Here is a 72,089-nt window from a genome sequence, read left to right as displayed (position 1 = left end):
AAAATCAAAGAAAAATAAAAGAAAAAAGAAATTAAAACATTGATTATGGCCAAACATGCTTGATGCACCCTTTCGGTGTTTTACAGAGTCCATACCGTTCGGTCACCTCCTCGTACAGTTGCAGGTCTCGCTGAAATTGATTCACCCATTTCATTATCGTGTCAGACTTTGGAACATGACCATGACGGCCAACGTTGAAATGATTCCAGAAACGTCTCTGTGTTTGAATGACAGAACGGCCCGTTTCAATAAAGGTGTTTACATGAACACACGATGCTCTATCGACCACGTCTCCATTGCTACTGAAATGGCGGCTCCTGATGAGCAGATACCCCCACTCTTTATCCACCAAGGTTATCCCCACCTTGCGTGGCGCCCCATTCAAATCATCCATACCTCCCTGCCTAACCCTGTACATGCAGCAGACTTAGGGTCAGTTCACACGTGAAAACCGCCTAGCTTATTTGTGCGAGGTAAAAAACCTCGAGGAGTTTTTTTGACGCTGTTTTTTGCATTCCACGCGGTTTTTGACGAGGTTTTTGACGCGGTTTTCGCTAGCGGTTTTCGCTAGGGTTTTTTTTTCCTATATGTGCTATAGAAACTGCAGGCGAAAACCGCGCGTTTTTTTGCAAAAAAACGCGCGGTTTTGTGTGCAAAAAACCGCGCGGTTTTTTACCGCGCGGTTTTCCCCTCCCATTCACTTCTATGCAATTCTTCAGGCGTTTTCCGCCTGAAGAAAGGTCATGTCGCTTCTTCAGGCGGAAAACGCTAGGAGGAAAAAAAAAGCTAGTGGTCTACATAGACCACCATGTTAAAGGAGAGGTTTTTGAAGCGAATTCTGCTGTCAAAAACCTCCCCTTTGCCCACGTGTGAACTAGCCCTTATGTTTGTAATCCGCAGGGGAGCTGTTCAATGATGTATGTATGAAATGGGAATGTACTGTAACATATATATATGTATATACTGTATATATCACTGTTGTGTTTGTAATCTACTGGGGCTTTACTAGGGATGTGCTAGTGATGTACGTGTGTGTGTAATATATCTGCATGCAGCAGAGCTAGTTGTATGTGTGATGTGCCTGTAGTAGAGATGTGTTTGCAATGTGTGTTGTGCCAGAGATGTGATGTCCATTCATGGGCAGACCTAAAGCTATAGCTGTAAGTGCGGCACTCAAGGGCAAGAACTAAGCACACAACTGTATTTTTGGTCTGTGTGTGAATGGAGCTTTATTGTAAACGGTCCTTATATTCACTGGTGTTTAAAGTGAACCTTTGTATATGCGGCAGAGATATGTGAATAGTGTTTATACAGATGCAGCAGAGATGTGTGAGTGTAGTGTTCATGTAGCACAATAGAGCTTCAGTCACTGATGCTGATATATACAGAGATCCATATGCATACTGTGGTCATCTATGGATTCTTCCATTTAGTCTGGGGACAGTAATTGCCCGTGGACTATACAGTATATATATACAGCTATACTATATATAAAGGGTAATCCAATAACACACACTCCTTTCTTTTGCAGTGTTCCAGCCCTCTGCGACCCTGGTATTCATAGATTGCTGCTTTTCCCTCCACTAATGTCTGTTGCGTTGCAAATCTGTGGAGTTGGGAGGTCAAACCTCTGACTATGGCAGTCATGCTCAGGTTCAAGCAGTATATCCCACAGTGTTTCACTGTCACAGCAAAGTGGACGGGATTTAATGAACCCCATCCCCATTTTGCAGGAAAATACGCACGGTAGACACGCTGCGATTTCCAAACCCATTGTGATTTTGGAAATCGCAGCATGTCAATTATACCTACGAAAATGCAAGTGGTTTCTCTATAGGTATAATGGAAACAGAAAGTCAGCGGAGGAAACCTCTGTGAACGTTCTGTACAAAGTACTGCGGGAAGAACCGCAATGTGTTCCCTTCGCGATATTTCCCACAGCCCTTTCTTTTGCTGCAGGATGCTACATGGAACCTTAGCATTGAGAAATCTATGCTGCAAAAAGTCACTTTCATGGCGCTGACTCTACATCACAAATCCCACTGAATAAAATTACAAAATCTGTCTGTATTACTAAAGGTACTTGTCTATGGATAACCATGTAAATCTGCCACAGCATCAGGGCTTTTGTTATAGTCTCCGCCATTGCTGCCATCAAGAATACCGGAAAGGCCGGTGGAAACTGATGGAGGCTGTGAATGCAAAGGTGAGTAGAGACCAGTATAACTATGGTACAAAAATTGTGAACTATATGTGGACATCACAGTAAGGACCAAGAAATCTTGATGTTTCCTTGCTGGTTTTTACAGAGAAATGTTATGTAACTCAGACATGATTCCCAGAAACAGGAGGCTCAAAAGGAGTACTATGGGCACTTACTGGAAGGTAGCTCTTTGCAATACCTGGCATTGATCTATAGGGGGCTCCTATCTAAAATAGTTTTCCCAGCTTTTTCAGCAAGCTCTCCTTTTATCACTAAGGTGGACTTATTTGCATATTTTTTTCCCAGAATGAAGAGAGCATTCAGGAACAGGATAGGAAACTACAAAGAATAGCATGTTCTCCATTAGTAGATGTTGAGTCCCTCTTCAGGCTTGGACCAGTGCACTATACATAACGTTGTGATGACGTAAAGTGCAATGTACAGAGGACCCCTGGAGACTGAGGAGAAAAGGCTAGGAGAATTACTGCACCTCTACTGCCTATTAAAAAAATTTGGGGGGTCTGGAAGGGCACTCTCAATACACAAGCCCACTGGGGGATTCACCGGTACCCCGATGGGCCAGTCTGACCCTGCTCCCACTATGTAGAATTCCCAGCCTTGGACTTGAGGGGATACCCAGTTATGATAAGGCTCTAGTGCCGTACGCTACTCCATATTGCAGTGAATAGTATGAGCAATCAGACTCCGTTCAAGTTCCTTAGGGAGCCTGAACATAAAAGTAAAAAGAAAAAAAGTTTTTAAAAGTATAAACAAAAAACACAAAAGTTCAAATTCCACCCCCTCCATTTACCTAGATCATATATAGTTACATAGTTAATGTTACATAGTAGATGAGGTTGGATAAAGACATCAGTCCATCAAGTCCAACCTATAACCCTACAATCCCCTACAGTGTTGATCCAGGGGAAGGCAAAAAACCCCATGAGGCTCATGCCAATTGCCCTATTTCAGGGGAAAAAATTCCTTCCCGACTCCAAATATGGTAGTCAGTATAAAACCCTGGATCAACGTGTCCTTAAAATCTAGAGACCATAACCCATTATATTATTCTCTTCAAGAAAGGCATCGAGGCCCACTTTGAACTTGTTCAGTGAATCCGCCATCACCACTTCCTGGGGAAGAGAGTTCCAGAGCCTCGCTGTTCTTACTGTGAAGAATCCCCTTCTATGTTTCTGGTGAAACCTTCTCTCCTCCAGACGTAGAGGATGTCCTCTTGTCACTGTCACTGGCCTAGGAGTAAAAATATCCTTAGAAAGTTCTTTGTATTGTCCCTTCATGTATTTGTACATTGTTATTAGATCTCCCTGTAGACGTCTTTTCTCTAAACTGAATAACTCCAAGTTTGTTAATCTATCGTTGTACTCCAGTCCACCCATTCCCCTAATCATTTTGGTTGCCCGTCTTTGCACTTTTTCAAGTTCACTTATGTCTTTCTTGTATATCGGGGCCCAAAATTGCGCACAATATTCTAAGTGTGGCCGTATCAGTGATTTGTATAGAGGCATAACTATGTCCTTGTCATGAGAATCTAGACCTCTTTTGATGCATCCCATAACTTTATTTGCCTTGGCAGCAGCTGCCTGGCACTGGTCATTAAAGGTAAGCTTGCTGTCCACCAAAATCCCTAAGTCTTTTTCATTGACAATCTTACCCAGTAATTTACTATTTAGTACATAGTCATACATTTTATTACGTCGCCCAAAGTGCATTACTTTACATTTGTCAACATTAAACTTCATTTGCCAAGTCTCCACCCATGCTTCCAGTTTCCTTAGATCCCCTTGTAATATTCTACTATCCTCCTCATTATTGATTACCCTACAAAGTTTAGTATCATCTGCAAATATACAGTAGACACCCTGCTTTGTAAACCCTCTACCAGGTCATTATATCATAATAAAAGTAAACATAAACACTTAAGTGTCCCTGCACTATTAAAATATGTATCCTATACGGTGAAGTACATAACAGGGAAAAAAATCTCAATAGCCAAATAGTGATTTTTTTATTTTATTTTTTTATACACTTTGCCGCCGAAATTTTTTTTCATAAAAAGTGTTCAAACCATCAGACCATCCCCCAAATGGTAAAAATAAAAATGACATAAAAATATGTGATACCCAGCTCCATACTTGTAAACATGAAATAGTTAAAAGTGTCACAATATGGCAACACAATTTTTTAAATTTCAATTGTATAAAAGGTATCAAAACATTACAAATACTATATAAATTTTTTATTGCCGTGATTGTACTGACCCACAGAATACAGGTAACATGTCATTTTTATCACACAGTAAACACCGTAAAAAATAAACCCATTTGAAATTAGTTTTTTATTTCCAATTCCGCCTCATCCTGAATTTTTTTCCAGCTCGTACAGGATATTGAATGGTGCCATTACAAAGTACAAGTTGTCCCGCAAACAATAGGCCTTCACGTGGCTCTGTGGACTAAAGAAAAATGTTGGTTCTTGGATGGTGGGGAGGAAAAAATAGGTACGTAAAATGAAAATTGGCTTGGTCTGTAAGGGCTTAATATTGTAAGCGATTTGCTTTTATGAGTTTAGAATATATCCAATTTCTGTTAATATATTATTATACAGAGAACAATAAAATAGTAAGCAGTCAGGGGTACCAGCAGTAGTCTTGTATTAGCTGACAATCCCGTTACGCTTCTCAATGGGTTACCCAGCCAACTGTATACATTGGGATTAGTGAATTGTCTGAATGTATAAAGAAATGTCTGAATGTGTAAGTTCCAGATACATCCAGGAGAGGGCAGCACAGGAGTAGCATTCATTTCCGCGCTGCGTCCATTACTGAGTGAAGTTTGTACAACTGGAACACAAACGTGGTTTTAGTATTAGTTTTATAATTAATATCATAAAAATAACATTTACTGTTTTTCAGTATTTATACTTTATTTTTGGACCTGACTTATTAAAATAGTTCTGATAGGCCTGATAAAGAGAAATGTATCAATTAATAGTAGAATAAACCAAGCAATTTTTTTATTTATATAGTGCCAACATATTCTGCAGCACTGTACAATTTGTAGGGTTCAAGTACAGACAAAAAGATACATTACAAAGAGACAGTCACTTCACACAATGGGACTGAGGGCCGTGCTCGCAAGAGCTTACAATGTACTATGTACTTACCGCATGATAAACAGTACTATTGTACACAATATAAAGATCACCTATATGCTGAAACTAAATGGTCATATATATATATATGTCCTGTTCTTTGTAGCTCATATGGATCAGATATTTTGCCTGCCCACATTACATAGGGTTGCTTTATTTTAAAGCGATACTGTAGAAAAAGCATATACCGTATATCCTCGAGTATAATCTGCATTTTTCAGCACAGTTTTTGTGCTGAAAAAGCCCCCCTCGGCTTATACTCGAGTCAAGCAAAAAAAATTTCTTTTGGGGGGAGGGGGGGTTCTATGACCAGCCGCAACAGTAATGTATAGAATCTCCCATAAAATAGTGAAAAAAAAGAAGCTTTAAAAAAATAAAGTAAATAAAAGTTCTAAATCGCTCCTTTCCCTAGAATACATATAAAAGTAGGAAATTTCTATGAAACACATTATACACATTAGGTATCCCTGTGTCTGAGAGTACCCGGTCTACTGAATATAGGGGATCTGCAGTGCTCCTGTTCCGTAGGGAAGGCGTTAATAGGAACACTGCAGATCCCCTATATTCAGCCAGGCTGAATTCCAAGTGGGGGGGAAAAAACAGTCCTCAAGCGCAGGGAAGGGGCAGACAGACAACCAAAACACCCCCTCCCCTTCCCCAGCACCCAGCAACTACTGCACCCAAAAGGCTGCGACCATTTTAATTTTTGAAATTTACCAGTAGCTGCTGCATTCCCCCCCAACCCCCGTTTTCCATTTTTTTGTGGTAAAAATAGGAGCCTCGGCTTATATTCGGGCGGCTTATACTCGAGTATATACGGTAGAATATATTGTTAAAGGGATTATACAAAGTTTTGCATTGCTCACCTATCCATAAGATAGATGATAAACGTCTGATCCAATGCTGAGATGCCACCAATCAGAGAATACAGGTCATTGGTAACTGCCATCGCCTAGGGCACTAAAAGAATTGTGAAATTGGTTTTGTGAGGGTTGGCCTAAATCTGATGGCCTTGCCGTATACTTTTATGCTTCTATAGCTGAGGTTCTTGGATGATATTATGGCAGCAGTAAGCCTGTTGTTGCTGCTATATTCAATACTCAATAGTCATAGCTTTAGTAAAATACATTTCCATGGATCCATCTTGAAGTGGGGTTCTTAGTAATTCAATAGCTGCAATGCTCAATGAAGCACACAGTGTTAACCAGTGCAGCTCAGGCTGCGAGCAATCCTTCTTTAATATTCCATATAATGCAATGATTAATTACAGCCCTCTCCAGTATGGCAGCGTCCCCTGAGTGTAAGGGCTGGCGTGCCTGAGTGGCTGTACATATCCTCCGGCTCTTAATGTTGAGCTGATCTGTAATTTAACAATATCCCATGGCCTGATTTATTAGCTGTGTGGTTGAAGATAAGCAACTGGGGCGTTAAAATGGAATTGAATTAGACCGTTCATTTGTCAAAAATGTCCAAGGCAGCCCTGCGAATTCATCGAGGCCCTGAATTATACCTGATCAGCCCTTCCAGGTATTGAGCAGCCGGGATGAATGGCCATAGTCTTGCCAAGATATAGATCATGCTATTACAAATGTCACTACATGCAACTGACATAATAACAATAGTCAATGGCAGTATTTCACTGTTAGTGCTGAATATATCAGAATATGGAATGTCGTAACGTTGTGTAAATCTCTAGAATTGTGTAAGAATAATGAAGCTCTAGTAAAGGGCATATGGAGAGAAAGACGAGATAGAATTAGTATACATTCTAAATAATAGTAGAAGTTCAATGGCTTCTCTGGTCTCCCTGAAAAGATGGTCCGACAATACCACTGAAAGCAGCGGGTTCACCCAATATTTATTTAGTTCTATAGTAATCTTAAGATGTGGGTGCAGATTTCTAGTTTGTTTTGTAAGAAGTAAGCACAGCATGTGACTTGTAAAGGGTAAAACTAGAAAAAAATATTACTGAGATGTAATAGTTTATATGCAAAGGTCATATTGGCAAAGTTCATGATTTTGGATCGCCACTAATTCTCAAACTAAATAAAGAACCTTATATAATGTTCAGACCCCTTTGTTACTGCTCAGATATTTCTGTATAAGACTTCCATTAATCTGTGGATAGTGTCAATGGCTTAACTAGGAATGGCTAGGCACCATGGCGAACATTTGACATGGGGCTCCCGCTCCCTTAAACTGAGCAATGCCCCCACCCCCAAACAAACCACATTCCTGCATACACTATTATGCGCCATAGTGGCCCCGACACACACTATCATGTGCCATAGTGGCTCCTGCACACACTACTATGCACCATAATGGGCCCTGCACAAAGTATTATGCCCTATAGTGGACCACCCATGAACAATTATTATACCCTGAGGTCTTTTCAGACCCCAGAGTATAGGAGACCCAGGGGAGGATAAAAACGTAAAAAACAATGTTATTTTTCTCTCCCTGGCTCTGGCGTACTCCCCGCTGATTTCAGCCACCTTCAATGTTGGTACAGATGTCACCAAACAGGCCCGCAGACTGCTGGAGTGCAGGAGAGGTAAGTAACAGTGTATTTTATGTTCCCTCACCTTCCCTTTGCCTCCAATCATTATACTCTGGGGTCTGAAAAGACTCTGGTGTATAATGAAAGCAGGGTTGGTGGGGTTCGCGGGCCTGCGGCCTCACTTACCAATCCCCACTCCTACTCACAGCTGCCTCTGAAGGGGACGCGCAGGCAGCCATGAGCGGGAATCGGTAAGTAAATAGGGCCTAACTCCAACTACGCAGTTCTACAGCACAGAACAAGGAGTCGAATGAGTCAATAACAGTGAAACCCTGCCCAGAACAATTTCCTGTTATGGATAAAGATCGAGACCTGGAACAATTCTTAAGAGGATTTTGCTGACAGCACCAGCTACCCAGGGAGAAATGAACGGTACTTGACACCAGGACTACAAGACACAGTCCTGGAAGTGTTTGGAGCTCTTCCATTAGACCAGAAGGGGGAATATGATGCCAAACAAGTGTAAATTCAGAAATATAACCTCACTCTGAAGATACATTGCAATACATTCTGGTCGCTTTAAGCATGGACCTACTAACAGTTACTCAGATGTATTAGATGGCCTGAGGACCAACCTACAGCACTGAATCGCAAAAATTATCCATTTCTACCTTTGAGGATCTCGAGGACCTGATTGTCAGATAGCTGGAGAGGAAACTAAGCTTGCCATCTGTCCAATCCTTCCACTCATCTCTATGGCCAGGCATGAAACAGGTCTATTTCTTTAAGGTCTATTTGTTCTGCGTTTTGCATGCTTTTGTGTATATTAAATCTAAATTACCAAAGAAAGAAAATACTGCTCAGCTTTGTTACCATTCACATGCTAGTGTGCGGGAGGGTGCAGGGTACATCAGTGTTTCGTCTGCCATAAGTCGTGGGTTGCAACTATTTGTGTGGATGTGTGGTTGTTGTAATTGCTTCACTCCTTTGTAGCCTACTGTTATAGGTGAAAGTTGAGTCCCCCTTTACCGCCACATCAAGGGTCACACGTGCTTGTGTGGTTGAGTGGGTGTTCGGATCCCTGACAGTGAGTACTGTATAAGAAGAAGCTCAATATTTTGGAATTTCTGTTAAAATTAAAAAAACAAAACAAAAAAAACCTATTGAATGTGTGTAATTGAACCAGGTTTAAAGAATAGACAGCTCAAAATAATGGACAACTGTATTTAACGGACGTGTGCTACACTGCTGTCATATAACCCGGTAGATGGCTTAATCAATAAGACATTTTTCATCCAAGTTTGGTGACCTTTGGATGATATTGTAGATTAGAGCCCAATTTCCATATCTCCAAGGACTGGGCTAGAAAATGAATGGTTAGGATAATGTTTCTGCTGAAGAACCCATTAACGCTCTTCAATCCTGAAAAAAAAAGGTCAAGGAAGTAATACAGCACTATAATTCACCCACATACTGAAATATCTCCTAAATACATTATTGGCCAATATGTGGCTCGCTTAGTTTACAATTGTGCTGAGGCACAAAGTGCACAAAGTTTCAGGTGAAGCTTTGGTAAATAGCTAAATAGTATAATCGGAATTATTTTAATGATAGATTACAATTCCACGTGGGCAGTGGCGTAGCTACTAGAGATGAGCGAACAGTGTTCTATCGAACACATGTTCGATCGGATATCAGGGTGTTCGCCATGTTCGAATCGAATCGAACACCACGTGGTAAAGTGCGCCAAAATTCGATTCCCCTCCCACCTTCCCTGGCGCCTTTTTTGCACCAATAACAGCGCAGGGGAGGTGGGACAGGAACTACGACACTGGGGGCATTGAAAAAAATTGGAAAAAGTCATTGGCTGCCGAAATCAGGTGACCTCCATTTTAGACGAATAGTGGATTTCAAATCCGGGTCATATGAGAATGTGAACTTTGTGACTATGAGACAGGGATAGCTGTACAGGCAGGGATAGCTAGGGATAACCTTTATTTAGGGGGGAATGTTATTAAAAATAACTTTTTGGGGCTCTATCGGGTGTGTAATTGTGATTTTTGTGAGATAAACTTTTTCCCATAGGGATGCATTGGCCAGCGCTGATTGGCCGAATTCCGTACTCTGGCCAATCAGTGCTGGCCAATGCATTCTATTAGCTTGATGAAGCAGAGTGTGCACAAGGGTTCAAGCGCACCCTCGGCTCTGATGTAGCAGAGCCGAGGCTGCACAAGGGTTCAAGCGCACCCTCGGCTCTGATGTAGGAGAGCCGAGGGTGCACTTGAACCCTTGTGCACCCTCAGCTCTGCTACATCAGAGCCGAGGGTGCGCTTGAACCCTTGTGCACACTCTGCTTCATCAAGCTAATAGAATGCATTGGCCAGCGCTGATTGGCCAATGTATTCTATTAGCCTGATGAAGTAGGGCTGAATGTGTGTGCTAAGCACACACATTCAGCTCTACTTCATCGGGCTAATAGAATGCATTGGCCAGCGCTGATTGGCCAGAGTACGGAACTCGACCAATCAGCGCTGGCTCTGCTGGAGGAGGCGGAGTCTAAGATCGCTCCACACCAGTCTCCATTCAGGTCCGACCTTAGACTCCGCCTCCTCCGGCAGAGCCAGCGCTGATTGGCCGAATTCCGTACTCTGGCCAATCAGCACTGGCTAATGCATTGTATTGGCTTGATGAAGCAGTGCTGAATGTGTGTGCTTAGCACACACATTCAGCTCTACTTCATCGGGCTAATAGAATGCATTGGCCAGCGCTGATTGGCCGAATTCCGTACTCTGGCCAATCAGCACTGGCTAATGCATTGTATTGGCTTGATGAAGCAGTGCTGAATGTGTGTGCTTAGCACACACATTCAGCTCTACTTCATCGGGCTAATAGAATGCATTGGCCAGCGCTGATTGGCCGAATTCCGTACTCTGGCCAATCAGCACTGGCTAATGCATTGTATTGGCTTGATGAAGCAGTGCTGAATGTGTGTGCTTAGCACACACATTCAGCTCTACTTCATCGGGCTAATAGAATGCATTGGCCAATCAGCGCTGGCCAATGCATTCTATTAGCGTGAACTGAGTTTGCACAGGGGTTCTAGTGCACCCTCGGCTCTGCTACATCAGATTGCTACATCTGATGTAGCAGTGCCGAGTGTGCATCAGATGTGTAGTTGAGCAAAACTGACTCAGCACTGCTAAGTCTGCATTCGCATAGGAATGCATTGGCCAGCCTTCGGCCAATCAGCGCTGGCTCTGCCGGAGGAGGCGGAGTCTAAGGTCGGACCTGAATGGAGACTGGTGTGGAGCTATCTTAGACTCCGCCTCCTCCAGCAGAGCCAGCGCTGATTGGTCGAGTTCCGTACTCTGGCCAATCAGCACTGGCCAATGCATTTCTATGGGGAAAAGTTAGCTTGCGAAAATCGCAAACTGACAGGGATTTCCATGAAATAAAGTGACTTTTATGCCCCCAGACATGCTTCCGCTGCTGTCCCAGTGTCATTCCAGGGTGTTGGTATCATTTCCTGGGGTGTCATAGTGGACTTGGTGACCCTCCAGACACGAATTTGGGTTTCCCCCTTAACGAGTTTATGTTCCCCATAGACTATAATGGGGTTCGAAACCCATTCGAACACTCGAACAGTGAGCGGCTGTTCGAATCGAATTTCGAACCTCGAACATTTTAGTGTTCGCTCATCTCTAGTAGCTACCAGTGTAGCAGCCTGCTTTTTTTTTTTTTTTTTTAAATAAACCATTCCATGCTGGAGTAACCCCAGCAGGTAACTGGCCATGTTTACTTATTAGTCCCTATTCCTGCTCACTGCTGTCCCTTCTGTGCTCCAGGGGGCCCCATGAGTGCCATATCACGTTACTGATACTGAACGCTGGCCAAACAGACATGCGCAGTTTGCCCTGCCTGAAGCCCGATGGAAGAGCCAACTGTGCATGCGCGGAATTTAGATTCCGAATGCAGGCTTGCTGGAACAAGACTGCGCAAAAGATGCACCGAAGAGGCGTCACTGGAGAGTCTTCAGGCAGCACAAGGGACAACCCATTTTAACCAGTGATAAGTTGGGATCTAGTGAGGCCACAGGAATGGTCTTGGTCTTATTGTAAAGCCAAGATTCTTGAATCACTGGCTCTAGTCCCTGGTGCTCTGAAGTTAGAGCTGTTTAAGTGACTGCTAGCTCTGCAGTTTCATTGACAGTCTCCTGCTCGGGGTAAACTGCTATTTACTTTGCTCAAACCCTGAGCAGAAGGCGTTCATAACTTTCAGGAGGTTCAGCTTAGATTCTACTTTGTCACATACTATAGAGCAGTGGTTCTTAACCTTGTTTGAGGTACCGAACCAGTTTCATATGCACATTCACCGAACCCTTCTTTAGTAATAAATCAAATATGATTTATTTCCAAATTCAAGACATAGGTATATGTTTTTTTTTAACAAAAAAAGGTACAAAAAGGTTCAGCTCACCCACAGGTTGATTTCAGACATCGGCTTTTCAATGGTTAAATTCTTCGGGGTGCACAGCAACACACTCTATTCCTTGAGTGTAATATCTCCACGGCAAAAACAAATTTCTCCGGCAACTCTCCGATGATAAAATACTTTGCCAGTGCACTGGAAGGAACGATGGTTCCGCAACGCATCTGCGTTTTTTAGGGGGTTTACATTTCTTTTCTTTATTTTGTGATCGACATCAATTTTTTTGTCATTTTATGATGTTTTCTGATTAAAAGTTATATTTTATCATCGGAGAGTTGCCGGAGAAATTTGTTTTTGCCGAGGATATGTTTTTTTTACTGGTACACAAAATGAACTGTGCATAAGGCCTAGGATTAAGAACCACTGCTATTGATTGTACATTTCATGCACTGCTGATGTAGATAAAGGACTTTGCCACATGTTAATCTGTACTCTATTTGTTCTTTCATTGAGCAGATGCTATAAAAGGAATTATCCAACCTTTTAGTTTACTTAATGGCCTAGCCATCAATATTAGATTGGTGGGGGTACAACTTGCAAAACCCCCACCCATCAACCATTTGAAGGGGTTGCAATGCTTGTGAGCAATACAGCCTCTTCAGTGTTTATATCCAATGGCAGATTGCTTTGTACTCAAAATGCTCTCCTTTTCACGAATGGGAGAAAGTTACAGCTCCTATGAAAAGTAAAGTAAAGCATTCACAGGCCAAATCAGCGTAAAATCTGATTTACACACCAAAGAGGCTGCATCTCTTGCACGAGTGCTGTTGCTTTTTTCAACAGTTTATCGTCAGTGGTGTCACGAGTCGGACCCTTCTGATCTAATATTGAGAATTAGACCGACCCTATTCTCTTTAAATATTGGGAACATTTAGGTCTAGAAAGTTACCTTCTCTCTGTGCGTGTTCCTACATGACCCTATTTGTTGCCAGTAGGAAATTCCTTGTAGATATAATTCACATCTAGGGAATCCTAAACATTGTAGCTCTGATCTATCAGACGGTTTCTGCGCTATCTCAACTTGATGTGGTGATGAGTTCATTCTAGCTATTTGCCATCTTACTAATATAACTAGTATTTTATGATCTCACCATTGGAGCAGACAGCTTTCTCCCTCAGGCACGTCTTGCCTGTCTCATAAGTAGGGATAAGTGATATTTTCATGGAACAGCTGGGGACCGCGCTTTCAATTAGCAATAAAGTGACCGCAAAGCAATCCTATCTTCTACAAAGTGAGACTAGAGACCGACTGCAACAAAGAAAATGGGAGGTGAGAAAGATACTTAAACTAAAAGAACATTACCCTTAGGGGTTAAATGGTTAAAGGTGAGCATGTCTTAGTGTGTGACTCATACATTGCTCTCTTACTTTTTAGTTTCTGGGGGAATATCAGTGCAGTCATTTACCTTTGTAGCTGACATCAAGTGGATTTATCTGGTGTTAAGTTGTTATATTTATTCTAAACTTAGTGACAATTCCTTTAGTCCATTCATAAGTATAGGGTTATACAGAATGGGATAAACACCCTCATTCCATTAGGGACGTACTAACTTGGAAATAATGGTGAGATGACCACTATGGACTTCTGATAACATTAAGTCATAATGTTAGATGCCATAACATTACAATCAGTTGGCGTTACAACCTGCGGTAGTTCTCCTTCACAGAAACACTCCTGACCACCCACCTTGCAGAAAAGAACCCTATTCAATTAAATGGCCACCGATTTACCAATCCTTAAGACAGATAAGGGGGAATTTATTAAGAATGGTGTTAATCCATTCCAAAGCTGGTGCAAAATGCACCTGAATTATTAGGAGGCTCCGGCCTCTCAATAATTCTATCACAGGGGAATGTCTAGTTGGACCTTGAACATGTCAATTTCTTAGTAAATATGCCCCATTATACGTACTGTAGAAAAGTAACTAACACTGGTATTTCTGGCTCCTTATTAACTCCTTCACACTATCACCAGAAATGGCTGGCATAGACTTCTGGTATAACTCATACCAGTTTTTTAGTATGAGCTCTAGCAAATTTGTTGGAGTGTAGAGATGAGCAAACACTGTTCGATCGAATAGTTATTCGATCGAATATCAGGCCGTTCGAGGTATTCATTCCCAATCGAATACCATGCGGCATACGCAGTAAAAATTCGTATCCACTCCCACCTTCCCTGGCACGTTTTTTGCACCAATAACTCTGCAGGGGAGATGGGACAGGAACTACGACAACGGAGGCAGTGAAAAAAATTGAAAAAACCCATTGGCTGCCGAAAACATGTGACCTCCCATTCATAAGAACGGCCATATTCGTGTCATTTTGCGGTGAGAGATAGGGAGAGAGACATATCTGCTGAGGGCTAGAAAGGCATTAGCTTCAGATAGGCGGGGAAAAAACCGAAGAACAACAACAGCTCTTCTCAGAGCTATACACTGCAGGGACAGGAGTCCAGCTTTCCACGGACGGAGGAAAACAGGGATACAGAACAGATACTTGTTGCTATATACGTGCACACCAGCTTTTGTTAGGGGTGTCCCCCCCAAAAAAAGCAGGAATCCACAGCAGTTACCTCCTGCTATATACGTGCAAACCAGCTTTTCTTTGGGGTTTCCCTCCTTTACAAATTTGCAGGAATACAGAGCAATTACCTCCTGCTATATACGTGCACCAGTTTTTCACGGTGAGTACCACCAACACTTAGGTGGGAGAGACAGAAATTTTGACAGGCTATGTACGCTCAATCCAGATATCCAGGGTGTGTACCCCCAAAACCTAGGTGGGAGACACCGAAATTCAGTCAGGCTATGTACGCTCAATCCAGTTTTTAAGGATCTACCCCCCAAAGCTAAGTGGGAGACACAGCAATTCAATCAGGCTATATCAGCTCAATCCAATTTTTAAGGGTCTACCCCCGGAAGCTAAGTGGGAGACAGCCGTTCATTCATTCAGTCAGGCCATGTATGGTCAATCCAATTTTTAAGAGTCTACACCCCAAAAGCTAAGTGTGATACATAGCAATTCAGTCACGCTATATTAGCTCAATCCAATTTTTTGTTCAATCCAGTATTGTTTGCTCTCCATGATGTGAACTATACCTTTGTCTCTTGAAAAGCAACCCAACATGAAGTCAGCCATGTGTGCCAGTGTGTTACATGGCATGACTTCGCTGCCCCCAACTGTAAGGGTCACTCTCCATTTCCTCCATTTTCCACTCCCCTTCACACCATCTGTGCTGAAGCAATGGGATGCACTGAACTTCACCCTCAAGCCTCGTGTGGGACAGTGACATGAAATGCCACTTCATCCCCCTCGTCTTTCTCCGCCAGCCAACGGTGCGACGATGACAGGAGTGTGCTCTGAATGTTTTCAGCCTAGCAGAGGCTACTTTTCACGTATGAAAATGGCCGTACTTTGACCAGTGTATCAGGCACAATGGTGTAGGTTTCAAAAACCTTTGCACCAACAAGTTGAAAACGTGGGCCATGTGTGGACCGTGTTTGAGTCTGGCAAGCTCCAGATCTGCTACCAGGTTCCGGCCATTATCACATGCGTCAACCTGCACCTAGGCCCAGGTGCAGCGGGTCAAAAAACATTGCCATCTCATCCAGATTGGCATCCCTGACCTCAGAAGCACTGTGCTGTCTGTCCCCCAAGCTGATGAGCTTCAGCACAGCCTGCTGACGTCTCCCCACGCCAGTGATGCAGCATTTCCAGCTCGTAGCTGGGGTCGATTTAACGGCGGAGGAGGAGGAGGGTGGTGTTTCAGCACTCCTGCCAGGAATATTGGGCGGGGAGACAAGGCAGGCCGCCACAGTTTGCGACCCGGTCCCAGCCTAAACTACATTCAGCCAGTGTGCCGCGATTGAGATGCAGCGTCCCTGGCCGCATGCACTTGTCCACGCGTTGGTGGTCAAGTGGAACTTTGTGCAACTTAGCGCAGAACTTAGGGCCCGCCTGATGTTAAGGGAAACGTGCTGGTGCAAGGCTCAGCTCACCCTAAGGGCCAAAAACACTGCTGGTGAATTTTGTTCAGTTCCAAAGGGCTCTGTGTTTAGATTTGGCTCAGTCGCAGCTCCAGGACATGCCTTGGAAGGCAAGGTTTCCTTAAGTGGCTCAATCTCAGCAGGATGATGATGGTGAAGCTTGGTTAAATCTGGTGTCAGAAGGGAAAGTGTGGTTTCTGATCTACATCTAAAGTACTAGAGCATGTTGTTTGGACCATTAACACTTGATCAGAACCCTGTAGAGGTAATGTAGAGTCCGATATTAGAGGATCACTAGTAGTAGTTGTAGCCAATTCTCCACCTTTGCGGCCCTCTAAATAAAGGTTACTCCCAGGACTTGAGGCCAAAATGTTATCAATTTCACAATCCAAATCAAGGTCAATGTCTGGGTCCTCAGTCCAATCCACTGCATCAATCCAACACAATGAGAGTGATGGTTCTGGAACCACCGTTTTAGGGGCTAAGACTTTTAGAGGGGCTAACACTCTGCTGGTGCAAGGCTCAACTCACCCAAAGGGCAAAAACTCTGCTGGTGGAAGGCTGAACTAAGTTAAAGGGCCTAAATCTCTGCTGGTGCAAGGCTGAAGTCACCTAAGGACTTCAGTATCTGCTGGTAGCTCAGCTTAAGGGCCTCTAACTTAATTTGGAAGGGCTCACATTAAGGGCCATAAAAGTTAATTTTGGAAGGTCTTACCACATCACACACATCCACAATGACAGTTAAGGGTGGGGGCTTTTGGATTGTCTATTCCATCTGTGGTTGTCATGGGCAACACGATTTAAAGGGGTGCTTGTTAATGTTTCTTTAGCTTAAATTTGGGGTTTGTGTCCATCCATTTGGGGAAGAAAGAAGGATTCCAGGTATTTTCCCACTTTGATAGAGGTTTTTTTTGAGTATGGAAAGTGTGTAGTTGATAGGCTGTGATGGTGGGGTAAAACTGTGACTTGGGCTTGTTAGATAGCCCCAGGCATGCTTCCCCTGCTGTCCCAGTTGCATTGCAGAGGTGTTGGCATCATTTCCTGGGGTGTCATAGTGGACTTGGTGACCCTCCTGAGTCAAATGGTGGGTTCCCCTGAAACAAAGCATTTTTTCAATTGAATAGTCGAATATTGAAATGAATAACGAATATCGAATATTTTACTGTTTGCTCATCTTTAGTGGAGTGAGTTGTTCTCAACCAAGCCTCCTCCCTGTTGTGCCATTATTGGAAAAAGTAACAAGCAAGTGTATAATTAACAATGTGGGGCACCTTTTCCACATAACACTGGCGTAGATGGGTTGGTAAATTCTGTCCATAGTCTTCAAATGTGACAGAATTTTCACAGACTGGATGAAAAAATCTGACTCATACTTAGTGTCTAGTCTGTAGTTTTGTCTAGTGTTTAGTCACCTCTTTCTTTATTCAAAACTTTGTCCACGTGTGACAAAAATCTGCCCACCAAAAGCTTAAAAACACCAGAAAAGAAGCAACAGGCCAATTCATGCTGAGATTTTAGTGCAGAAACCTCAACTGAAGACCAACATGCAGATTTGTCCCATAGACTGAAGCAGTATTTGCATTCTGATCCCACGACAGATGGAACAGATTTCCAAGGTTCAGCTTTGGATTTCTTCTGCAGGTTCCTTGGCTAAATTGCAAATTTTAAAATCAGCTATGTGAACAAATCTTTAGGTTTGATTCACAATTTACAAATTTTTTTTTTTTTTTTTAAATCTCATTGACAATTTGAAGGATAATCAGAAAAACACGTAACATCCCTGATCCAAACGCACGTAGAAGATTAGATTCCATAGGTACAAGCTCCTGTACATCTCCATGTAAATGGATCAGTGTTTCAGTATACGCACCACAACTCCATTTACTGTCTTTGTGGCAAACAGAGACGGCCTACAGCTATCCTTGTCTATGTCCACCAGTCTGATAAACAGCAAATGGAGCTGTATATATTCGACCAATGCTTCAATTGAAGATTTTAGGACTGATAAATGAAATGCTTGGTATGTTCACACATCACAGATTTGGTACTACAGATTTCGACTGAAGATCCATTTATTTCATCTGTATCATATCAATATCAAAATCATTCATTGAACTTTCTGTAACAAATATGCAGCATGTGAATATACCCTTGGTTTCATACAGTACTTCTAAGTTATATAAGTTTATTAAATCCAGTAGCTATAAATGAATGCAACTTATATTGTTGGGTTAGTAAGCAAAATAAAGGAAAATCTGCAGTACTAGAGTTTTCCCTTCACAGCTCTGGGACTCTGCGCTCAGCTTGTGGGGTGGGTGGTATTAATGAGTAAATCTCATACGGCAGCATTCGTGCTAGGTTTAATTATGGAAGTGAGATTAATGCTAATTATATAAATGAAAATGGCGTGCTGCGCGCCGCTGTCTGGGAGTCACTAAGATATATTAACAAAAGTGCTAATTATTTTTCAGGAATTTTTTTCCCAAGATATTTTCATCAACTAATAAGCTCGGATGGCTGCTGGCATTGCTGAAGAACTGTAAAACAGAAATTTGTGCAGACTTTTATTGCTTTTGTATTCTACTGCTTTATTGTAGCGGAGACTGTAAGATGATGGGTAAATGATCGCCATGTGCAGGAACAACTGTCCGTTCTGTCCCTTTCTAGAATGTCCACAGTAATCCTCTATACAAACAGCTGAAGGAAAGATGGAAGTATGTGGAGATGTGGGATCAGCAGAAATGTTATTCCGTCACATTCTTGGGTGGAGAAGGGGATGAAGCTGGCACTGCCTCAAAAGCAAAGTATATGAGGTAGCAAATGTCTAGAGGTCAATGGTAAGTACATCTAGAAATAGGACCACAAGTGTGAAAATAGAATAGTTTAAGGCTTGTGTAGACTGTAGACTCACAGAATGAATATTTACGACGGATCCTACAGACCTTTGGTCACATATAATGATCCTTCTTAAATGATTACACCAGACCACTTTATTCCCTGCAAAACTTTCTATGTGCATTGTGTTCCACCATTTTCAGCTTCGCACTACTGAGGGCTTGTTGCACTGTTTCCAGTGAAAGCTATACTATGTGACGCAAGCAAATCAGCAGAGCAAATAATAATAATAATACATTTTGTTTATACAGCATATTCCACAGCACTGTACAATTTGTAAGTTTAAAGTATAGACAAAAAGATACATTACAAAGAAATAGTCACTTCACACAATGGGACTGAGGGCCCTGCTCAGAGGAGCTTACAATCTATGAGGTAGAGCGGGTGACATAAGAGGTAGCAGGGGCGGCATCGGAGGTAGCATTGCTTATACAGTGATCAGACAATTTTGTAATAGAGGTTACTGCCATTACACAAACATTAAACTGTATAAAACGTCACCAGTCGTGATCTTTAACGTGCAGATTGTGCCTGGACATATAAAGTTAGTCTGAAACTGCATCATATCGTATGTGGTAATGTGGGAGCAGGAACAGAGGAGGATTTGTTTACATTAGGAATTGTGATAGGCCTGTCTGAAAAGATGTGTCTTTAGTTTAGTTTTAGTTGAAGCTGTAGAAATTGGGAATTAATTTGATTGTCCAGGGTAAAGCATTCCAGAAGACTGGTGTAACTCAGGAGAAGTCTTGTATACGAGCATGGGAGCTTACGATAATAGATGATCCTGCACCATGTGTACAGGAAGGCCATCAGATACCATCTAGTATAGTTGATTTGACCATGTGTCTGAAACAGTCTATGTAATTATCCAGATCAAAATTGGAACCTCAAGAACTGTTGAAAACCAAATCACCAGGACCACCATAATACCAAGATCAGAGTTATTATTTACAATGCCAAACAGGAAAACAATCGGGTGCCCCTGGTTGTCACATATAACCCCCACCCGGAAACGCTGAGAGGAATCACACGCAAATTACATCCACTACTGCAAAAAGAAGACCGTCTAAAATCCATATTTCCAGACCCCCCTCTCCTGTGCTATAGACAGCCACCAAACCTCAGGAATATGGTTGTTAGCAGTTAGCAGCTCACTATCACCTCCAACTAACACAGGAACATTTCCCTGCAGACAGAAAAGGTGCAAAACCTGCCCGCACATACTGACCACTGACAGGATAGAGATACCAAATTCTAACAGGGAATATAAAATCCCAGGTATGTTCACCTGTAACACACCTAATGTAGTGTATTTAATAATATGCACCAAGCGTTCCACTGAAAATTTGTATGTTGGAGAGACATAGAATGAGAATTAATTCACATCGCCATACAATTAGAGAACAAAGAATGGACCTTCCTATGTCAAAACATTTCAGCAGTGAAGATCATAATATCACCAATGACATGAAAATTTTGGTTTTAAGAGGGAATTTCAAATCAAGGAAACAGACGGATTTATGAATACAAGCTGATGTCCTTGTTTAAAGAGGACCTTTCATCAGATCGGGCACAGGCAGTTCTATACACTGCTGGAAAGCTGACAGTGTGCTGAATTCAGCGCACTATCGGCTTTCCCGATCTGTGCCCGGTGTAAAGCGCTATCGGTCCCGGTACCTTAGCGCTTTAGTGTCGCACTGTGCTACCGCACTGTGCTGTGGAGCGGGGAGGAACGTCCCCTCCCTCTGCTCACACTACTCGTCCATAGATGAGTATTATCAGGAGCAGGAGGGGGGGAGTTCCTCCCCGCTCCACAGTACAGCGCGATAGGCGCTGCTGGGCAGAAGGGCGTCCCTGGCTAAGTGTCAGAAACGCCCTTCTGACACTAAAGAGCTACGGTACCGGGACTGATAGCGCTTTACACCAGGCACAGATGAATTCAGCACACTGTCAGCTTTCCAGCAGTATATAAAACTGCATGTGCCCAATCTGATGGTAGGTCCTCTTTAACACTCTCGAGAAAGGGATGAATCTTTCACATGGGTTCATGGCATCCTACAGAAATCACTGAACTGAAACAGCCAGAAAAGACATTCTCTGAACTGATAAGAACATTTCATTTTATTTTCCTGTTCACATCTGCTTTTGTATTCAGTCTGGGGAGAGTCCGCATGAAGAGCCCCTGAGCGGAATACAAATGCAATTGCAAGCGCTGTGCAGTAAAAGCACATGACCCCATAGACTATAATGGGGTCCGTGTGCTTGCCACGCGCTGCCCGCACGAATCATACGACAACCCTAAGCCCTAAGGAAGATTTCCAGTTTGATGCTGATGGCCTGTCATAGCATAAGCCATCAATTGTCTAGTTCTTCTGAACCCATTGATTGGTAATCTATATCTCCTCTGTACCTTAAAGGGAAGGTACCATTATTTTTATCTATTAAAAGCAGAACATGAAATATATCATTTTTCTAGTTTGTTTTTATTTTCTGCTAGTAATTTTTTTTTTGTATTCTATTCCTTAGCTTCTCCTTAGCTTTACTCTATTGTGTCAACATATTCCGGAGAACTTTACAAATCAGAGGACACATGGACAATATGAGTCATTACAATGTGACAAAGAAATAAACACATCAAACAATAGGAGTGAAGGTCTGTTTTACAGAAGTTTCATGGTCATAGGCAACAATAGATTGAGTTCTATGGAAAAGTTTTCTGATGATAGCTTTTTATTAATTTTATTTTCTGTAAATGATTCTGGGGCTGCTGTCTTGTCTGAGCTTCTCCTATGTTCTTTTAACAGCATTTAGTAGTATGCTTTACGGCACAGTCGTGGCCATAGGCAGTAATAGACTGGAGCCGACTCATCAAGGTCTATGGGAGAGTTTTCTAGACATTATCTATGCAGGGAGGGAGAGTAGATAAGTTGATAAATATCATCCATTTTCAGTAGCTGATGCAATGATGGGTGGTTTGTTTGTTTATTTATTTATAGAGGTCTTATCTTATATCGTAATACAGTCTCTCTTGTCTGTGATGTACCGTATTTTCCGGACTATAAGGCGCACATAAAATCCTACGATTTCCTCAGAAATTGAAAGTGCACCTTATAGTCCGGTGCACCTTATACAGTATATGGATGGATTCGAATATTATTCGCTCATCTCTAACTTCAATTGTAACTTCTTACAATTGAAGTTAGAGATGAGCGAATACTATTCAAATAGCACGCTCCCATTGCAATGTATGGAAGCGGCACGCAGACTTTGCCGGCGGCTGCTTAACTCCTCGCATGCCGAGCGCTTCCATTCATTTCAATGGAAGCGTGCCATTGAAATGAATAGAAGCGGTTGGCACGCGGGGGGTTAAGCGGCCCCCGGCAAAGTCTGTGTGCCGCTGCTTTCAATCAAATATAAGGCGCACCGGACAGCGCTGCGCCTTATAGTCCAGTGCGCCTTATAGTCCGCAAAATACGGTAAATGAGGTGACTACTGGAAAAAAAAATACCTACAGACTTGGCAAGGGTCAATCTATTATTAGACATTTTGCCCAGAGTGAAAATTGCAGCATGTTATGCTTTTTTATTATACATAGTGACATGGAAAATTAAAAAAAAAATCAAAAATGTTTATAGAGGACCTTTCATGACTTGGGGCACATGCGGTTTTATATACCGCTAGAAATCCGACAGTCGGCTTTCACGTTCTGTGCCCCAGGTGAAGAGCTATCGGTGCCAATACCATAGTTCTTCACTGTCAGAAGGGAAGAAGGGAAGAAGTTCCTCACAGCAGCACCTATTGCGCTGTACTGTGAGAGCAGGGAGGAACGCCTCCTCCCCTCCTGATAATACTCATCCATAGACAAGTACTTGGGGGGGGGGGGGCGTTCCTCCCCACTCTCACAGTACAGCGCTATAGGCACTGCTGTGAAGAAGGGCGTTCCTGACTGACTGTCAGGAACGCCCTTCTGATGGTGAAGAGCTACAGTATCGGCACCGATAGCTCTTCACCTGGGACACAGATCGTGAAAGCTGATTCAGCGCACTGTCGGCTTTCTAGTGGTATATAAAACCGCATGTGCCCTAAGTCATGAAAGATCCTCTTTAATATAAAAACTTGGTTAAAAAAATATGCAGTGACATATTCCCTTCTAAAGAAATTGTAGTAGCGACTTGGGGACATGCATTAAAGGGATTCTACCACTAAACCAACATTTTTTCTAATTACCACATCGGAATAGCCTTAAGAAAGGCTATTTGTCTGTAACCTTTAGACGTGGTCTACCGGTTTTTACCGGTATGCAAATGAATTCTTTTGCAGCAATGGGGGCGGGCACCAGTGCTCAAATGGCGATGGGGGTGTCCCCACTGCTGCCAGAGACCTCTCTCCAGCGATGCCTCCACCTTTCCTCTTCTTCCGGCTGGGGTCACACTCCGCTCTTGTGCGCATGCGCAGTACGCTCCTGTAGTTCTCCATAGAACTACAGGAGCGTACTGCGTACTGAGCAGAGTGTGACCCCAGCCAGAAGAAGAAGTGGTTGCTGTTGAAGATGGAGGCGTCGCTGGAGAGAGGTCTCTGGCAGCAGTGGGAACGCCCCCATCGCCGTTTGTGCACTTGGGCCCGGCCCCATTGCTGCAAGAGAACTCATTTGCATACCGGTATTTCTAAGGAACGGCGCCACAGAGACCACGTCTAAAGGTAAGAGACGAATATCCTTTCTAAAGGCTATTCTGACGTCTAACGCACAAAAAAATGATTTAGTTGTAGTATCCCTTTAAAGATTTAGGCCTATAGCTACAAACGTTACTATTGATTCTTGCACCTAGATAATAGGCAGAACTAAGAAACTAATGAACTACTACCATAAGTACAAGAACAAAAAGAAGCTGCAGGTCATACATTTATGTTAAGACAAGCAAATCCTTTTAAGATAATTTTAGCCTAGTAGCGTGGAATTATGAGAATTCCCAGTATGTGCAGGGTTAATAAACAATTATCAGCCGTCACGGCAGATGTTATGGTGTGAAAGGATTAATTCATTTCCTTAGTGTCTATGATTCATCCAGAAATGTTATTTAGAAGTGTTTATTGCCATGACGACTTTGATTCACCATTCCACTTTTCTTATTATATTCTGTAAAATTCTTTTTGGAATTCACTTCTTCATAGAATACAAAGATACAGGTATGTGCAGGGTTATTTTATAGAATGTTTAAGCATATAAGTGTATATGATGTATATAAGATGAATGCCTAGTATAGAGTGTAAAGTAAATCACTTTCAGCAAAGCCAAGTTCTAGCCATAGAAAGTAGCAGGCACACTGCTTTACCCTTATTTGCATGTGAGCTGAGCTGCAATAGTATGGCACAACCACTGCAGAGTGTGGCGCTGTCTGCTTCTGGATGCATACAAAGTGCAGAAAACAGCTGATCAGGGGGCCAGGTATCAGACTGTGCATGCCCGGGCTACAAGAAAATGGGTGCTTACACAGTAAGCTGGTGTAAGCGGCCATTTTCTTGTGGCCCAGGTATGCACAGTCAGCCCTGCCCGAGGCCTAGAAGAATGAAACCCAGGACAGAAGAAGACGCAGGGAGAGGGTCTTCCAAAAGAAGATGGGGGGCGGCGCTGGAGATTTCTCTTGCAGCATTGGGGACACACCCAGTGCTGTTTGAGCGCAGAGGACCACCCCCAGTGCTGCGAGAGAACTCATTTGCATACCGAAGAAAACCCGGATTTCCACTGAACGACGGCGTGAAGAAGACTTCTAAAGGTAGGAGAAGAATAACTTTTCTTAAGGCTACTCCTACGTGTTAGAAAATAAGGGTATCCAATGATAGGATCCCTTTAAGTCTGTGTTTATATCACATTTGGAATTTATATTTGTCATTTGTCATATGCACCTGGAAATAGTGCCAGCAATACACCAAATGCACCCATAGTGCTTCAGTTACTTTATGGAGGCCGGAAGAGTTTCTTTTTACCCTCAGTCAGATCTGAATGTGTCAGTGTACTTTATTACTGGTATGGAGTGTAGTAGATTAGGTATACAGTAAAATATATATTGCATGTGTGTTGTTACAATAGGAACCTATTAGTGATATATCTCACAGTAGAATACATTGCACGTTTACATCAGAGGTATATGTTTGGGATATCCTAAAACGAGTCTAAAGCTAGCTCTGCATGTTAGATAACTATTGCTACAAGCTAGTCAACAATTCCTGATGACTGGGGAGGTGGATTATCTTCCCTGAGAACATCAGCTTGGTGGAGAGTCAGAAGCCCCTCATGCACATACCTCCCAACTTTCAAAGGACAGAAAGAGGGACAAAATGTGCAGCATGTGCAGCACACATTTAGCCCCACCTACTTCTAAATTGACTCCACACATTCCCAGCCATTTCTCTTTTGTGCTCCTCACACAATATAATTCTCCTACAGTCACCCTAATATCATATGCCCCCACATCATAATCCTCAAATTGACCATATAGAGTCTCTCTCCTGGTACTCCCAACTGCTCCATAGTTTAATGTCCCTCTCCAGCTGCCTCAGTTTAATGTCCTCCTCCAGCTACCCCCATATAATGTCCCCCTCCAGTTGCCCCAGTTTAAAGCCCCCTCCATCTGCCTCCAGTTTAATGTTCTTCATCTGGCCCCACAGCTTAATACCCCCTCCATCTGCCCCCAGTTTAATGTTCTTCTTTATCTGCCCCCATAGTTTAATGCCCCCTCTATCTGCCACAAAATTTTAATGTCCTCCTCTATCTGCCCCCAAAGTTTAATGTCCCCCTTATATGCACCCCAGTTTACTGTCTCCCCTCCATCTGCCCCCACAATTTAATGTATGTCTTCAAATGCAAAATTTTAATATAAAAAACACTGATACTCACCTCTCCTCACTCCTCTGCTGTGTAGTCTGAAGTCTATTGTCCGGCAGTGTTCAGAAAGCTGAAGATACAATGTGAGTGACGGTCAACTAATCGCGCCTACATCTCCCGGAGCTGGAGCACATAGGGAACATAGTGGTGAGGTAACAGCTGTCCGGTCCTGCTTCACCACTGTATTCAACTCATCTGCGTCCTCTCAGGACATACCTCCCACCGACCGAGACTACGGGACAGGACGTGGAATCTTGGACTGTCTCACTGAACCTGGGACAGTTGGCAGGTTGGAAGGTATGTATACATATTAGATGGACTCACCAAATTGGCCAGTTTAGCCAACTGTTATCTAGTGTGTATGGCCAGATGCAGACCATGGCTCTAAGAACTTCTACTGTATGTTGGAGGGTAGTGAATTTAAGTATGCCACATCAATAAGGCTGCTCTTTGGACACAGCACATACATATATGTACTGTACACAACTCTAATAATGAGGCCTACTTTAACTTTTTATAAACTAATGTAGGCATAGTTGGTGTAAGTTTACACCCGTGTTGGGCTGTTTGTTGTTCTTGTCTGTTTTTGACTATAATGGGATCTGTTTGGTGCTCGTTCTTTTTAACTGAAAACACTAGAGGAAAACATTGTGTGAAAAGTCCAGCGATTGTAGGCTGAATGGAGAATCCAGTGCAGATATGAACATAACGTTATTTACATTACTGTACACACAATCTTCATTCCTTAGTTTGGTAGCATTGGTTACACTGGTTTCATGAAGGTCCCCTGTTCTCCTGAGTAATGGGGGTCTGAGTGCTTGGCTTCTCACCTATCTGAAATATTCCATGTCCTATCGATAAGGAATAACATGCTTAGATGAGAACATGTATAGACATTTTGCATTAATTGTAGACAATTCTATATCTGTGTATTCGATGGTTAATTATTTAAGATGTTTTGCATCCCCAGGAGCAGTCATGCATAAGTGTGCCGGGTTATTTCTTATTCTACTAGGACTCCATGGTTGTAAGCACAATGTTTTGTGGGATGGGGCAGTTTCAAAGATCAATGAGATTTATTCATTTAATCTTCTTCCAAGAATTAAATTGTGTATTTTGGGCAGTGCAGACTCCATAAATTTGGATTTTAACATATAAACTGGACGTGATAGAACACTTTATGCTGAGATCTTGGATAGAGGATACGGCTGATATCATTATTAGATATTATTATATATCTTCAAGTAAAATAAAGAGAAATGTTGATTTATGGTGGTAGTAGGTACCTGGAAAATACTAGGGAACGTGGATGGGTTGGAGGGATTTAGATTTTTGCTATTTATTGGTTTTTATTGTTTGCAACTTGGATATATTTAATAAAGATCATAAAAAAGCGCAGTGGCTGCATGGCAGAAGGCAAGTGAGAACTATGTGGAAATATCTTAGGTTTGTTGTTGCTGGGCTGTTCTTTCAGAAATCCAAGGTACATGTTTTCTTGATTCACATGAAGGCCAGTATTCCTTTTTATAGTCTTTAAGAGGATGTAGTCTAACAATTGTGCAGACATATGTTGTGTACTCATTTGTCAAGGATGCCTGAACTCTTAGAAGGGAAATTGGTTACTATCATTCTGCTCTCTAAGTCATCAGATGTACAGTACTTAAAGGTGTATTCCTCATATTCATAGCATATACACAGAATATCCCAACAATATTTCACAAACCCCACTCCTGGGACTCACACTCAAGTGGAGACTTGGGACAGTGGCCACCTCTTCATTCATTCTCCACCAAGATGTAGTATCTGATGGGTCTCAGAGGTGAAACCTATATCTCTCCTTAAAGTTCCACATAATTTTAGAAAACCTCTGCCATATCATAGAAATCATAGTATCAGCCAAGCAGACATGATCACAGATATAGGGGCTCTGTGGTCAGCTGAGCAGACCTCCACTGAGTTGTGAAAAACCTTTAGACAGCTGGGTATTCTTCTAGATCACCAGATCTCATGTGTATGATCACAATGAGTTCTGAAGATGTTTCAGTTACCAGGCATGCAGTTTTAAAACTGGACTGGATTTCCTTTTGAACATCAGCATGCTCTATTTTCTAATTTAGTACCTGGACATCTTGTAAAATTTTCGTGTTGGTGGCCTTACAATTGGAGGACATTTCATTGGCCACCTGTGCGTTCCTCATGCCAGAGTGTCAAGGTCTCTCCCAGCTCTGTTGTCGTGTCATGATTTGAATGATTGGCACATGAGCACTACACCCACTCTAGCCTAAAGTGTGAGTGTGCACAACTGCTCCTTACACTTAGTGCAGGAGTGGACACAGTCATACCTCCCAACCGTTTCGTCTTCAGAGTCATGTCCCACGGTCCTGGTAGGTGAGAGGTATGTTCCGGATTCAACTCGTCTGCGTGTGGAGAGGATGTAGATGAGTTGAATACTATGGTGAAACAGGAGCAGACAGCTCCAGCTTCACCACTGTGCCCTCAAAGTGATTCAGGAGCTGACATCACTCACATCGCGCCTGTCGTTCCCGGGACAAGAGACTGCAGATTGCGTAGTTGGCGACCGAGGAGAGGTTTTTTATGTTATTTTATTATGTTTTTTATGTTAAACTTTTGCAGCACAAGACTGATGTTTAACTGTGGGAGCAGATAGAGGGGGGACAGTATACTGGGGGCATATAATGAAGACATTAAACTGGGGGCATATGAAGGGGGATATTAAACTAGGGGCAGATGGAGTGGGCATTAAACTAAGAGCAGCTAGAGGAGGGCATTAAACTGGGGGCAACTGGAGGAGGACATTAAATGATTTAATGTCCACCAGCTGCCCCAGTTTAATGGCCCCTTTTAGTTACCCCAAGTTTAAACTGGGGCAGTTGGAGGGGGAAATTAAACTATGGAGCAGCCGGAGGGGAATATTAAACTGGGGCAGCTGGAGGACATTAAACTGTGAGGACAATTAGAGGGGTACATTAAACTATGGAGCAGCTGAAGGGAAATATTAAACTGTGGGTGCACCAGGAGAGAGACTTTATACTGTGGGGTCAATTTTAGGAGAAAATTATAATGTGGGGTCATATGATATTAGGGTGACTGTAGGAGCATTATACTGTGTGAGGAGCACAAAGAGAAATGAATGGACGGAGTCAATTTAGAAGTGAGTGAAGTTAAATTTGCTATATCGCGCTACATTTTGTTTCTGCTTCTGTCCTTTGAAAGTTGGGAGTTACTGATGTAGTGCAGATGCGCCAATCATTTGTAGTGAAAAGTGCGACTACGAGATTACAGGGCCAGGCAATTCTTCGACATCTCTGTTTGGCCCTGACACTCTGGCATGAGCAGTGGCCAGGCCAGCAATCTTGAGCGCCAAAGATACCCTTGTTGCTCCAATCTGCTCATTTGCTTAGTGAAATTCATATTTATATCTCTGGAAGGGAGGACCAAATTGGAAATAAAAATCACAATAAGGTGACCCTAATATATATATAGCTGTATATTTACTTACATCTGCTCATCCCTGGTGACAGTCTATCTTTGCAGGAGTTGTTCTGGAATTACCATGACATCTGCTATATAAATGTAGGATCTGCTTCAGAAAATCAACAAAGTGTAATAGATTGATTTACTGAGTGACAACGGTAATGAATTGAACCTCCAAGATAAATGTAATACAAGAAAGCATACTGTATATACTGTAATAGTTGTGTGTTGTGGCGTGGCTTCAGCAACCCCCTCTTGTGGGCTTCATGTTACTCATCAGCAGGGCTTGTCTATTCATTAGGACGGATGAGCTGCCATTGGCTATCCCAGCACATTGCTCTCTGCTCTGGGAAACACTGCCTGCTTAGAAAGCACACTGTCACCAGTCTGAGCCAGCACATTCTCACAGGAGGATCCAAGTCCAGCAAAAGAAGCAAGGAAGCTCCAAAGTCATGATCCTGTCCTGGGGACCTCAATGGGCATTCATTGAACTGGACTTCTAAAGCATTATAACTACTGAGCTGGAATCAGCCTGGATCTGACAATGTGCTACCAGGGCTGGGGCACTGACTGCTGACATTCCTAAAAGGCAAGCAAATGGACTCGCACAACTGATCACATTTATGAAGAATATGGACCAGTACCTTAGAAGGCTGAAGCAGGAGCTGGTAAGAAATCTACAAGAAATGTATTGTGTCTTTGTCACACAATGAATGGACAATATGGGTGTAAAAGTGCACATAGCCGGAGTAATAGTATAGTATATAGTAAACCCTTGAAGTTTGCAAATTGCAATGTTTGATCTATGAATGAATTAGCAATACTTTGGTCTGTACAGTTCACCATGAGTTTTTGTAGGGTTTATATTTCTACTAATATCCTGTATGCTTATAGTAGAGAATGTATACACAAAGAGTGAGTGCAGACGTCTCGGTGAGGCTGGAAGATTTTTCAAAATCTTGCTCTTTGCTGGGGGAGTGTCTTGAATGCCTGGACCATGTTGGCTCAAGTGTTAGCAGCAGAAGTTACAGATTATATACAATGAATAGAAAATAATGCTTGAATATATAAAAGTAATCCTGTTTATAAAATATTAAGCACAATGAATAGCAACAGTTTATATAACTATGTGACAGGTTTAGCTTGGGACAGCTGGAGGGTAAGGGTATGTTCACACAAAGGAATTTGGAGCTGAATTTGAGGCAGATTCGGCCTTAAATATGCCCCCTGTTCATCTCAATGAATTGACATAAATGGAGGTCAGATTTTGGAGTTTTTCTTCTGTGTGAACCAGCATTAATAATACCATAATATTTCCTAAACATTAGTGGTAAACTGTATAACTTCATTGGTTTATGGTAATAATGTCAACAGATAAAGTGCTTAAATAATCCAGCTTTCCCATGGCGGGACTGGTCATTGGATAACGGCCTCTTCTGCCTGTGATGTGATGTAATAAATAGTTCTTACATAGAATACTTTCTGATATAAAACACTTTTCTCTAAGACTTGTTACAGAGCTCTTAGGATATGCCAGTCATGGGTATGGGAACGTTTAAGATCCGGCAGCTTTATATGCATCAGGTTTCATGACAATGATCACATATCTATGTGCTTCTCCCGCCCCATAAAACTAAAGGAAAAGTTGTGACATTTATAGTGTAAGAGTGCAGACCTTTTATGATGCATACCTTGTTCTGGCTTCTGAAAGTACATCAAAAACCTCAACGTCTTCCACCAAAGTAAATTATGACCAAGTCTATGGATAGGTCGTAACTTGCTGATCGGTGGCGGTTACCACTAATCCCAAGAATGGATCCCATCTGCCCCATGTGAATAGAGCGGAAAGTCAAGATTGCACATGGCCATGCCATTCATTACTATTAGACTGCTGGAGATTGGCAAGTACAACACTCTTCTATCTCTGGCACTTCTATAGCGCAGGGATCAGTAACCGCCGGGTCTGCAGCTGTTGTGAAACTACATCTCCCAGCATGTTCCAATTACTTTTGTGAGAGCTTTGAGAACAGCCAAGCAAGTATGCATGCTTGGAAGTTTAGTTTCACAAAAGCTGGAGGCCCATAGGTTGCTGATCCCTGCCATAGAGGATAAATAAAGCAGCAATGCCCACACTTGCAAATGTATATTAAAATTATGACATACCCGACGTTGTCCCTAAGGGATTCACATGCGCCCTTGTGAATTTGGAGCAAATCACTGTTACAATGGACAACTGTGGACAAAATGCTATAGATCTAACAGACTATAATGAATGACGTGACCTCAGTTATCTATGCAGACAGACAACAAAGCAAAGATTGTGGGAAAGGGAGAGAGTGAGGTATCTAAGTTTAGAAGCTCTGTTTCGAGCATGCACCTGTCCCGATCGGGGCTGAATGACAGCGCTCTGTTCTAATGACAAAGCTAAACGCCCATTGACAGAACATTCCCTGGCCTTTGTGACAGCACACAACAACTGCTGCAGCAGAGCTTTCCTCCATTACTCCTACAATTACACCAAACACATTGATCAGCCATAATAGCTTTGTTTTACAATGATTCTTTTATATGGGAATTTTTTACAGAGTTAAATGACAAGGTTATAATTTAAAGGGGCAGCCTGTTGTCTAGTACTTAATCCAATCAGATTACATTTAGTGATGGTCCATTCCCTTGGACCATTACCATTGTACTAAAGGAAGAGGATACTGATATTCTATCATTTGCCATTGCCGGGATCCTTTTCATGATTTTGGTAACAATTAAAGTCATGAGAATCAGTTAATGTCTAGCATTCATACATGGAGGGCACATTAATAGAAATTGCCATTTTACAAAAATTGGGAAACTTGCAAAAATACTCTGAATTCTGTCTTATGTAAGTGCTGTATTCATATGGGGTGGGCTCTTCTCTTGCCTACTCCTGCCCTCTTCTCAGCAATGGCTGATGATGTATAAACCAGGGTGGAGTGTGGCAGGGTTGAGCACTCCTCCCATGAATCCAGTGGATCCATTAGGATACTCAATAGATCTACCTTTTTAATATGTATCTTTTTTCTAGAACCAGTGCCACATCTGTCCATGGGCTTTGTCTGGTATGACAGCTCATCCTAATTCAGGTAAATGGGGCTGAACTGGAATATCAGATACAGCCCATGGACAGATATGGTATTGTTTAGAAACAGACACAGGTTTATTAACTATGAACTAGGAAAACATATTTTATATCACAATTTTGCTTCAGTGTTTCATACTCTACTGAGTATGGTGCCAAACTATGAGATGGTGATATTATGTTGATGCAAAGAGCAGATTAGCTTGGCACGCAAGGCAAGTTTTTCAGAATGTGCCATTTATCTACCCGCCATTGGTGCCAGATTGTTATATCTATCGAGGAGTAATAGTCTAAAGGGGTTTCCAGGAACGGAATATTGATGGCCTTGGAATAGGGCTTGGAATAGGTCATCAATATCACATTAAAAAGACTTCAACACCCATGCAAGTAATTCAGGCTCATTATTCTTTGCATCTGTCCTTCTACCTACATACTGAACTTATGGAAGTGGTTATGAAGGATATTACACATTTGTGATTCAAGTGAACAGAAGGCAGACGTAATGGCACTGCCCCTACTAAGTAGATGAAGATGGACCGAGGTAACTATTGCAGATATGGTAGCACATTCAGCACCGCCATGGCCAATTGAAGCAGCTGATTGGTAGAGGAGTCAAATCCCCAACAATATAACAAATGCTGCATCGTGTGTGTGTGTGGGGGGGGGGGGTCGCAGGCAAAAAATGGATGATCCTTTTAACTTTTCAGCTGGGGATATTGAAAAAAATTTTTTAAAAAATCATACTCACTTGTTCCTGATGCTCCGGTGTCCTCCCACCACATTATAATCCTTCTGCTGAATGGGTCTCTTCTGGAGTTCTGCTGAAGCTGCTGATTAGCATTAGCAGTCACATGATCACTGAGGTCAATCAGCGAATGGCATGAAATGTCACTACCTGTGACATCACAAGTCCTCTTTCTGAGGCCTGCTCAGGTCATTGCAGTCATGTGATCACTGAGGATAATGAGTGGCTTGAGCAGAACTCCGGAAGAGACCTGCAAGGACCCACCAGAGCAGAATAACTGGGACGTACCGGGAGGACGCCGGCACATTGGAGACAAGTGAGTATGATTTTTTTTTTCAATGCCCCTGGCTGATTTAAAAGTTAAAAGCGTTATCCATTTTTGCCTAGACAACTCCTTTAAAGGGAACCCATCAGCCCTGCTATATGCTAATCTGTAGTAGGTCCAGGCATGCTGAATTCTTACTTCATATAAAGATAATTTACATCTTAATTCTTACAATGGGCAGCTAGTGCTGCCAGTAGGCAATAAGTCAATAGGTAAAGGGGAAAATAGGAAATAATACTCAGCCCAACTGCAGTTAAATATCTCCTGGTTATACTCTTGATAAATCTCCTCACTCGGCCTTGCTCGGATATGCACTCCCACGGTCCGGAGGAGAAAACGATAAATCCAAAGGTAAAAAAGTATCCAGCACAGCCGTATTCGTTGTAAAAAACGTTTTCTTACTTCTTTATTCCATACAAAGTTCCGAATAAAATGGAAACATCAACACACGTGTCATTAAAATGTGCGTCCAGACTGACGCGTTTCGGAAATCTTGTTCCTTTTTCAAAGCTTTGGCTTATCATGGAATATAAGCCAAAGCATGCATATCAGGAATACATCAGACTGCCTACTGGCAATAGGTAAAAAAGTATCCAGCACAGCCGTATTCGTTGTAAAAAACTTTTTCTTACTTCTTTATTCCATACAAAGTTCCGAATAAAATGGAAACATCAACACACGTGTCATTAAAATGTGCGTCCAGACTGACGCGTTTCGGAAATCTTGTTCCTTTTTCAAAGCTTTGGCTTTGAAAAAGGAACAAGATTTCCGAAACGCGTCAGTCTGGACGCACATTTTAATGACACGTGTGTTGATGTTTCCATTTTATTCGGAACTTTGTATGGAATAAAGAAGTAAGAAAAAGTTTTTTACAACGAATACGGCTGTGCTGGATACTTTTTTACCTATTGCCAGTAGGCAGTCTGATGTATTCCTGATATGCATGCTTCCCCACCTTCAAGCATCTGACTGACAGATTTCTCCCTACTACTGTGCAGCAGGAGTGAACTGTCAATCAGTGGCTATAGGGAGCTATAATTTTTGAATACATGAGACTCTGGTCATCTGTAACTAAACATCTTCACACAAAAGTGATACACCTTTGAAATCAGAGTGACTGTCACTATCTTATCCTGCCCTCAGACAGGAAGGAATAACATGGCTGATAGGTTCACTTCAAGTAAAGAGCCACATTATGTACAGCATCCAGTCCAGAGCTAGTTTTTCAGTTCTATTTTACTGGGCTCAACCATTATTTATCTGCCTTAAGTACAGTATGCCACCAGCTTTAGGTCTATTAGCCAGTCACATTGTATTCATCACCATTTGGACATTCGTCTTTCGCTTGCATGTTACGGCACATTACAAGTACTTGATTTCTATAGCTAGTGACATCCTGGAAAAGCATATGTAAGGGCATAAAGCAATCTCATGTTTGGGATTTAGCCTTTGTCTCCTTCAAGTGAACCTGTCGAAGCTATTTAGGGCACTAAGCTACACTCAGCTCCCTATGGAGCATTGACTAAGTGTCCCCAATTATTTATATATTTATTTATTGAGCTTACGTATATAGCACCATTATATGCTGAAGCGCTATACAGACGTTTTCAATCACTATCCCATATAGGGCTCACAATCTACATTCCCTATCATAGTGTCTTTGGAGTGAAGGAGGAAACCGGAGTACCTAGAGGAAACCCTCACAAACACAGAGAGAATAACCTTAGTGTCCCAAATATCCTACCCATAACTCTGTCTGTGGACTTAATAAAACAAACCTTTATACTTAGCTAAGGATGAGTCTCATCGAGAACGTACACCTCAGAGCTCTACACAGGCTGCGGGAGTACAGGAGTACATATATATGGGCAGCACTAGCATAGAGCTATTTGTAACAATAAACAGATGGTCTATAAGGACCTGTGGGTGGTTTAGTGTCCAAATAGCCCTAGCAGGTTACCTTTAAGATTTTTCTTTAAGTAGCCCTCTAAGCATCCCTTTACTAAGGCCTATTCTCAGCAGGGCAGCAGTTACCCGATATTTATCCTTTTCTCAATGCTGGTTATTATTCTGTATTTTATAATGATTCACATACAATGTAATATAACTCATATCTATTCACTTCCTGGTGACCATGTGATACTATTGTGTTTACATATAGCAATCAATATGGGGAAAGAACCAATGAGGAGACAGGAGGTGTATTTCAGACTACCTGTAGGTGACGTAGATAAGCTACAGCTACTGCCTCATGCATGACGTGGTCATCACATATGTATAAAAGATATTTCGAAGGCAGAAGTAAGCATACTATTTATTTAACACAGAGATAATGTTTACCTAGAGCTCCTTTCAAAGCATGACAATAGTATCAAGGCCATAGAAGAATATTTTTATAGTAGGCTTTAGAGGGGTATTCTGTTCTTGAGAATGGAGGATCATCCACCCCATCTCTTGGCTTCTGCGAATGCATGCACCACTCTCTCCATTCACTTCTATGAGAGTTAAGAAGTATAGCCGAGCCTGCTGGCTGGGATACCTTGGATTTCCCATATAAGTCAGTGACAAGAATTGCACTTACGGTATGTAGGCACCTTCTCTTTTGCAGAGGCAGCTAGACAAGGGTCAGGGGTCCTTCTTCTTGAAAAAGGTGCGTATTCCAGAGAGGCATTCGCACCCATTGTGTAGCAAACCAGTGTCTAATAGAATGGATTGTGATTTCTCTGCATGTATTATAGATACTTGTTATAGCTGGAGGTAACTATAGTTTATTTCTACATGTTATTATGAATGAACCAAACCTGCATCACTTTCAATCTGAGCACACTAATCTATAAAATATACCCATAAGTGTAATATTATGGTAATCATTTCTAGAGCAGAGAACTTCCCCGTATAGCCACACACCAATGTAAAGCCTCTGGAATACATACAAGCTCGTCATCCTTTATGGTAATACAGAAGTAGGATGATGAACACGATCTGACATGCCCTGCAGTGTCTCAGCAGTGAAGCTGTGTTCTGGATTTGCATAGAGTCTGAAGGGTTTAATTAACCACCTCTGACTCTGACAATTTGCATAAATATATTCTTAATGGGGAGAGGTCACATGTAGCCCCAGTACTGGCACCAAAACCCGCACATACATCTTCTTCTATCCCTTTGCAGATGAATTAAATACAACAGAAATTGTACAAGGACATCTTTAATAGAGATGAGCGAACAGTGTTCTATCGAACTCATGTTCGATCGGATATTAGGCTGTTCGGCATGTTCGAATCGAATCGAACACCGCGTGGTAAAGTGCGCCATTACTCGATTCCCCTCCCACCTTCCCTGGCGCCTTTTTTGCTCCAATAACAGCTCAGGGTAGGTGGGACAGGAACTACGACACCGGTGACGTTGAAAAAAGTAGGCAAAACCCATTGGCTGCCGAAAACATGTGACCTCTAATTTAAAAGAACAGCGCCGCCCAGGTTCGCGTCATTCTGAGCTTGCAATTCACCGAGGACGGAGGTTTCCGTCCAGCTAGCTAGGGCTTAGATTCTGGGTAGGCAGGGACAGGCTAGGATAGGAAGGAGAAGACAACCAACAGCTCTTGTAAGAGCTAAATTCCAGGGAGAAGCTTGTCAGTGTAACGTGGCACTGACGGGCTCAATCGCCGCAACCCAGCTTTCCCAGGATCCTGAATGGAATACACTGTCAGTGTATTCCCGTATACCCGATATATACCCCGATACCCGTTCCAACGGTGTGCCCCCCCACCTTCACCCCAGAAATACCCTGCAAGTCCCCTAGCAATAGAATTGGGGCTATATACACCCACAATTTTTACTACTGGTATACAGTGCCATTGTCTGACTGGGAATTCAAAGAATATATTGGGAATACAAATACCCTCATTTCTTGCTACTGCCATATAGTGCCAGTTTCTGACTGGTAATTCAAAGAATATATTGGGGTTACGTGCACCCACAATTTTTACTACTGGTATACAGTGCCATTGTCTGACTGGGAATTCAAAGAATATATTGGGAATACAAATACCCTCATTTCTTGCTACTGCCATATAGTGCCAGTGTCTGACTGGGAATTCAAAGAATATATTGGGGTTACGTGCACCCACAATTTTTACTACTGGTATACAGTGCCATTGTCTGACTGGGAATTCAAAGAATATATTGGGAATACAAATACCCTCATTTCTTGCTACTGCCATATAGTGCCAGTGTCTGACTGGGAATTCAAAGAATATATTGGGGTTACGTGCACCCACAATTTTTACTACTGGTATACAGTGCCATTGTCTGACTGGGAATTCAAAGAATATATTGGGAATACAAATACCCTCATTTCTTGCTACTGCCATATAGTGCCAGTGTCTGACTGGTAATTCAAAGAATATATTGGGGTTACGTGCACCCACAATTTTTACTACTGGTATACAGTGCCATTGTCTGACTGGGAATTCAAAGAATATATTGGGAATACAAATACCCTCATTTCTTGCTACTGCCATATAGTGCCAGTGTCTGACTGGTAATTCAAAGAATATATTGGGGTTACGTGCACCCACAATTTTTACTACTGGTATACAGTGCCAGTGTCTGACTGGGAATTCAAAGAATATATTGGGGTTACGTGCACCCACAATTTTTACTACTGGTATACAGTGCCATTGTCTGACTGGGAATTCAAAGAATATATTGGGGTTATAAATACCCTCATTTCTTGCTACTGCCATATAGTGCCAGTTTCTGACTGGTAATTCAAAGAATATATTGGGGTTACGTGCACCCACAATTTTTACTACTGGTATACAGTGCCATTGTCTGACTGGGAATTCAAAGAGTATATTGGGAATACAAATACCCTCATTTCTTGCTACTGCCATATAGTGCCAGTTTCTGACTGGTAATTCAAAGAATATATTGGGGTTACGTGCACCCACAATTTTTACTACTGGTATACAGTGCCATTGTCTGACTGGGAATTCAAAGAATATATTGGGAATACAAATACCCTCATTTCTTGCTACTGCCATATAGTGCCAGTGTCTGACTGGGAATTCAAAGAATATATTGGGGTTACGTGCACCCACAATTTTTACTACTGGTATACAGTGCCATTGTCTGACTGGGAATTCAAAGAGTATATTGGGAATACAAATACCCTCATTTCTTGCTACTGCCATATAGTGCCAGTGTCTGACTGGTAATTCAAAGAATATATTGGGGTTACGTGCACCCACAATTTTTACTACTGGTATACAGTGCCATTGTCTGACTGGGAATTCAAAGAGTATATTGGGAATACAAATACCCTCATTTCTTGCTACTGCCATATAGTGCCAGTTTCTGACTGGGAATTCAAAGAATATATTGGGGTTACGTGCACCCACAATTTTTACTACTGGTATACAGTGCCATTGTCTGACTGGGAATTCAAAGAATATATTGGGGTTATAAATACCCTCATTTCTTGCTACTGCCATATAGTGCCAGTTTCTGACTGGTAATTCAAAGAATATATTGGGGTTACGTGCACCCACAATTTTTACTACTGGTATACAGTGCCATTGTCTGACTGGGAATTCAAAGAATATATTGGGGTTATAAATACCCTCATTTCTTGCTACTGCCATATAGTGCCAGTTTCTGACTGGTAATTCAAAGAATATATTGGGGTTATGTGCACCCACAATTTTTACTACTGGTATACAGTGCCATTGTCTGACTGGGAATTCAAAGAATATATTGGGAATACAAATACCCTCATTTCTTGCTACTGCCATATAGTGCCAGTGTCTGACTGGGAATTCAAAGAATATATTGGGGTTACGTGCACCCACAATTTTTACTACTGGTATACAGTGCCATTGTCTGACTGGGAATTCAAAGAGTATATTGGGAATACAAATACCCTCATTTCTTGCTACTGCCATATAGTGCCAGTTTCTGACTGGTAATTCAAAGAATATATTGGGGTTACGTGCACCCACAATTTTTACTACTGGTATACAGTGCCATTGTCTGACTGGGAATTCAAAGAGTATATTGGGAATACAAATACCCTCATTTCTTGCTACTGCCATATAGTGCCAGTTTCTGACTGGGAATTCAAAGAATATATTGGGGTTACGTGCACCCACAATTTTTACTACTGGTATACAGTGCCATTGTCTGACTGGGAATTCAAAGAATATATTGGGGTTATAAATACCCTCATTTCTTGCTACTGCCATATAGTGCCAGTTTCTGACTGGTAATTCAAAGAATATATTGGGGTTACGTGCACCCACAATTTTTACTACTGGTATGCAGTGCCATTGTCTGACTGGGAATTCAAAGAGTATATTGGGAATACAAATACCCTCATTTCTTGCTACTGCCATATAGTGCCAGTTTCTGACTGGTAATTCAAAGAATATATTGGGGTTACGTGCACCCACAATTTTTACTACTGGTATACAGTGCCATTGTCTGACTGGGAATTCAAAGAGTATATTGGGAATACAAATACCCTCATTTCTTGCTACTGCCATATAGTGCCAGTTTCTGACTGGTAATTCAAAGAATATATTGGGGTTACGTGCACCCACAATTTTTACTACTGGTATACAGTGCCATTGTCTGACTGGGAATTCAAAGAGTATATTGGGAATACAAATACCCTCATTTCTTGCTACTGCCATATAGTGCCAGTTTCTGACTGGTAATTCAAAGAATATATTGGGGTTACGTGCACCCACAATTTTTACTACTGGTATACAGTGCCATTGTCTGACTGGGAATTCAAAGAATATATTGGGGTTATAAATACCCTCATTTCTTGCTACTGCCATATAGTGCCAGTTTCTGACTGGTAATTCAAAGAATATATTGGGGTTACGTGCACCCACAATTTTTACTACTGGTATACAGTGCCATTGTCTGACTGGGAATTCAAAGAGTATATTGGGAATACAAATACCCTCATTTCTTGCTACTGCCATATAGTGCCAGTTTCTGACTGGTAATTCAAAGAATATATTGGGGTTACGTGCACCCACAATTTTTACTACTGGTATACAGTGCCATTGTCTGACTGGGAATTCAAAGAATATATTGGGGTTATAAATACCCTCATTTCTTGCTACTGCCATATAGTGCCAGTTTCTGACTGGTAATTCAAAGAATATATTGGGGTTACGTGCACCCACAATTTTTACTACTGGTATACAGTGCCATTGTCTGACTGGGAATTCAAAGAGTATATTGGGAATACAAATACCCTCATTTCTTGCTACTGCCATATAGTGCCAGTGTCTGACTGGGAATTCAAAGAATATATTGGGGTTACGTGCACCCACAATTTTTACTACTGGTATACAGTGCCAATTTCTAACTAGGAATTCAAAATGCGCAAGGCTCCCGGAAAGGGACGTGGACGAGGCCGTGGGCGAGGTCGGGGGAATGGTTCTGGGGAGCAAGGTAGCAGTGAAGCCACAGGGCGTCCCGTGCCTACTCCTGTGGGGCAGCAAGCATTGCGCCACTCCACAGTGCCAGGGTTGCTTGCCACATTAACTAAACTGCAGGGTACAAACCTTAGTAGGCCCGAGAACCAGGAACAGGTCTTGCAATGGCTGTCAGAGAACGCTTACAGCACATTGTCCAGCAGCCAGTCAGACTCTGCCTCCTCTCCTCCTATTACCCAACAGTCTTGTCTTCCTTCCTCCCAAAATTCCGAAGCTTTACAGAACAATAACCCAAACTGTCCCTGCTCCCCAGAGCTGTTCTCCGCTCCTTTCATTGTCCCTCAACCTGCCTCTCCACGTCACGATTCCACGAACCTAACAGAGGAGCATCTGTGTCCAGATGCTCAAACACTAGAGTCTCCTCCATCTCCGTTCGATTTGGTGGTGGATGACCAGCAACCCACCCTCATCGACGATGATGTGACGCAGTTGCCGTCAGGGCATCCAGTTGACCGGCGCATTGTGCGGGAGGAGGAGATGAGACAGGAGTTGGAAGAGGAAGTGGTGGATGATGAGGACACTGACCCGACCTGGACAGGGGGGATGTCAAGCGGGGAAAGTAGTGTGGATGTTGAGGCAGGTGCAGCACCAAAAAGGGTAGCTAGAGGCAGAGGCAGAGGTCAGCAGCTTAGGCGAAGCCAGGCCACACCCGGAATCTCCCAAGATGTTCCAGTTCGTACCCAGCCCCGAAAAACTCCCACCTCGAGGGCACGTTTCTCGAAGGTGTGGAGTTTTTTCAAGGAATGCGCCGAGGACAGATATAGTGTTGTCTGCACAATTTGCCTCTCGAAATTGATTAGGGGCTCTGAGAAGAGCAACCTGTCCACCACTTCAATGCGCCGTCATTTGGAATCCAAGCACTGGAATCAGTGGCAGGCAGCAACGGCAGGACAAAGGCCGCCTGCCGTTCACGCCACTGCCACTGCCTCTGCCACTGCCTCTGCCTCTGCCACTGCCACTGCTGACTGTGCTGGCGATGCACTCCAGAGGACGAGCCAGGACACCACTTCATCTGCCTCCGCCACTTTGTTGACTTCTACCTCATCCTCCCCTGGTCCTGTCTTATCTCCTTCTCCTGCACCATCAAAGGCACCATCAGGCGTTTCTTTACAACAACCCACCATCTCTCAGACATTGGAGCGGCGGCAGAAATACACTGCTAACCACCCACACGCGCAAGCCTTGAACGCCAACATCGCTAAACTGCTGGCCCAGGAGATGTTGGCGTTCCGGCTTGTTGAAACTCCCGCCTTCCTGGACCTGATGGCAACTGCGGCACCTCGCTATGCCGTCCCTAGCCGTCACTACTTCTCCCGGTGTGCCGTCCCCGCCTTGCACCAGCACGTGTCACTCAACATCAGGCGGGCCCTTAGTTCCGCGCTTTGCACAAAGGTCCACTTGACCACCGACGCGTGGACAAGTGCATGCGGACAGGGACGCTACATTTCACTGACGGCACACTGGGTGAATGTAGTTGAGGCTGGGACTGCTTCCCAAACTGGCCCGGTGTACCTCGTCTCCCCGCCTAACATTCCTGGCAGGGACACGAGAAGAACACCCCCCTCCTCCTCCTCCTCTACCGCCTCCTCCTCCGCCACCGCCTCCTCCTCCGCCACCGCCTCCTCCTCCGCTGTTAGATTGACCCCAGCTACGAGTTGGAAACGTTGCAGCACTGGCGTTGGTAGACGTCAGCAGGCTGTGCTGAAGCTGATCAGCTTGGGGGACAGACAGCACACTGCCTCCGAGGTGAGGGATGCCCTCCTCGATGAGACGGCAATATGGTTTGAGCCGCTGCACCTGGGCCCAGGCATGGTCGTTTGTGATAACGGCCGGAACCTGGTAGCAGCTCTGGAGCTTGCCGGACTCCAACATGTTCCATGCCTGGCCCACGTCTTCAACCTAGTGGTGCAACGTTTCCTAAAGAGCTACCCCAATGTTCCAGAGCTACTGGTGAAAGTGCGGCGCATGTGCGCCCACTTTCGCAAGTCGACAGTAGCCGCTGCTAGCTTAAAATCTCTCCAGCAACGCCTGCATGTGCCACAACACCGGCTTTTGTGCGACGTCCCCACACGCTGGAACTCAACGTTTCAGATGTTGAATAGAGTGGTTGAGCAGCAGAGACCTTTGATGGAATACCAGCTACAAAACCCTAGGGTGCCACAAAGTCAGCTGCCTCAGTTTCACATCCATGAGTGGCCATGGATGAGAGACCTTTGTGACATCCTACGGGTCTTTGAGGAGTCCACAAGGAGGGTGAGCTCTGAGGATGCGATGGTGAGCCTTACAATCCCGCTCTTGTGTGTTCTGAGAGAATCCCTGATTGACATCAGGGATAACTCAGATCACACAGAGGAGTTAGGGATAGCATCCGATCCATCACAGCTGGAGAGTAGGTCCACACATCTGTCCGCTTCACTGCGTTTAATGGAGGAGGAGGAGGAGGAGGAGGAGGAGGAAGAAGAGTTGTCCGATGATGTGATGGTGATACAGGAGGCTTCCGGGCAACTTCGAATCGTCCCATTGTTGCAGCGCGGATGGGTAGACATGGAGGATGAGGAGGAAATGGAGATTGAACTTTCCGGTGGGGCCAGAGGAGTCATGCCAACTAACACTGTGGCAGACATGGCTGAGTTCATGTTGGGGTGCTTTACAACCGACAAGCGTATTGTCAAAATCATGGAGGACAACCAGTACTGGATCTTTGCTATCCTTGACCCCCGGTATAAAAACAACATCTCGTCTTTTATTCCGGTAGAGGGGAGGGCCAATCGCATCAATGCTTGCCACAGGCAATTGGTGCAGAATATGATGGAGATGTTTCCAGTATGTGACGTTGGCGGCAGGGAGGGCAGTTCCTCCAGTAGGCAACCAAGTTCTCACCGGTCCACACAAACGAGGGGCACACTGTCTAAGGTCTGGGACACCTTGATGGCACCCCCTCGCCAAAGTGCCGCCACGGAGGGTCCTAGTGTCACCAGGCGTGAGAAGTATAGGCGCATGTTGCGGGAATACCTTTCCGACCACAGCCCTGTCCTCTCCGACCCCTCTGCGCCCTACACGTATTGGGTGTCGAAGTTGGACCTGTGGCTTGAACTTGCCCTATATGCCTTGGAGGTGCTGTCCTGTCCTGCCGCCAGCGTCCTATCTGAGAGGGTGTTCAGTGCAGCCGGTGGCATCATCACTGACAAGCGCACCCGTCTGTCAGCTGAGAGTGCCGACCGGCTCACTTTGATAAAAATGAACCACCACTGGGTAGAGCCGTCATTTTTGTGCCCACCTGTGTAAAGCACCCCAACATGAAACTCCATGTCTGTACTCAACCTCTCCAATTCCTCCGCATCCTCATACTCATCCACCATAAGCGTTGCACAATTCTGCTAATACTAGGCTCCCTCCAACATGATTTCCCCCAACTCTGCTGGTTAGAGGCTCCCTCCACCCTGATTTCCACCAACTCTGCTGGTTAGAGGCTCCCTCCACCCTGCTTTCCCACAACTCTGCTGGTTAGAGGCTCCTTCCACCATGAATTTGCCCAAACTGGGCTGTTTAGAGGCTCCCTCCACCATGAATTGGTCCAAACTGGGCTGTTTAGAGGCTCCCTCCACCATGAATTTGCCCAAACTGGGCTGTTTAGAGGCTCCCTCCACCATGAATTGGTCCAAACTGGGTTTTTTAGAGGCTCCCTCCACCATTAATTGGTCCAAACTGGGCTGGTTAGAGGCTCCCTCCACCATGAATTTGCCCAAACTGGGCTGTTTAGAGGCTCCCTCCACCATGAGTTTGCCCAAACTGGGCTGGTTAGAGGCTCCCTCCACCATGAATTGGTCCAAACTGGGTTTTTTAGAGGCTCCCTCCACCATTAATTGGTCCAAACTGGGCTGGTTAGAGGCTCCCTCCACCATGAATTTGCCCAAACTGGGCTGTTTAGAGGCTCCCTCCACCATGAATTTGCCCAAACTGGGCTGGTTAGAGGCTCCCTCCACCATGAATTGGTCCAAACGGGTTTTTAGAGGCTCCCTTCACCTTGAATTGGTCCAAACTTGGCTGTTTAGAGGCTCCCTCCACCATGAATTGGTCCAAACTTGGCTGTTTAGAGGCTCCCTCCACCATGAATTGGTCCAAACTGGGTTTTTTAGAGGCTCCCTCCACCATTAATTGGTCCAAACTGGGCTGGTTAGAGGCTCCCTCCACCATGAATTTGCCCAAACTGGGCTGTTTAGAGGCTCCCTCCACCATGAATTTGCCCAAACTGGGCTGGTTAGAGGCTCCCTCCACCATGAATTGGTCCAAACTGGGTTTTTTAGAGGCTCCCTCCACCATTAATTGGTCCAAACTGGGCTGGTTAGAGGCTCCCTCCACCATGAATTTGCCCAAACTGGGCTGTTTAGAGGCTCCCTCCACCATGAATTTGCCCAAACTGGGCTGGTTAGAGGCTCCCTCCACCATGAATTGGTCCAAACGGGTTTTTAGAGGCTCCCTTCACCATGAATTGGTCCAAACTTGGCTGTTTAGAGGCTCCCTCCACCATGAATTGGTCCAAACTTGGCTGTTTAGAGGCTCCCTTCACCATGAATTGGTCCAAACTTGGCTGTTTAGAGGCTCCCTCCACCATGAATTGGTCCAAACTTGGCTGTTTAGAGGCTCCCTCCACCATGAATTGGTCCAAACTTGGCTGTTTAGAGGCTCCCTCCACCATGAATTGGTCCAAACTGGGTTTTTTAGAGGCTCCCTCCACCATGAATTTGCCCAAACTGGGCTGTTTAGAGGCTCCCTCCACCATGAATTTGCCCAAACTGGGCTGGTTAGAGGCTCCCTCCACCATGAATTGGTCCAAACGGGTTTTTAGAGGCTCCCTTCACCATGAATTGGTCCAAACTTGGCTGGTTAGAGGCTCCCTCCACCATTAATTGGTCCAAACTTGGCTGTTTAGAGGCTCCCTCCACCATGAATTTGCCCAAACTGGGCTGGTTAGAGGCTCCCTCCACCATGAATTGGTCCAAACTGGGTTTTTTAGAGGCTCCCTCCACCATTAATTGGTCCAAACTGGGCTGGTTAGAGGCTCCCTCCACCATGAATTTGCCCAAACTGGGCTGTTTAGAGGCTCCCTCCACCATGAATTTGCCCAAACTGGGCTGGTTAGAGGCTCCCTCCACCATGAATTGGTCCAAACGGGTTTTTAGAGGCTCCCTTCACCATGAATTGGTCCAAACTTGGCTGTTTAGAGGCTCCCTCCACCATGAATTGGTCCAAACTTGGCTGTTTAGAGGCTCCATCCACCATGAATTGGTCCAAACTGGGTTTTTTAGAGGCTCCCTCCACCATTAATTGGTCCAAACTGGGCTGGTTAGAGGCTCCCTCCACCATGAATTTGCCCAAACTGGGCTGTTTAGAGGCTCCCTCCACCATGAATTTGCCCAAACTGGGCTGGTTAGAGGCTCCCTCCACCATGAATTGGTCCAAACTGGGTTTTTTAGAGGCTCCCTCCACCATTAATTGGTCCAAACTGGGCTGGTTAGAGGCTCCCTCCACCATGAATTTGCCCAAACTGGGCTGTTTAGAGGCTCCCTCCACCATGAATTTGCCCAAACTGGGCTGGTTAGAGGCTCCCTCCACCATGAATTGGTCCAAACGGGTTTTTAGAGGCTCCCTTCACCATGAATTGGTCCAAACTTGGCTGTTTAGAGGCTCCCTCCACCATGAATTGGTCCAAACTTGGCTGTTTAGAGGCTCCCTTCACCATGAATTGGTCCAAACTTGGCTGTTTAGAGGCTCCCTCCACCATGAATTGGTCCAAACTTGGCTGTTTAGAGGCTCCCTCCACCATGAATTGGTCCAAACTTGGCTGTTTAGAGGCTCCCTCCACCATGAATTGGTCCAAACTGGGTTTTTTAGAGGCTCCCTCCACCATGAATTTGCCCAAACTGGGCTGTTTAGAGGCTCCCTCCACCATGAATTTGCCCAAACTGGGCTGGTTAGAGGCTCCCTCCACCATGAATTGGTCCAAACGGGTTTTTAGAGGCTCCCTTCACCATGAATTGGTCCAAACTTGGCTGGTTAGAGGCTCCCTCCACCATTAATTGGTCCAAACTGGGCTGGTTAGAGGCTCCCTCCACCATGAATTGGTCCAAACTGGGGTTTTTAGAGGCTCCCTCCACCATGAATTGGTCCAAACTTGGCTGTTTAGAGGCTCCCTCCACCATTAATTGGTCCAAACTGGGCTGGTTAGAGGCTCCCTCCACCATTAATTGGTCCAAACTGGGCTGGTTAGAGGCTCCCTCCACCATTAATTGGTCCAAACTGGGCTGGTTAGAGGCTCCCTCCACCATGAATTTGCCCAAACTGGGCTGTTTAGAGGCTCCCTCCACCATGAATTTGCCCAAACTGGGCTGTTTAGAGGCTCCCTCCACCATGAATTGGTCCAAACTGGGTTTTTTAGAGGCTCCCTCCACCATGAATTGGTCCAAACTGGGCTGGTTAGAGGCTCCCTCCACCATGAATTGGTCCAAACTGGGGTGGTTAGAGGCTCCCTCCACCATTAATTGGTCCAAACTGGGCTGGTTAGAGGCTCCCTCCACCATGAATTGGTCCAAACGGGTTTTTAGAGGCTCCCTTCACCATGAATTGGTCCAAACTTGGCTGTTTAGAGGCTCCCTCCACCATGAATTGGTCCAAACTTGGCTGTTTAGAGGCTCCCTCCACCATGAATTGGTCCAAACTGGGTTTTTTAGAGGCTCCCTCCACCATGAATTTGCCCAAACTGGGCTGTTTAGAGGCTCCCTCCACCATGAATTTGCCCAAACTGGGCTGGTTAGAGGCTCCCTCCACCATGAATTGGTCCAAACTGGGGTTTTTAGAGGCTCCCTCCACCATGAATTGGTCCAAACTTGGCTGTTTAGAGGCTCCCTCCACCATGAATTGGTCCAAACTGGGGTGGTTAGAGGCTCCCTCCACCATTAATTGGTCCAAACTGGGCTGGTTAGAGGCTCCCTCCACCATTAATTGGTCCAAACTGGGCTGGTTAGAGGCTCCCTCCACCATGAATTTGCCCAAACTGGGCTGGTTAGAGGCTCCCTCCACCATGAATTGGTCCAAACTGGGGTGGTTAGAGGCTCCCTCCACCATTAATTGGTCCAAACTGGGCTGGTTAGAGGCTCCCTCCACCATTAATTGGTCCAAACTGGGCTGGTTAGAGGCTCCCTCCACCATTAATTGGTCCAAACTGGGCTGGTTAGAGGCTCCCTCCACCATGAATTTGCCCAAACTGGGCTGTTTAGAGGCTCCCTCCACCATGAATTTGCCCAAACTGGGCTGGTTAGAGGCTCCCTCCACCATGAATTGGTCCAAACGGGTTTTTAGAGGCTCCCTTCACCATGAATTGGTCCAAACTTGGCTGTTTAGAGGCTCCCTCCACCATGAATTGGTCCAAACTTGGCTGTTTAGAGGCTCCCTCCACCATGAATTGGTCCAAACTGGGTTTTTTAGAGGCTCCCTCCACCATGAATTTGCCCAAACTGGGCTGTTTAGAGGCTCCCTCCACCATGAATTTGCCGAAACTGGGCTGTTTAGAGGCTCCCTCCACCATGAATTGGTCCAAACTGGGTTTTTTAGAGGCTCCCTCCACCATGAATTGGTCCAAACTGGGCTGGTTAGAGGCTCCCTCCACCATGAATTGGTCCAAACTGGGGTGTTAGAGGCTCCCTCCACCATTAATTGGTCCAAACTGGGCTGGTTAGAGGCTCCCTCCACCATTAATTGGTCCAAACTGGGCTGGTTAGAGGCTCCCTCCACCATGAATTTGCCCAAACTGGGCTGTTTAGAGGCTCCCTCCACCATGAATTTGCCCAAACTGGGCTGGTTAGAGGCTCCCTCCACCATGAATTGGTCCAAACTGGGGTTTTTAGAGGCTCCCTCCACCATGAATTGGTCCAAACTTGGCTGTTTAGAGGCTCCCTCCACCATGAATTGGTCCAAACTGGGGTGGTTAGAGGCTCCCTCCACCATTAATTGGTCCAAACTGGGCTGGTTAGAGGCTCCCTCCACCATTAATTGGTCCAAACTGGGCTGGTTAGAGGCTCCCTCCACCATGAATTTGCCCAAACTGGGCTGGTTAGAGGCTCCCTCCACCATGAATTGGTCCAAACTGGGGTGGTTAGAGGCTCCCTCCACCATTAATTGGTCCAAACTGGGCTGGTTAGAGGCTCCCTCCACCATTAATTGGTCCAAACTGGGCTGGTTAGAGGCTCCCTCCACCATTAATTGGTCCAAACTGGGCTGGTTAGAGGCTCCCTCCACCATGAATTTGCCCAAACTGGGCTGTTTAGAGGCTCCCTCCACCATGAATTTGCCCAAACTGGGCTGGTTAGAGGCTCCCTCCACCATGAATTGGTCCAAACGGGTTTTTAGAGGCTCCCTTCACCATGAATTGGTCCAAACTTGGCTGTTTAGAGGCTCCCTCCACCATGAATTGGTCCAAACTTGGCTGTTTAGAGGCTCCCTCCACCATGAATTGGTCCAAACTGGGTTTTTTAGAGGCTCCCTCCACCATGAATTTGCCCAAACTGGGCTGTTTAGAGGCTCCCTCCACCATGAATTTGCCCAAACTGGGCTGGTTAGAGGCTCCCTCCACCATGAATTGGTCCAAACTGGGGTTTTTAGAGGCTCCCTCCACCATGAATTGGTCCAAACTTGGCTGTTTAGAGGCTCCCTCCACCATGAATTGGTCCAAACTGGGGTGGTTAGAGGCTCCCTCCACCATTAATTGGTCCAAACTGGGCTGGTTAGAGGCTCCCTCCACCATGAATTTGCCCAAACTGGGCTGTTTAGAGGCTCCCTCCACCATGAATTTGCCCAAACTGGGCTGGTTAGAGGCTCCCTCCACCATGAATTGGTCCAAACGGGTTTTTAGAGGCTCCCTTCACCATGAATTGGTCCAAACTTGGCTGTTTAGAGGCTCCCTCCACCATGAATTGGTCCAAACTTGGCTGTTTAGAGGCTCCCTCCACCATGAATTGGTCCAAACTGGGTTTTTTAGAGGCTCCCTCCACCATGAATTTGCCGAAACTGGGCTGTTTAGAGGCTCCCTCCACCATGAATTGGTCCAAACTGGGTTTTTTAGAGGCTCCCTCCACCATGAATTGGTCCAAACTGGGCTGGTTAGAGGCTCCCTCCACCATGAATTGGTCCAAACTGGGGTGGTTAGAGGCTCCCTCCACCATTAATTGGTCCAAACTGGGCTGGTTAGAGGCTCCCTCCACCATTAATTGGTCCAAACTGGGCTGGTTAGAGGCTCCCTCCACCATGAATTTGCCCAAACTGGGCTGTTTAGAGGCTCCCTCCACCATGAATTTGCCCAAACTGGGCTGGTTAGAGGCTCCCTCCACCATGAATTGGTCCAAACTGGGGTGGTTAGAGGCTCCCTCCACCATTAATTGGTCCAAACTGGGCTGGTTAGAGGCTCCCTCCACCATTAATTGGTCCAAACTGGGCTGGTTAGAGGCTCCCTCCACCATTAATTGGTCCAAACTGGGCTGGTTAGAGGCTCCCTCCACCATGAATTTGCCCAAACTGGGCTGTTTAGAGGCTCCCTCCACCATGAATTTGCCCAAACTGGGCTGGTTAGAGGCTCCCTCCACCATGAATTGGTCCAAACGGGTTTTTAGAGGCTCCCTTCACCATGAATTGGTCCAAACTTGGCTGTCTAGAGGCTCCCTCCACCATGAATTGGTCCAAACTTGGCTGTTTAGAGGCTCCCTCCACCATGAATTGGTCCAAACTGGGTTTTTTAGAGGCTCCCTCCACCATGAATTTGCCCAAACTGGGCTGTTTAGAGGCTCCCTCCACCATGAATTTGCCCAAACTGGGCTGGTTAGAGGCTCCCTCCACCATGAATTGGTCCAAACTGGGGTTTTTAGAGGCTCCCTCCACCATGAATTGGTCCAAACTTGGCTGTTTAGAGGCTCCCTCCACCATGAATTGGTCCAAACTGGGGTGGTTAGAGGCTCCCTCCACCATTAATTGGTCCAAACTGGGCTGGTTAGAGGCTCCCTCCACCATGAATTTGCCCAAACTGGGCTGTTTAGAGGCTCCCTCCACCATGAATTTGCCCAAACTGGGCTGGTTAGAGGCTCCCTCCACCATGAATTGGTCCAAACGGGTTTTTAGAGGCTCCCTTCACCATGAATTGGTCCAAACTTGGCTGTTTAGAGGCTCCCTCCACCATGAATTGGTCCAAACTTGGCTGTTTAGAGGCTCCCTCCACCATGAATTGGTCCAAACTGGGTTTTTTAGAGGCTCCCTCCACCATGAATTTGCCCAAACTGGGCTGTTTAGAGGCTCCCTCCACCATGAATTTGCCCAAACTGGGCTGGTTAGAGGCTCCCTCCACCATGAATTGGTCCAAACTGGGGTTTTTAGAGGCTCCCTCCACCATGAATTGGTCCAAACTTGGCTGTTTAGAGGCTCCCTCCACCATGAATTGGTCCAAACTGGGGTGGTTAGAGGCTCCCTCCACCATTAATTGGTCCAAACTGGGCTGGTTAGAGGCTCCCTCCACCATTAATTGGTCCAAACTGGGCTGGTTAGAGGCTCCCTCCACCATGAATTTGCCCAAACTGGGCTGTTTAGAGGCTCCCTCCACCATGAATTTGCCCAAACTGGGCTGTTTAGAGGCTCCCTCCACCATGAATTGGTCCAAACTGGGTTTTTTAGAGGCTCCCTCCACCATGAATTGGTCCAAACTGGGCTGGTTAGAGGCTCCCTCCACCATGAATTGGTCCAAACTGGGGTGGTTAGAGGCTCCCTCCACCATTAATTGGTCCAAACTGGGCTGGTTAGAGGCTCCCTCCACCATTAATTGGTCCAAACTGGGCTGGTTAGAGGCTCCCTCCACCATTAATTGGTCCAAACTGGGCTGGTTAGAGGCTCCCTCCACCATGAATTTGCCCAAACTGGGCTGTTTAGAGGCTCCCTCCACCATGAATTTGCCCAAACTGGGCTGGTTAGAGGCTCCCTCCACCATGAATTGGTCCAAACTGGGGTTTTTAGAGGCTCCCTCCACCATGAATTGGTCCAAACTTGGCTGTTTAGAGGCTCCCTCCACCATTAATTGGTCCAAACTGGGCTGGTTAGAGGCTCCCTCCACCATGAATTGGTCCAAACTGGGTTTTTTAGAGGCTCCCTCCACCATGAATTTGCCCAAACTGGGCTGTTTAGAGGCTCCCTCCACCATGAATTGGTCCAAACTGGGGTGGTTAGAGGCTCCCTCCACCATTAATTGGTCCAAACTGGGCTGGTTAGAGGCTCCCTCCACCATTAATTGGTCCAAACTGGGCTGGTTAGAGGCTCCCTCCACCATGAATTTGCCCAAACTGGGCTGGTTAGAGGCTCCCTCCACCATGAATTGGTCCAAACTGGGTTTTTTAGAGGCTCCCTCCACCATGAATTTGCCCAAACTGGGCTGGTTAGAGGCTCCCTCCACCATGAATTGGTCCAAACTGGGGTTTTTAGAGGCTCCCTCCACCATGAATTTGCCCAAACTCTGCTGGTTAGAGGCTCAATCCACCCTGATTTTCAAAACAAATGTTGGTGCCAACCTCAACTTACTACAAGGGCCAAATTCACTGCTGGTGACAAGCTCTCCTCACTGCAAGTGCCAAATACACATGTTTCAAGGTGTTTTCCTACTGTCAGAGAGTTGGTATTGAGTGTGTAAAGTGTGTAGTTGTTAGGCTGTGATGTTGGGGTAATAGAGGGTCTTTGGTGTGTTAGATGCCCCCAGACATGCTTCCCCTGCTGTCCCAGTGTCATTCCAGAGGTGTTGGCATCATTTCCTGGGGTGTCATAGTGGACTTGGTGACCCTCCAGACACGGATTTGGGTTTCCCCCTTAACGAGTATCTGTTCCCCATAGACTATAATGGGGTTCGAAACCCGTTCGAACACACGAACATTGAGCGGCTGTTCGAATCGAATTTCGAACCTCGAACATTTTAGTGTTCGCTCATCTCTAATCTTTAACTCTATAGAATTGCTTTGAACCTTGGGTTATATTTTTAATGGATGTATTACATTTACGTACATAGCATTATATATGTTCTTGCTTTTTTTTTGCTTTGTGCTATGTCAGTGATGGTGAACCTTTTAGAGACTGAGTGCCCAAACTGCACCCCAAAACCCACTAAATTATCACTAAGTGCCAACACGGCAATTCAACCTTAATACTGTGCAGATCCACAGTTGTGGTTAGTTACGGACACGTATAATACAGTCATGTGAATGGGGTTTTATAGACCTTTCGATATTACAAACAACTTTGTACTGAAAGGTAAAGGTCTCTGCATTTGGTACTTTTGAACAATTAATATTCACTATTTACATCGCACAGGATCTGTTTTATAGTGACCGTGCAATGTTATTACAGTCTGTACTAATATCATGTGTGTTATAAAACAGATACTGTGTGATATAAATAATGAAGGGACCCCACACAGTACAATCTGCACCACAGTGGCCCCTACACAGTATTATAGGCTCCACATTTTCCCCCACTGTATTATATGCCCCACTTTGAGCCCCCATACAGTATTATATGCTCCACTTTGGGCCCCCACATAGTATTGTATGCTTCACTTTGGGCCCCCACACAGTATTATATGCTCATTACTAGGACCCCACACAGTATTATATGCACCACAGTAGGCCTGTCCCCACACAGTATTATATGCTCCACAGTAGGCGGTCTACAATGACAGCTTTCAGCTGTATGTGCATGTGCGAAATGGGTGACAGCAAGCATGCCAAGAGAGAGGGCTCTGTATGTCCTCTCTGGCATGTGTGCCATAGGTTCACGTTCACGATGCTAAGTTTTGTCTGAGACTATTTTTCACTACTGTAAAAGTGACAGGTTTTGAAAGGGTACACTAAGCACCAAAGTGGGAAAACCATGGCAGCATCATCACTAGTTGTCCCACATGGCCAGCCATAGGGCTTGAGTACTTTCTCGGGTTTGTATTGGCAATTTTTGGGTTATAGGTTAAACCCTACATAAAACTTCCTTGAATCTAACACCACTTACTGAGTCACTGGATATATGTGGTCAATCTCACAGGTGACAGCTACAAAAAAGGATTAGATGTCTCTACAGGAAAATAGCATTGATGGTTATGGAAATGTATAGAATGTCACAGCATTTCCCATCCACTGGTTGAACTAGATGGACTTAGGTCTTTTTTCAACCATACTAACTATGTAATGTTTAGTTGCTGATTTATGCTCCTTTGTGAAACCCTGACTGAAATAAAGGGTTGAGTATCCTCAGGCTACTGAATATCCCTTGACTGTACCTACATCAGGACTTATTAGCCAATGCTGTGCACACTGTGCAGGCACTTGCAGGGAACCCTGATTACGGTACTTTTAGACGTTCCATAGAAGGGAATGGAACAAGATGCACATGCGCAGCCATGTATCCTTTCAGAGCAGATGCTGTACAGGACAAGATGTGGAGGTCAGAGGCAGGGGTGAACCTGCCCCTTTCACCGCCCGAAACGAATGACAGAAAGCTGCCCCCCCCCCCCGGGAGGAGGGGGCGTGGCGGAGTGGAGGGGGCAGGGCTTGGCGAAGGGGGCGGGGCTTAGCGCCGTTCGCAGGCAGAGAGCAGACACGGAGAAGACCTGCTCTCTGCCTGAGCGTGAGGGGAGGCTGCCGGAGCAGTGCTGCTCCAGTGGCCTCCCCAATCCACCGCTCCGTGCTAAACCAGTCCAGGACAGCTTGTCCTGGACTGGCCTAGGTAAGAAAAAATGCTGCCCTCCCTGGGGTCCTGACATAGCGCCGCCTGAAGCGCTCGCTTCAGGTCGCCTCATAGGAGGTGCGGCGCTGGTCAGAGGACACCTGGATAACTAGTCCCTGGGGCGGTCACATGGGTAAATATACAATTGTAATTAATTATATTATTTAGAAAGTAGGAGAGAGGAAGGTGTTTAGAAGATTTCCATTTATCCCAGACAACCCTTTTAAGTTAAACTTTGTTACATTGGTGTAACCCCATTAGTTTCATATCCAGAAATAGTATTACCGAAGAATACCTGTAAAGTAAAACTATTGCTGTATCCGAAGCCTATTTCCGAAATTGTTTTAGGCTTTATCCACATTTAAAAAGCAGAAAAACTGGGACTACTGTACATATTGAGTATTTGCTTTTCTGATTCTAGCTATGGGTAAGGAGTCAAGGGAAATGGATGTTGTTCCTAAATAACGTTGCGGGCTGTTGCATTGTGAAATCCCTGCTTCTGTTACATTGACCTACTTCAGCTTCTAACTATTACATTTCAGTTTACATGGCAGTAAAAGCTTTTGACTATTGACTCTTGGGTTGGGTTCTATTTAGTAAAACAAAAATATCAACAGAACGGCAAATACTGAAAAGTGATCGCTGCTGGGTGAGAGGTAATAGGGATCAGTTTCACAAACTTGGCCACAAGGCATTTACCCACCCCTAGCATGTTATTATTATGTTACCTTTCCTTGCAAAGTTTCTCAGTAAACTGCTTGAAGCTGTAAACTGTAGCCTATATTACATGTCAAGATCAATAGTGTATTCATAAAAGTCAACCAACCTGTCTGTATGAAGCTAGCAGAATACAACATCGACTACTTTTTGTCAGGTTTGCATGCATTGTTTTATGCTATGGGATATTGCACAGGCACAATGCATATATACAGTAAATACAGCAGTTTGCGCTGCATATCCACTGCTTGTGTGTGGCATTGCAATGCAACAAAACTAAGCTGTAACACCCGGAACTGTACAGTATAGACATGCCTCTGTTTCTGGAGGAAAGCAGCCATGTTTTTCTAATCCTGGACAACCACTATGAAAACAGTGTGAGAACTTCTTTATATGCCTTGTGGACATGTAAATTTCACAGCCCTGCTGCTACTAATATTGGAAGCAAAAACACTTGTACAGTATCCATAGATTACAAAAATGCCTATAATATCCCTTTAAAGTAATATCAGGTTAAGGGGCTTTGAAGTATTGAAAAAACAGAATACCCCGAGAACTATTGTAAAGATTCAGCATCATGGTAATTTACAGCACTATAACAAATATAAGAGTGGAAAGTAGAAATACTCCATATGTTAGGCCTGGGCTATACATACTCCTTAACACTGAAACTGAAACACGAAGAAGGACGAGCCTTAAAGGGGTTGTCCAGGATAGTCCGTTTTTTTTATATAAGGCCAGGCAAGGTAAAAAACATACTGATATGTCCTCTGTGCTCCGGTGTATCCCACCACAGTCCGGTGCCGCAGCTCTGGTGTCTTATTTTGGAAGAAGTCTCAATGCACAACAGTGGCCTAAGTGTTCGGGAAGTTACTCACATACATCACTGTGATGTCCCAAGTCGTTTCCTTAGGGTGCTGATTGGCCTCAGTGGTCACATGCAGTGGGGACTTCTACCAAAACAAGTCATCGGACACTGGAGCATCAGGGACAGTTGAGTGTGAGTTTCTTTTGTTTTGTTTTTTTTTCAGCTTCCCCGGCCTTGTATCAAAAAACGGTTATCATGGACAAACTCTTTGAAGGCAATGTGCCGCAAGAAAATTACCAGTTTTTATAAAACAAGTTTTAGGTTAAACATAATTTTAAAGAATTTTTGGTGATGTTTTTAAAATTTCTTCATGTTATTATCTATAGTAAAAACGGGTTCACAGGGCATGCCTAGAAAACTCTCCCCTACAGGCCAATAGGGTTTGTCCAGACCATTGTGTCTATGGACAGGGACACAGTAAGTCACATCATGTTTTAGCTTTAGTGACAAATGTTGGAATTGCAAGATCTTTAACATTTTTTTAAAAATATCGATACTTGGAAAATTGAAAACAACTTGATCGAAGATCCTTAAAAAATATGTTTAACACAAAAATGTGATTTAAACAATACGTCATTCCCTTTAAGGTTATACAAATTGTGGAAATAGCAGATGTTGCTAAGATTTACAAATTAACACAAAGTCCAATATGTGACAAGTGGGAGGTGCATAAAAGCCAGCTTGAAAGCAAAGGTTTTTTTTTTTATCCACATGCAACCTCCAAAATCAGATCAAGTGGTGTGGGATGATTGTTCGATGCCTCCTGTTCGACGTGCCACTTGTCGCAAATAGAGACAGACTGAATTCTTACACCGAGAGACCTTGGTTTATCACTGTGGCAGATCGCTATGTATGTAGGCTGAATGATGTCAGCCCGGTTTAATGTTGCATGTCCTGTGGTTGGGATAACAATGACAAACTGGAATGACAACAAAAAAGTGTATGGAGGCGAACCTCTGCATAGATGAATCATCTCCGATTGGAAGAATAGCATGTAGTAATCCATTCCATATTGCAAGTGAAATTAGATGTCACTCCAAGCCAAGGGAAGCCATCACCATCAACATAAATCATTTGCGAAACACTGGGTTGGGAGCCAGATGTCCAGCTACAGGTGTTTCATTGACCTCATGCCATTACTCTCCCAGGCTATTGTGGTGCACAGTAAGATGGCAATGGAGGCTGGATGAGTCCCGCTTTTGTCTTGGATACCATGATAGCTGGCGATTAGTTTAAAGGCCATATTGCAGGCCATAAAGAGGTCCTCACAAGGGAACATCACACTAGTCCTACTCTCAGGATTACAGTGTAGGGTGGCAAAATGTACGGTAGCTGGACCTCTCTGGTCTTTATTTCTGGTATACTATCAGCTCGGCATTACATTAATTTGTGGAACCAGTGGTATGCCCACTTCCTCCAAAGTGTCCCAGGAGCCGTTTTCCAACAGGTCAACGCCATGATGCATGTTGTTTGTGCTACTGTGATCAGCCTCTGTGGCCTAAATGTGCATCTTCTCGGGACTTGTATCGTCTCAGGACTTGCCTCCCATCGAGTACATGTGGGACATCATTAGTTGGCAATTACAAAAGGGAGATGCAAGCAATCTTGATGTTTACATGCCCAAATGCATTCAGTGTGGCAGAAAAGTCCTCAGACAACCATTAATAACATCACTGGTAGCATGCCAAGACGTGTATTTTAGTACATGGTGCTCATACTTAATACTGAATATATTGAGAAGTTGTGAATTTTTTGTGTCGTTTTTTTTGTAATTTGCTGATTATTACCTCGTCTTTCGACCCTGTGATTTCTATAAGTCCAAGACCTTTCCTTCTTGATGTTGCAATTTCATGGTTGAGGATTGTAGTGAGGACTTTGTTTTCCTCTTTCTTTGTCTTCCTCATTGCTATTATCTTTCTGGGCAGCTCAGTGTAGTAGGTGTATAAACAGCTGTTATTCTGGAACTAAACATCCTGTTATGCCACAGTTCTGTGTTGTGCGACACTTGCTTACAGCCATCAGACATGAATGTGCGCCTGTATCTGTGGAAGTGATATTTTGCAATGTGGGCACACAGCAGCACAACATTTAAACACATGAATGCCAGAACCAGCAGAGCAAAGAGCATAAATCGAGTGTGCTCACTCTGCTCAAAATCCTTCATTAGATATCAAATAATATTGTGCCTTTATAGTGAAACAATGTACATCTGGTGCACAGTATCAATGTTAGATTTTTTACTTCCATTCAGCTTTGTATTCAAGAACCACAGTGATTTTTCACTCCTTAAAGGGGTTGTTCGGGATAAATAGAAATTCCTACACTAATCTAAACATCCTCCACCAAGCTTACTTTCTAAACTACATCATTTATCAAAAATGTATAGTTACCCATATACATAGGGCAGTCATGTGACAGCTCCAGAGACATTTTCTGATTATCCGGTGACGATCCATTTCCAGAAACGCAACGTCACTTTTACTCCCCCCTCCCATCATACTTACCTATCTTCCTTTCAGTCTTCCTCCTGCGGGGAACATTTCCTCCTTCTGTGATGTCTGCCCACATGTGCCCAGAAGAGACTGAGTCCCAGCTTTGCACTGAAGCCGACACTCCATCTCTATTGTGCAAGTGTGGGAACCCAAAGCATCTGCTGATGCCTGTGCGGTAGAGATGAAGAGAAGGCTACAACACAGTGTCTGAACAGCTGCACAAGTGCTGGAAGAATTAAAGAAGAGGAGGAGCCATTACCCGCAGAAGAAAGTCTGAACAGGAAGAAGACAGGTAAGTATAATGAGGTTGGGGGATTGACTGAGTGAGTTAGGAAGGGTTAGCAGTGGGTGGGATAGCTAGGGAGACAGGGAGGGGGTTGGAGTGAGAGGGAGATAGTGTGAGAGCCTACAACTACCAGAATGCATTGCATCAGCTAAGGCAGCAGGAAGCTATACTGTGTAAACAAATGCAGTAAATGCTAAGCACTCCCAGAGAAACCCAGAGATCACTCAAAACACTGCTAAAGGTATTTGGGTGCACTTATTAGCCCATTAGTAGCACTAACAGACCTTTTTTAAAAACAAGATTTTTTTTGCCTGGAAAACCCCTTCAATGTAATTTTTTCTGGATCCAACACTGCGCTGTGCTTTTTAAGTCAATGCTGTAGACTGAGAATGTAGCAGGAGTTTGAATGCTTGGCCTCCTCCCCAGTAAAACTCTTTTTAGTCAAGCTCATACAAAATCTAGTCAATGGGTGGGAATGCCAAAAAGTCAAAATGCCCATTACTTACTTGTCTTACCATGGCTGCTGTGATGAGATTACTTCTATTCAATATGACTCTTGCAGACAGCCATCGGCCCCAGCGGTAGACTGCTAAGACCAGTCATTGGCTGCAGTGGTCATGATATTCACAATATCATTGTGGACTTATCTAAGTTAATACCAAGTAAATATTAATTTCCCATCTGTCCATAGACTGTTGGGTATTGTAGTTTGTCTCCATTCCAGAAAATTAAGCTAAAGTACAATATCAGAAATGGTCTATGGACAAAAGTACCACTGCTTCTGGAAAAAACACAAAAAAACAGTGCTACTGTTCCAAGGCTGACACTGCAACAGGTGATTGATGTCACTCTGTATCCTGGATACATTTCTGGATTTCTACATTTGACTCATGTTCGGTGTACACAATAATGCAGGTGTGTTTGCCTGGGAACAATGGCTGGTGTCTGTCATCTGCAGCTGGCCATTCCCATGTCCTTCCTCTCCTGGACTGTCTTACAGCTTCCGGTATACACATCTGGTTTATTCACTACACTTCCCACACACCAGCAGAAAAAAATGAGCAAGAAGACATCTGGAACTGAGTACTCAATGACATTCTTCTGGATAAGATACATGATGTCTAGACAGTCCCAGGATCAGCACTGTGGACAGAAAAGTAAAAAAGGAGCTGTCAGATTTATAACAAAGTGCTCAATAATTCTGAAACCCGCCACTGACTTCCGCATAAACATACATGGTCAGATCGGTTGATTGTATTGTCTCTAAGTTGTGCACACTGGAAAAGAAAGCGTTAAAAACAACTTCTGTTGAGATGAGCAAGCCCAGTACTGACTGTACCTGTCAGCGTGCTACCCCCATACACAATACATTGTTAATGATAGCCATTAAGATACTTATTTTGCCAGTTCTTTCATGCCTGCCTAGGGACAGGACAGATTTGAAAGGATGGATTTAACCCTGGTTTCCCCAAACTATAAGTGGCCCTAGAAATATCATTCTCCTATCGCTCCTGTATTGAAGAAGCATGCTACCCCATGCTTACATATGAAAAAGACATTGGGCTCAGCAAATAATGCCCGTCTGACGTTAGATTCACACCTCCATTGGTGTTTCCATTTGGGGAGACCTCCCCAGTGGAAACCTAATCCATCTAAAATAGCAGTTAACCACGGAATCCCGCTGACCTCTTAGACTACACTGGGGTCCACTGAGTTTCTGCCCAGTTTCCACCCAAAATGTGGAGAGAAAAGCGTTGCTTAGAGGACTTTTTATCTCCGCATTTTTAAAGCGGAATGGGGAACGGAATCCCTGAGCGGATAGCCAGCGCACGTGTGAACCTAGCCTAAAAGGCGTTGTCTGAGAGATTGGACAATGCATAACTAATGGATGGAAAAGCCTAAAAATGTCAATGACCCATTTAATATCTTGGCATCTCTTGGCTTCAGTGATGATGTCACATCTACAACACGTGCCCACTGCAGCCAAATATCGGTTTCAGTTTTTCGCCAATAGGGCTGAGTAAACAAAGGTCAAAGGGGAGGACAGGGCAGCAATGGTGCGAGAGTGATGGGGGAGCTCTCAGATATGTAAGCAATGCATTGTTTTTAAAGCCATGGCTAGGTTTTGTTAGATCTTTGACAAAGCCTTTAAGCCCAAAAGTAATATTAAATGTTTGTTATCTATTTCTTCTTCTTCTTGAGCTCAGGTATGGCTTGAATCCTTGCTAGGAGCCATGTTAAATGTCTTGACTACATCTGGTGTGCAGCTGGGTAGAAGGAATGGAATGTCAGACCCTTTTTCCGTTTGTTCTTGTTATAGAGGCCATAAACATTATCATGCCTTACATATCACGCTTTTCTCTGTGCCTAGGCCATTCCATGGTCGGGGGTCTATATTATAAGTCTTGTGCAAAAAATATCATAGATTCTGTATTATTCTGTAATCCAGTCTTGTGACATTTTCTGATTTTGGTTATCATAGTGTCTCAGTGGTTATAAGCATAGTTACATCTGCCATGTGTATGTTCTCCTTGTGTTTGTGTGGGTTTCCTCCTACACAAAAGATATGTCACCGATGAACTTGACAGGTTAATATTTGTACAGAGCTTCAATATGTTGGCGCTATATAAGGATAAGAAATAAAATGAAATCAAAGTGTAAAGCTAAGATGAATGATGCAGATTATTGGATAACAAGTCAGAAATACAATGTTGCCTCTTCTGTCTGCTTTGGTTGCGCTTGTACTTCAGGGCTCCCTCCTGATCTTGCCAGTATAAAAGTTAAGGCATCATTACTAGCTGCGGTTCCCGGGTCGCGACCAGTTGACATATGGTTACAGGTTCCTTACTGAGCCAATCAAAACTCAGCTCCCTACTTAGCCCCTTGACAGGAGGGAGGCGATGGGCTAATGAAGTGGCGGCACATGCTGAGCTTTTGATGACTGAGCATTAGAGCTGGCTTTCTGCCATTGAAGTCCAGCTCATCACAGGCTGTCAGACCTAGTTAACCTGTTCAGTGCTTTGGCTTTCACCTTTTTAGAGAATTGTGAATCTCGGTCTTATGGCACAAGACAGAAAATAATTATCAGTTTCCAAAAGGTTCCAGTCTTTGCATTAGTCCCTGTTATCGTTTCTTGCCACCGTCTTGCGGAATACAACCACAGCCCCTTTCCTATAAGAGTCCGTTACTTTGCCATATGGAGCTGGGAATCTGTTAATTGGTTAGAGCAGTGGGAAGTCTAGAGAGAGTAACCCTATAGAAAATCTTGTTATAAGAGGGGCTTTTGATATGATTCTTATAAATGTTAAAGCAGATCTTAAAGCCTCGAAACTGGTAAATGAAACTTTCCATACATTTTATCTTTTCATTATCTACATAAGATACTCTTTGCAGCATCACCCTAGATTATAGCAGAGGGTTACAATGAGCCCTGCTTCATGATATCCATATACGTTAGAGAGTATTTTGGAACGGACTGTTGCGTAGGGACAACCCTTGTAAGAGGTATACCGTATGGTGTACACCGGCAGGACATAGCTAATTGAATGTCCATGTATTATATCATTCACACTGAACATTGTGACTTCAAAGATCACAAAACACATCATATCCTTTATGTAAAACACGGCAGATTCTGCCATATGTTCACAATAATTTATTTTACTTTACACTTCCTTGAACCCTTATCTTTCCAATACATACGCACTGCAATAGTTTAGCCTGGAATGGGTTAAGCTGACAGGTTGTGTCTTAAGAAGACAGGATAATAACCATCAGCATTACTGTCACTTGGAGAGAGGAAGTATCAGGGATGTGGAGAAGAAATGGATGAAACTACACTTGCATTTGATGTATTATCTGCTAAATGGACTAACGTCCGTCATCCCAATGAGTGAGTGTCATGTAGTTTAGCCTTAACTCCATGTTCATCAAGGAGCAGTTCAGGGAAAACTGTGTTTGTCATGTTAATCTGTAGCTTTGCTAGTTATATGCAGACAGTAAACATTTCATAGAGACGCAGCCATGTTGTCCTTGTTTACTTGCTAAGCAATGGAGGACCTGTGAATAGGAGCATTGCATTGTTCACAGAGAATAATGATCTGTTTGACCTTCAAGTCATCTTAAGACTTCACAAGTTAATATAGCACCTCACTGAGGAATGTGGCTGGAACGTTCCTGTCTTTTATTACTTCATTGGCAGTAGACATGAAATATAATGTACAACTTGTACCACCCAGCAAGAATCTTTTAATGGTAGCAAAACAGAGTTAGGCAAAGAGACTGCTAAGCAAACTCTGTAGGATTCGGGCAGCTTAGTTGTCCAGCCGTACCGAGAAGTCCAGCGGTTGCGGCCCTCATATGGATGGTAAAAAGCATCCAGGGTATGGCTGGGTGAAAAAGACGTAGGTCACCTTCACTGAGCTACAGAATTGTACTAGGAATAGTCCACCTTTCGAATTGTTAGCAACCAACCTGACTATATCCTGTCTCTGTGAGGAAGATAATACAGTATTATATCACATTATATAGGATAATAGGTGACCTGTACACCAAAATACATGTCAATAAAGAATATACACATGCATCCATTAATGATACATTATTAGTGACCATAAGTTTACCAATTTGGCTATGTTACTTTAGGCCAAGGCCTTTGTGATCTACATATATTAAGGCCTGGTGAGTTACTTGGCTCTGGCAGTGCTCCTCCTGTTCCTCCTTGCCCAAAGGCAGAGGTAGCAGTCCTGCTGCTGGATTCTTATCCTCTTACACCCCCCTCCATGTCTCCTGGTGTACTGGCCTGTCTCCTGGTAGCGCCTCCAGTGTGTCACGTTGCACCAGAGACTGTCCAGGAGTTGGACGATGTTGTAGTCCAGGTCTAGGAGGAGATCCCTCAGGAGACCATCCGTAACCTCATCAGGAGCATGCCCAGGCATTGTAGGGAGGTCATACAGGCATGTGGAGGCCACACACACTACTGAGCCTCAATTTGACGTTTTAAGGACATTACATCAAAGTTGGATCAGCTTGTAGTGTGTTTTTCCACTTTAATTTTCACTTTAAAACTCCAAATCCAGGCCTCCATTGGTTAATAAATTTGATTTCCATTGATGATTTTTGTGTGAGTTTGTTGTCATCACATTCAACTTTGTACAGAACAAAGTATTCAATGAGAATATTTCATTCATTCAGATCTAGGATGTGTTATTTGAGTGTAGTATTTGTAAATGTGCCCCAGTGTATTGCCAGCAAGTCTGTAATAAATTTGTCAGGTGCTAAGGAACAACCCCATGAGATTAGAACTGGTGCCCCATTCACTTGCCCCATTTTTATAACACACAGTAGTCCACTTATCTGATGCATTTGCATGATGAATGTTCGCTCAGTTTATCTGTATGTATTTTTGTCAGTTTATGTATTTTAAAGACTCCCAGTGGGATATATAAAACTGTATAACATTGCTCTCTCTCTCTTATCCCTCTCTTCCTCATTAAAATGCACTCCAAAATGTACTGAATTGTTCCCTAGGGAGATAAGCTGGTCTGTACATATCTCTCAGTGTCAATGCAGATAGACAGATCAACACTTGCAGACCAGCTTATCTTCACAGGGAATAATGTCTTATTTCATATATAAGGATCTTACATTTTCTATCTAGTACACTGACAGATGTGTTCTGAATATGCAAATCACTGACTGAGCAGAGAAAGTAGTTCAGATATAGAGGAAAGTGATTATACCGAGGCTAAAAATGAGATTTCGGAACAATTCAATAATGCTTTTATTTTACTATATGCGTCTTTATGTCTTATCCTTCAGTATTTATTTATCTGTGCCTTAAAGTAGAATTTCAAGGACTAAAGCTCTGAGAAAAAAGAGGAGTTGTATATATGGGTCTGTTCTTCTTAAAGGGATTTGCTGTATATTTAAGTGATCCCCATTGACCAGTTGTAGTTTGTGTCTGAAAACCCCTAAAGTTTACCCCTGTAATATGGGTCTGTGCAGACTAGGGTTGAGCCGACCTTGAGATTTCACCATCAATTTAAAAATCTGATTTCCGATCATTTTCCAGCCGATCCCGATTGTGAAATTTGCTCAATCGCCGATCGGCTGGAAAATGATCGAAAATCAGATTTTAAAATTGATCCTGAAATCTCAAGGTCGGCTCAACCCTAGTCTGCACAGACCCATATTACAGGGGTAAACTTTAGGGGTTTTCAGACACAAACTTTTCAATGCTTCTGTATGGGAAAAGTCACTCATGGGTTTGAGCCGATCTCGAGAGTTCAAAATCTGATTTCTGATCATTTTCCAGCCGATCCCGATACCGATCATGAAATTTGCTTGGTCACCAATCGGGATCAAATCTTTTCCGATCGAGATCATTCAACCCTAGTGCAGACCTATATGCCACTTAAAAAGGACATTTTGCCAACTCCTGTTCTTTATATATGTTCATAGGTGACAATCCACTGATTCCAGCACACTTGGAATTTCTAGTCCCCACCGTTCCGAAGCAATCAATGCTGTTATTTTTGGTGCCTGATATACAACTTAGTCTCTGTGAGGCGCCCTCACAATATCAGGCTGTATTCACACTGAGTAACGCTGGCGTTTTTTGTGCTTATTTTTGCACATAGCGCCGCATTAACGCTACGTAGCGCCACGTTAACGCCGCGTGTACGCCGCGTTAACGCCGCGCTATTTTGCGGTGGAGTTGCCCGGCGTTAACTACATAGGGGATTTTTTCCCACCGTGGGGGCTGGGCACATGTCAGGGGAAAGAAGGATCGAGTTGTTGTGTTTTGATATGTCCAATCCTGTTTTCAGGGGAGATTTGCCATCACCAGAAGTTTTTGGCAGCAGATTACTCTCTTTCGATTATGGATGTGCATTGGGACAGTGGTAGTTGGTAGAGATGAGCGAACACTGTTCGGATCAGCCGTTCCGAACAGCACGCTCCCATAGAAATGAATGGAAGCACCTGGCACGTACACTTTGCCGACAGCCGGTTGCCGTGCCAGGTGCTTCCATTCATTTCTATGGGAGCGTGCTGTTCGGAAAGGCTGATCCGAACAGTGTTCGCTCATCTCTAGTAGTTGGCAGCTATCTAAAGTGTATGTAAGCTTTAGTTTGTGTGTAGCTAAAAAGTAAGATATAAAAAAAATTATATATTAGTGAAAAACACTGCTGAATTATTCTGTTCCAGTTATATTCTAGAGAATGTAAACTACTAACACATAATACATCAGTGCCATTCTTTCCTCTTGCTCTTTAACAATTCAGGATTTGTCTGATAATTGCAACTTTGGCATAAAGAGTTAATCCATTGAGTAGCGTGCGCCCCTTTGCGTGTGGATGAAGAATGTCATAGTAGGGAAAGCGAAACGTATCAAACCTTCACATAAAGCCGCAGTCAAAGACTTTGCTGGAAAGGCTTCAATAGTAAACCACAGGCAGCTGTCATGGGATATTGATCATCATACGTCCTCCCATCCGAGGTTGGAAACCTGATATCTAATCACAAATGGGCAGCGAAGAGTGTCAGGAAGCAAGGGTTATGCCACAGTAATAGTATACATTGGAAAGCCTGCTAACAAAGCAGTTATATGATCCCTTTGTGCAACTGCAAACATTTGCAGCGCCTTCAACTATACCACAGAATATCTTTACTGCAGAAATGGCTGTCAAGGATAAAAGGCACTAATATTAAAACTAATTCTCCTACATTACATAGGTGTATAGCTGCCAGTATGATATACCATATAGAGGACACTACTAACTGTAGTTCAGGATGCAGAATATGCTGAGTATGTCTGGTATGCATCCATTATGTAGTCAAAAGCGTAACATGGAGTTCATGGCCACCACTGCAAAATCTGTAACAGACCTCAAACAATAGTATCGTGTAAGGAATAAGGGACTTCCTCAGGCGCCAAGGTTTAGATCCTGAGTTGGGTTCCATGTTAGTCTTAGTACCAGAGGACCATTGGCTGGGATGTGGAGCAAATTTGGTGAAATCGGAGTAAAAAAAAATAATCCAACTCCAGCTTCCAGAAAAAAGGATAATAACTATTTTCATTTCTTACTGCTACTGACTGACTGTGGTTGTTAGGCTGTGAGAAAATATCGGAGTCAGTGGCTTGGCCTAATAACTCCACAACTCTGGTCATTAAGCAGTAGTGTCTTTGTGCTTCCCCCACTAGTGGACTTTGTGTATTCCCTCCTCATGTGTACTCTCCGTATGGTATGTACCTGTTGTCCTGTGCTGCCCTTGTTCATCTCCTTGTTGACCTGTGTCCTTCCATTCTGTTGCTCATCTCTCTGTGCACCCATGCAGGATCTCTAGAGGGGCTAGAATATTTAGAGAGACTATGTAAAGAAATGGGCAGCAGTAGGCTCTCTGACATGCATTGGACTTCATAGCTGTCCAGTGTTGTTGGGTGCTAAGGTTTTCTTCTTTGTTACCTGATTTATAAGGTCCTCAAAGGTAACCTTTAGAGTTGGTTGTAAAAACGGAACATGATCATTTCATGAGAGCCGCACTGAAAGGCAGCTTTTGAGAGTGTTGTCCATATTAGCTATTAGGCAAGTTCTCCATATATCAATGCATTTTTTTTTTGCTATAAAAAGTATTATAAAGTCATTAGATCCACATATCACTCAAAAATCCACTGGCATATTGTAAATATAGAAGAGCATACATCATGGACCCTCTAAGGCATGCTCAATTTTTATAACAGTCCAGTTTCTTATTTTAGTATTATTGTTTCTTGTATTATTCTCATCATCCCCTTTTATTTCTTACAATTCATAGTACATACATTATAAAGGTTGACTCTCTGGGATTCCATTTTATGTGATATAAAGGGATATCCTTGTAATGGACTAAGTAGACAGTGAGACTAAACATCTTCATTCAGAAAGAGTGTTCTATATATTTAATGCTTTCATCTTTTGTTAACTAGAGCATCACTTTTTCTCTTTGCAGCTGTCAATGAGAGAAGTTGGAGAAGGTTTACAGGAGCAGATGAACTCTATGATGGGTGCACTCCAGGAACTGAAACTACTCCAGGTTCAGACAGCTCTTGAGCAGCTGGAAATTTCAGGGGAACAGAACCAGCTCCAAACTATGAGATTGAATCCATATTGCCAAAGTGTGCACGAGGCTACTGAGGTCAGGCATGAGTCCAGAAAACAGTCTGAGAATATATGGGCATGTGGAAGAAGTCTAGACAACAGCTCGTTGGCTAGTAGCCGAGGGTCATGGACTGCAAGCACAGTTAGCTCTGTCTCCATTCCAGGCTTGAAACAAGGTCATCAGGTAATGTTAGAAAGAGTAGCAGAGACTGAAACTTCATTGCCCATAAAGCCTCCAGTTAACAGGTTAGCTATATGTCAATCACGGTCTACAACTTCCAGCTTTCACAACCATTTCCTACATGATAATACCCATTCTGATTTCGATCAAACTACTGATGATTTTATATGTGACGAATCCAATGACTGGACATCATCTCTTATGTCTCAGAGCCGGAACAGACAGCCTCTTGTTTTGGGTGACAACATTTTTGCAGATCTTGTTGGAAACTGGTTAGATCTACCAGAAATGGAGAAAAAAGGAGACAACTGTGAAAGCCTTTTAAATGTCAGCAGAACGCATGAAATTTACAAAAAGTTTTCCCTGACAGCCAATTTTTTCAAAAAGTTTTTACGAAGCGTTCGCCCAGACCGGGATAAACTTCTTAAAGAGAAACCAGGTTGGCCAAACTTTGAAGATCAAAAACCTCAAATCTACAAGAGAAGTAAGAAACCAAGTAAACAAAAAAGTGTCTTCTATTTCCCATCGGCAAATGACTCTAAAAGTAAAGTCGAAAAACCGGGCAAAGGTGTTGGGAAGAACATTGCTATATGTGGCAAGAAAGATCAGAAACAAAGAGATTCTATGTACACTGGGTTTGACATGAACACAGCAGTTTGGGTTTAAGGTGAATTGCAGATATTGGATTTAACCAATATTAACCCTTTAATGCATATTCATAAAGAGCATTTGCATTGTTTTTACTTGATTTTATTCACCTTAGCTGAGTACTAAAAAAAAATCATGTTTTTTTTTTTAAGCTCTGATATAAAGAATTTTTTCTTATACGTTTTGTATATATAAGAACTCCCGTAGATAACTAGAAGACCGAGCTGGTTCTTGGTACTCAAGTGTCTTTTTTTCTTTCTACTATGTTCTTCTACACTTTGAACTACAAAGAAATGTTGACAATCTGTCCAGAATGGGCTTGCACAAGGTTTTGCGGATTTCAGAAAAGTCGGGTTTTAAGCAACGATGAGCCCCGGCAATTCATTTAGTGCAATTATAAAACAATGCAAATTGCCTGCTATTTAGGTTAATCCCTGACACGTCAATATGAGCAGCCAGAACGGTCTCTCTTAAAGCCTTGAACTTTTTACTGCTGGGATCTTCTTGCGTCATATGACTTCAGAAAGTCTATTTTTATACTATATGGATAAAAGGATGAAAAGGGTCATTGTTCTTTTTTGCAAATGCAAAAAGTCCTACTAGTCCTACTAATACTTTCTGCGAGTGGACCGGTCTGTCCAGCAAATTACCTCAAGCCCTATCATATCCTGGTATCATCTTTGCATCTCTAGAAATACAGTAACTCGAAAGCTGCAAGGGGTTCACATGAATGATGCTGTATCGAAATACAGAATGCTTAATCTATAGAAGCATGGACACTTATTAAAGGGGCAAGGCATGAGCACTGTATACAACTTGCAGTACATTGTAATTTTTGTTTAGTTATGTATAGTTGCACTTGGTCTATTCAACAGAAGCACTTATGGAAAAGTTGTTTTATTCAATGTTTGCTGTCAAGGACTATATGAAGTTCTAAAGACTTCCTTACTCACATCTTCAATGCTGATCATATCCACTGTAGATTACTTCTGGGTTATTACGCTCATCTCCATATCATAGTGAATGGACTATCATCAGCTCGCTGCATTATGGTGGCAATACTGGCCACAAAGAATCACCAGTTTAACGTATCTTCTTTTCATTAGGGCAGGGCTATGTCATTTCCTTGGACCTGGACAATTCTGTATTATTTGTGATGTTAAATTTTTTTGGGCAAAATCAAATATTTTAATAGTGAAATAAAGATGACCAATATGGCGACTATCGGTATCAGGCAGCTTAATTGTGTTGGTGATTTCTGATAGGAAATCTCCTGGTAGCCCCAGTGTTGCTAGTGACTTTGGTTAGAAGCATCTAGTACCACCAAAGCTGATGTTTGTTATAATCCAAACTGAGCCAAGCATGCATGTATATGAGGGGAGGGGGATTGGTTCCTGCAGTGGTACTTAGGTAGGTATATGGTACTTACTCACTTGCCTGGAGCAAGGTTGAAAAATTTGCTACATATTATTATTGTCACGAGACAATGTGGCAATGGCCCTCAGTGTTCAAGACTGTCTACTTGTTCAGGACAGCTAATGTAAGCGGATTTCTGAACGATCGAGCCACTTTCTAAAGTAGATGCAAGAAGAGTAATTTTAGATTTCTATGAGAGTTTGACATGGAGGTTGCTAGTCTAAACGGATGTGTGTTTCCATACTGTAGTGAAATAGTTGTGTGAAATGTGACTGTGAACATATGTTATGCTTGTATGCTAGTCTTTGGTGTGGAAATTGATTTGTGCTTCTGCTTTTCGGATATAAATGGTCATCCACTTACAGTGTTAGGACATTAAGGCTGGGCCACATGCCTGGAATGGATTTTGCAGGAGATAGAAGTAGAAGAGCTTCTTTTATATTTCCCATTTCTTTTGGAGTCAATGTGTAGCCTCAGCCTAAAGAAGTAATCTCATCTGAGTAAATTATTCCCTATTGCAGATATGCCCCAATATTCAGATTGGTGAGGGTCCGAACACCAAAACCCCAATGATTCGGAAGGGGGGTATTTATGCCCCATTCTTGTAGAAAGGTGATGGGACAATGAGCAGTTCCAGGAGTGCCAGAGATAGCCAAAGCTATTTTCTATTATAATATACTAAGCTATTTTCCTGCACTACGGTTGAAATAAATGGCATGATACTCACATTGTCTGCTTATGATAACATTGACATCAGGAGATCAAATATCCCCCCCAATGATCAGCGAGGATCTCAGGTGACACAACCCCTTTATGGCTATGTGAATCTATCAGAAATTCTGTAGGCTTCATAAGCATAGCATAGCCATTTGCTCAGACTGTGTACCATGGCTCTTGGAGACCCTATGCCCCTGTACTGTGGAGACAGTCATGTAGGGGGCTTCTATTGTAATAGTAGTGCTTCCTGGGGATCTCACTAAAACACTATTCAATTGAACATTCCACAGTTGATATATGGGAATATGGCTGCTATATGGTGGCTCTGTTCAGCTTGGATATGACTGTGTGTATGAGCCTTTCTTATTGCCCTGACTTGTTCAATAAAGACAATATAGATTTCAAATGGAAGTGCCATTGCTCTTATTACTCTTCAGATCCCATAGTTCTCCATGTAATTTCTGCAATGGTGCTCATGTGTGGACTATTCCATTTGGTTCTATGGGATTACCGGGCTGTG

At 43.6% G+C, this 72,089-nt stretch overlaps 1 protein-coding gene across 2 annotated transcripts; it reads left to right on the top strand.

Moving 5' to 3' along the window:
- The first annotated feature begins 29,935 nt into the window (after positions 1–29,935).
- INKA2 (inka box actin regulator 2) lies at positions 29,936–71,232 on the top strand. Of its 2 annotated transcripts, none has more exons than XM_075264052.1 (2): positions 29,936–30,286; positions 68,459–71,232. In XM_075264052.1, the coding sequence occupies exons 1-2, from the start codon at positions 30,242–30,244 to the stop codon at positions 69,452–69,454; spliced, it is 1,041 nt and encodes a 346-aa protein (XP_075120153.1). In that variant the 5' UTR covers positions 29,936–30,241; the 3' UTR covers positions 69,455–71,232. The 2 variants fall into 2 exon arrangements, with proteins under 2 accessions (XP_075120153.1, XP_075120154.1); XM_075264053.1 differs by lacking the exon at positions 29,936–30,286 and adding an exon at positions 63,155–63,359.
- Positions 71,233–72,089: the final 857 nt, after the last annotated feature.

This window comes from Leptodactylus fuscus, chromosome 2 (assembly GCF_031893055.1).
Source record: "Leptodactylus fuscus isolate aLepFus1 chromosome 2, aLepFus1.hap2, whole genome shotgun sequence".
In the NCBI taxonomy this organism is placed as follows: domain Eukaryota; kingdom Metazoa; phylum Chordata; class Amphibia; order Anura; family Leptodactylidae; genus Leptodactylus; species Leptodactylus fuscus.
The sequence above is the reverse complement of the archived record's forward strand: the minus strand, read 5'-3'. Positions and strand labels throughout refer to the sequence as shown.

Coding starts and splice junctions, on each gene's coding strand:
- INKA2 (XM_075264052.1), top strand. CDS start 30,242: ATGAAGAATATGGACCAGTACCTTAGAAGGCTGAAGCAGGAGCTG. Junction 30,287..68,458: donor GAAGGCTGAAGCAGGAGCTG/GTAAGAAATCTA, acceptor TTCTCTTTGCAG/CTGTCAATGAGAGAAGTTGG.